General features: G+C 42.7%; 1 long non-coding RNA gene and 1 pseudogene across 1 annotated transcript; both read right to left on the bottom strand.

Annotated features, from left to right (window-relative positions):
• Window positions 1-21,759: 21,759 nt before the first annotated feature.
• LOC119919211 lies at window positions 21,760-25,250 on the bottom strand (annotated as a pseudogene).
• Window positions 25,251-58,541: 33,291 nt separating this feature from the next.
• Window positions 58,542-68,447, bottom strand: LOC119905876. Its single transcript, XR_005444898.1, has 4 exons — window positions 68,367-68,447; window positions 68,181-68,255; window positions 59,121-59,184; window positions 58,542-59,028 (listed from the first exon to the last, which is right to left on the bottom strand). It is a non-coding gene; the product is annotated as an uncharacterized LOC119905876 (long non-coding RNA).
• Between the last annotated feature and the right edge of the window lie 3,642 nt (window positions 68,448-72,089).

Below are 72,089 nucleotides of genomic sequence, written 5' to 3'. Positions count from 1 at the left end.
TTCTGCGATGTTTGCTTTATTTGCGAGTCCCTAACTTATTTTTTAGTAGGGGTCGAGTGTCATTCGCAGTGAGCCTGTGCCATACACATTCCCAGAGAGATCACTGTGGAATTAGAGCTGGACTTGCAGCTTTTGGAGGTGACACTGATATTTTCTTGTGCTGTAACTGCCAATAACTAATATTTTGTTGGTATTCACTTTCTTGAGAATTGTCTGCTTTTATTACACAATTACATTTCCTTCACAATTAGTAATGAGAAAACATGTGGGATCCAATCACCATACCAGATACCAATTTAGGTTGAAGTCACTACATGAACACCTTCAATTATACAATAAATGTAATGAAGAAACGGTGTCAATTCCAGGCCAGACACTACAGCTTGTCTAATCATGAAAGGTCAATTCCACTGTATCGCTTATGTAATCTTAATAGGCTAGTAATGATGTGATGAGTAGAGGTTTAAGGACAGACTGCACAGGCCCCTTTTTCATGCTTAAATAACTGGCTAATCACAGGAAGTGGAGTACACAGGTTTTGCCATCCTCCAAGATCACCTCAATACCCTCTACAGAGATGCAACCTTGTTTAAACTGGCCTTATACTTGCTGCACAGAAGCTGGAGAAGCTGCAAGTCTTCTGACAGTACACTCAGACTTTACCGTCCAATATTGAAACATGTACTTACATTCATAAGTGGAAAATATATGGAAAAAGAGAGACTCACAGGACAATTATGGTTTATCACAACTTTATCTTATTTTTTAGAACCAAAGAAATTGCTGTGGTGGCAGCCCGGCTGACGGTGAGTGTCCTGGTTTTTTCTCCTTTTTTTCAGTTTTTCTGTTTTTTCCTTGGTTTTCTGTTCCCTGCCTGCCTCCCTGTGTTTTCTCCCCTGTGTGCTCTCTCTCCCTCTGCTCCTGAGCCCAGCCAACTACCTGCACCTGCATCTCATCAGCCACCTCGTCAGCCTGCCACACCTGCCAGTAGTCACCTCATGACTGCCTGTATTTTAACCCCGGTTCTCCACACCATCCTTGCTTGATCGTTGTTGCTCCATACCCGGTGCCACTTCCGTGTTCAGGCTTCCATGTTTCTTGTTTTTTCACATTTACCCTGTGCCTTGTCGCTGTCTTCCCTAACCTTGTCTCTCTGTCTGTTTCCCTCCCAGGTACACTCACCCTCGTCCTCCGTTCGGCTGGGCTCATCCACTGGCCCACTCCTCCTCGGACTTCCCTCACGGCGTCCTCCCTGTTCCCCCGCCTCTCCTCGCTTCCTCGGCCCCTGTGTTCCCCGGCTCCCTGGCCCCCTGTCTCCTTGGTTCCCCGTGCCTGTGCTTCCCCGACGTCTTCCTCTCCCTCCACTCCAGTCCCTCTCCCCCTTTTTCCCTCAATAAAACTCCTTCCCTCTGAGTGCTGCATTTGGGTCCTCTCTGTCCACACACCACACCCCGTAACAGAAATTGCTAAGATCTGGAAACAGCATGGCAGTCAGATGGGGCAGAAAACACAAGTACAGCGGATGGCTTAGGTAGTACGGTGACAGTAGCTCAGTGTGGCTCATTCAAATCCAGCACGGACCACAGTATTGAATGTGGACTGGTAGCTGGAGCGGTGCCCGTGAGTCCCTAACTGCTCAACTGCTATTTTATTTTTTATAAAGTAAGCAATTCTACATGCATTTATTTAGTTTAGTTGTTGTGGAGCTTTGATCATATCACATGGTATGTTCAAATTAAAAAAAAAAAATTCTGAGTACTTCACAAGGACTTCTCCATGTTAATGTTTGTCAGCTGCTGAAGAACAAACTTTGAACACTAACTTTTAAGACAACAGACAAAAAGTCCTTGGAATGCTTGTAAGATCTCTATTTCCATGACAGCTTGAACAAATTCCAACTCTGCTGATGAAGATCTTGTAATATGATCAAAAGCTTCACAGCTATAAATGGATTTTGCGGTGAGACAATAAACATTTAACCTCACCATCCATCACCCATGAGGACTGTAATGTAAATAAAGCACCTTCGCAACATTCCATATGTTGCCAGTGCAAAGGTGCCCGTTTAGCAGCAAGGTCACTCATGGAGTGCCAATCATTGCCTTCTCCCCTTCAAGGTCTCTATTGCTTCCAGGAGTACAGCAACCATCTAAACAGAATGTGAAGCACTTGGAAGGAAGGGAGTTGTGTCTAACTCAATGTACCCTTACTAGCAGTTTACTCTCAGACCTGTCCCATTGGCCATATTGTGTGGACATGCAGCTCTCACAGTCAAATATGGGATGCTAGCGGGGGATTATCTGTTGGCCACAAACATTTTAGTGGATCATTTAGAGGATCATGGGCATGGTGGACCACACTTCTTACTACACTATCCAGGACAACTATTATGTGGATACCATAACGGAGTGCAGGAACGGGAAAAACTCATTTGAACGGACGTACTGCTGACGTATTGCGGTAAGCGTGTCGACTCATTTCCGTTTCCGGTGCTTGTGTGTTGGTACCGTGTTGTGCTGCTCTCGCTAAATAACAGTTACATTTGTTTGATTACAGCGGCCAACTGTTCGCTAAACACTTATTCTTTACAGTAATTTTGCCTAAGCACTCACAGTTCTTTCCATCTTTTAGTGACTGCTGTTCAATCTCATAGTTGTTCTAAAGTTTTGGTAACTGACGCTACAGTACTTTAGCTTAGCCGTTAGCGACTTTAGCTTAGCAGCTAGCGATGGCTTCTCCTTCTCCCTCTCTCTCTCCTACTTTCTCCTGCTCGCTGTGTCAGATGTTCAGTTACTCCTCTGCCTCCTTTAGCGGTAATGGTACGTGTAATAAGTGTAGTTTATTTATAGACATGGAGGCGAGGCTCAGTGATTTAGAAGTCCGGCTCCGCACCTTGGTAGATCAGTCTTTAGCTACCGTAGCTAGCCAGTCCCCGGTAGTCGGTGCGGAACGGCCTGAGTTAGCCTCTGGAAGCCGTCCCCCGGCATCCCCTGTGCAGCCAGGAAAGGGGGGGGCTGGGTGACTGTCCGAAGGAGGAATAGTCGTAAGCATTCAAAGTCCACGGGGCACCATCAACCTGTTCACGTTTCTAACAGATTTTCCCCACTCAGCGACACACCCGCTGAGAAACCAACTCTGATCATTGGCAGCTCCATTTTGAGAAACGTGAAGTTAGCGAAGCCAGCGGCCATAGTTAAGTGCATCCCTGGGGCCAGAGCGGGCGACATTGAGATTGTAAATACGGGCGGCTGTGGCTCAGGAGGTAGAGCGGGTTGGCCGTTAATCGGAAGGTCGGCGGTTCAATCCTGGCTCCCCCTGGTTGCATGTCGAAGTGTCCTTGGGCAAGATACTGAACCCCGAATTGCCCCTGGCGGCTATTCCGCCAGTGTATGAGTGAGTGTGAATGTTAGTTTCCGTTTGAGCACTTAGGCTCAGTGTATGAATGTGTGTGACTGGTGAATGCAGATGTAGTGTAAAAGCGCTTTGAGTGGTCGAAAAGACTAGAAAGGCGCTATACAAGTACGGAGCATTTACATTTACATTTAAGATTGTTATTCACGTCGGCGGGAGGTTACGCCAATCAGAGGTCACTAAGATTAATGTCGAGTCGGTGTGTACATATGCAAAAACAATGTCGGACACCGTAGTTTTCTCTGGACCCCTGCCAAATCTGACCAGTGATGACATGTATAGCCGCATGTCGTCATTCCGCCGCTGGTTGTCGAGGTGGTGTCCAGCAAACGATGTGGGCTTTGTTGATCATTGGCAGACTTTCTGGCGAAGACCTGGTCTGATTCGGAGAGACGGCATCCATCCCACTTGGGAAGGAGCAGTTCTCATTTCTAGAAATCTGGCCAAGTTTATTAGTGGACCAAATCCATGACAACCCAGAGTTGAGACCAGGAGGCAGAGTCGCAGTTTAACACACTTCTCTGCCCTTCTTTTTCAGCAGTTACCCACCCAAAACCCTACGCAGAGTCGCAATCTAACACACTTCTCTGCTCCTCCATTTCAGGAGTTACTTAGTGAAAATCCTATAGTGACGGTGTCTGTCCCCCGACCATCGAAATTATTTAAAAAGGTAAACAGAAGAGGAGCTGTGCATAAAAACCTCATAAAAATTAAAACCACAAGAGCAATAGTGTAAATGAATAGGAGAGTTAAATGTGGACTCTTAAACATCAGATCTCTCTCTTCTAAAGGTGTACTAGTAAATGAACTAATATCAGATTATGATATTGATTTATTTTGTCTTACTGAAACCTGGCTGGATGATGGAGAATTTGTTAGCCTAAATGAATCCACCCCTCCCAGTCATATTAATACTCACATTCCTCGAGGCACAGGCCGAGGAGGTGGAGTTGCAGCTATCTTCGACTCTAGCCTATTAATCAGCTCTAAACCTAAACCAAACTATAACTCATTTGAGAGCCTTGTTCTTAGTCTTTCGCACCCAAATTGGAAATCACTGCAACCAATTCTCATCGTTATAGTGTACCGAGCACCTGGCCCGTATTCTGAATTCTTATCTGAATTTGCAGTTTTTGTCAACTTTAGTCCTTAAAACGGACAAAGTTATTATTGTAGGGGATTTTAATATTCATGTGGATGTTGAGAATGACAGCTTTAGTACTGCGTTTATCTCTCTGTTAGATTCCATTGGCTTCTCTCAGAGTGTTCATGAACCGACTCACTGTTTTAACCACACCCTCGACCTTGTTTTGCTGTATGGTATTGAAATTGAACATTTAGTGGTGTTCCCACAGAATCCCTCTTTGTCCGACCACTGTTTGATAACTTTTGAGTTTGTATTGCCGAACTACTCGCCATTGGGCAAAAATTTCTATACAAGATGTCTGTCTGATAGTGCTATAGCTAAATTTAAGGATGCGATTCCATCAGCTCTAAATACATTATCAAGTCACAAAGTAAAAGAGGACTCCTGTGCTAGTTTCAGTCCCTCCCAAATCGATCATCTTGTTGATAGTGCTGCAGGCTCGCTGCGAATGACACTCGACTCTGTAGCCCCTCTAAAAAAAAGAAAATACTAAAACAAAGACGGTTAGCTCCATGGTATAATACTGAAACTCGCAAATTAGAGCAAATATCGCGGAAACTTGAGAGAGGGATTGGCGTTCCACCAAAGTGGAAAATTCTCGTTTAATTTGGCAAGATAGTCTTAAAACTTATAGGAAGGCCCTCCGTAATGCCAGAGCAGCGTACTACTCGTCATTAATAGAGGAAAATAGGAACAACCCCAGGTTTCTTTTCAGCACTGTAGCCAGGCTGACAGAGAGTCACAGCTCTATTGAGCCAAGTATTCCCATAGCTCTCAGTAGTTACGATTTCATGAGCTTCTTTAATGATAAAATTCTAGCTATTAGAGACAAAATTCACCAAGACCTGCCCTCAACTGGCACCGACTTATCTCTTAACTCAGGAACCTTAGAAACAGCTGTAGAACCAGATACATGTTTAGACTGTTTTGCTTCCCTCAATCTTTACCAACTAACTTCAATAATTTCTTCATCTAAACCATCAACCTGCCTCTTAGACCCCATCCCAACTAGGCTGCTTAAAGATGTTTTACCCTTAGTCAGCACTTCTATACTAGATATGATCAATCTATCTTTATCAACAGGCTATGTACCACAGTACTTTAAAGTAGCTGTAATTAAACCTCTTCTGAAAAAGCCCAAACTTGATCCGGATGTTTTAGCCAACTATAGACCTATATCTAACCTTCCATTTCTCTCTAAGGTTCTGGAGAAAGCAGTTGCTAAACAGCTGTGTGACTTTCTACAGAGCAATAGTTTATTTGAGGATTTTCAGTCAGGATTTAGAGCTCATCATAGCACAGAGACAGAACTGGTGAAAATTACTAACGACCTCCTTATTGCATCAGACAAAGGACTTGTGTCTGTAGTGGTTTTATTAGATCTAAGTGCTGCATTTGATACCATTGACCATCAGATCCTATTGCAGAGACTGGAATATTTCATTGGCATTAAAGGAACGGCTCTAAGCTGGTTTAAGTCCTATTTATCAGATCGATTTCAGTTTGTACATGTTAACGATGAGTCCTCCATGCACGCCAAAGTTACTCATGGAGTTCCTCAAGGATCTGTCCTTGGACCAATCCTCTTCACTTTATATATGCTTCCTTTAGGCAATATTATCAGGAAACATTCCATAAGCTTTCATTGTTATGCAGATGATACTCAGTTATATCTATCGATCAAGCCAGATGAAACTCATCAGTTAGCTAAACTTCAAATGTGCCTTCAGGATGTTAAAACCTGGATGACCTGTAATTTTCTCATGTTAAACTCAGATAAAACTGAAGTTATTGCTCTTGGGCCTAAGCACCTCCGTGACGCATTATCTAAAGATATAGTTTCCCTGGATGGCATCGCCCTGGCCTCCAGCACCACTGTGAGGAATCTTGGAGTTATCTTTGATCAGGATATGTCGTTTAAGTCTCACATTAAGCAAATTTCAAGGACTGCCTTTTTTCACCTACGTAATATTGCGAAAATCAGGAACATCCTGTCTAAAAATGATGCAGAAAAACTAGTGCATGCATTTGTTACTTCTAGGCTGGATTACTGCAATTCCTTATTATCAGGCTGCTCGAAAAAGTCCATTAAGACTCTTCAGCTGATCCAGAATGCTGCAGCACGTGTTCTGACAGGAACCAGGAAAAGAGATCACATTTCTCCTGTTTTAGCTTCTTTACATTGGCTTCCAGTAAAATAGAATAGAATTTAAAATCATTCTTCTTACCTACAAAGCTCTTAATGGTCAGGCACCATCTTATCTTAAAGAGCTCATAGTACCTTACTACCCCACCAGAGCACTGCGCTCCCAGAATGCAGGTTTACTTGTGGTTCCTAGAGTCTCCAAAAGTAGACTAGGAGCCAGAGCGTTCAGCTATCAAGCTCCTCTCCTGTGGAACCAGGTTCCAGTTTGGGTTCAGGAGGCAGACACCATCTCCACATTTAAGAGTAGGCTTAAGACTTTCCTCTTTGATAAAGCTTATAGTTAGGGCTGGCTCAGGTGAGTCCTGATCCATCCCTTAGTTATGCTGCTATAGGCCTAGACTGCCGAGGGATTTCCCATGATGCACTGAGCTCCTCTCTCCTCTACTTTCTCTCCCTCTGTATGCAACCTCATCCCATTATTGCATGTTACTAACACAACTTCTCCCCTTTCTGGTAGTCTTGTGCTTTCTCGTCTCTCTCCTCTCTCCTCCTATCACTTCCTGCAGGTTTTCTGGCTCTGGAGCTGTGGAGTCTGGATCTGTGGCTGCGGGTCACCTGCTGCCCCCGTGTTCCTGCTCGACACCCTCTGCTGCAACGACTATTGTTGCTAGTCTTATTGTTATTATTGTTATTACAATCATTAACATTACGATGGTTACCATTAACACTATTATAAATATCTGTACCATTTTTCATTTAGTCTATAGCAACATCACCTTCACTGTGTGTACCTCTGTGTGTATATTGTGTAGGCTGCCTCCCCTCTCTCTCTCCTTACACCCCCCCCCCCCCCCCCTCTCTCTCTCTCTCTCCCTCCCTCCCCCCCGTTGGTTGTTCTCTAAAACTTCAGTAATATGTTATGTAAATTCAGTTTCATTTCTTTGTTGTTACTACTGCACACTCACCGCCATGTACATGAGCCCGGGGAAATACTCTCCACCATCACCACAGACAAAAGGGAAATGCAGAAAAATTCAGTCATCATGGACAATGGAGAGTGTAAGGTACAGTGGATAGACAAGCTGTTTCTAGTAAACGATTCCGTTGATACATTTAACAACAAATGTATTTATTTCAGCCTGTTTCCAATCTTTATTTTAAGCTAACTGGCTGCTGGAGGTAGCTTCATATGTATCATGAAGATATGAGAATGGTATAAATCCTTTCATCTAATCTCTGCAAAATGTGGAACTATAAAGCAAGCAAGCCTTTGTAACACAGTACCGAGTGAGTTTGTAACTCTTGTAACTAATGTTGTAATGCTTCCATTTTGATTGCTGGAAGTAACTTTAGTGATAATGACAACATACCAAGCTCAAAAAAGTATTGAAAGATTTGTTAGTACCCTACTGGAAAGTTCAGCAATTTCTAAAATTTCTAAAAAATCAACAAACAAAGCAACATCAAGATAAAGACACACAACAAAGACCAAAGAGCTGAGATGGGGCATGTTTAAATCAAATGAATAAGATAAGATGACTCAGTGGTTACACTTATGTCTGTGTCTGTTTGAAGTGTGAAAGAGAGGCGCTGGCTCTGAAATGAAAGTAGATCACATTCCAGATTTTTGTGTATGTGTGGAGAAAGCCTCTTTGATCACAGCTAGTTTTAAAAGCTGGTACAGGGGTTTAGTGCTTATGAGATGGCTCTGGTTACAAGTTCCTGTCTTGTTTAAGAGTAATTACACTCCACTGTTTCGGCCCATCTCCACCCACTACACACTGTTGTAAATTGTTTGCTGGGGTGACTGAGTGACAGAATAAGGGTGGTATTGGTGCATCTATCTATCTATCTATCTGTCTATCTATTTCATGTCAGAGTGATACAATGGGCAGTAGAGTGATACAATGGGCAGTAGAGTGAATTTCAGATATCTGAGTGATGTTTTTCTATGCAACTAAAGAACTGACTCAACGTTTACCTTTAAATGATGTCTTGATAAAGAATAACAAATTGAGAGAAAACAGTATTTGACATTATAACCAGGGTCCTGCTCTCCTGGTGGTTTAGATTTTTTTCTGCTGTTATTTTGGTTCACAAATAGGCCTATATTTTGGTGTTAGCATGTTTCAATCCATCAGATTTGTAGAAAAATTCACACAAAATCCAAGTTCCACACTATAAAGAACAAAGGAGAAGCAGCTCTTCATGCAGAAAAACGTCTTGGGTTACGAATGTAACCCTTGTTCCCCGAGAAGGGGAACGAGACACTGCGTCGGTGACGACACTATGGGAACACCTCTGGGCGTGGCAGGGCTGAAATCATGAATGAAACTACTCCAATCCTATTGGCATTGCTAGAACGGTAGCGTGTGACGGCGTAACTAGAGGCGTATATAAGCACGCCGGCACACCGGACACATTAGCTCTTTGCTATGAAGCAAGGCACTCCAGGCGGGGTGAGGTGCGGCGGACCAACGCAGTGTCTCGTTCCAAAATGGCTCTCACCCTCCCCAGGGCAAACTCCAGGCATTGAGGAGAAACCGAAAGTGCCTGGAGATCCCCCACCCTCCTCAGAGAGATGATAGCGAGGAGAAAGGCCATCTTAAGGGTCAGGTGCTTGGCCTCAGCCGACTCCAGGGGTTTGAAGGGGGCCTCAGCCAGCGCTTCGAGAACCACTGCCAGGTCTCAAGTGGGAACCCTGGAACGAGTCACGGGTCTCATCCTCCGGGCTCCATGGAGGAAGCGCACGACCAGTGGAAGCCTCCCCAGAGGCCCATCCCTCAGAGGGGTGTGGAACGCTGCCATGGCAGCCACATACACCTTGAGTGTGGATGGGGAAAGGCCAGCAGAGAAATGGTCCTGGAGGAACTTCAGTACCATAGTCACATAGGTAACTGGGTCCACCACCCGTTCTCTACACCAGGTGGCAAACACATTCCACTTCAGGCCGTACGTCCTTCTCGTGGACGGGGCTCTGGAGCTGAGCAGCGTCTCGACTGTTCCCGCCGTCAGGCCCGCCTCAAGGAACTGGGCCCCCTCAGGAGCCAGACCCACAGTCTCCACAGGGCAGGGCAAGGAGCGATATTATGTCCGAGAACCACACTCGGGCCAGCCAAAACGGGGTTACTAGCAGTAGGCTGACACCGTCCTGACGGACCCGCTCCAGAACCCCCGGGAGCAGAGCGACTGGGGGAAAAGCATACAGACGCCGCCCCGGCCACGTTTGCACCATGGCATCCATGGCCCTAGTGGGCCTGGGGGCAAGAGGGAGAACCACAGTGGACAGTGCATAGTCTCTTGAGACGCAAACAGGTCCACGTCTATAGGGCCGAACCTTTCGCACAATAACTCCACCACCTCTGGGTGGAGTCTCCATTCCCCGGGCCTCAGCCCCTGTCTCGACAGCAGGTCTGCTCCCTGATTCTGGGTCCCCGGGATATACGTCGCTCTGAGAGACAGCAGTCTCTGCTGGGACCACAGGAGGATCTGATGTGCCAGCTTGCATAATGGGGGCGAGCGCAGACCCCCCTGGTGATTCAAATAGGAAACCACTGCCGTGTTGTCGGTCCTGACAAGGACATGGCGACCGCGGAGAGCAGGCAATTTATGTGCCAAGAGAAATGATGCTCCTGCCAGGAGCCTCTCGCAAAGCGGCCGTCCATGACCGGGCCCCACCCCGTGAGTGAGGCATCTGTCGAAATAATTGTCCGGTGACATGACGCTCCCAACATGGGACCCTGGGACAGGAACCAAGGTTTCCTCCATACTGACAGGGAATGAAGGCACCTGCTCGTAACCCGTATCAGACAGAACGGATTTCCCCTCGGGGAGAATCCCTTGGATTTTAACCACCACTGCAGGGCTCTCATGTGCAGCAGGCCAGACGGGATTACGCTGGACGCTTCCGCCATGAGACCCAACACCCTCTGAAAGTGTTTCACAGTGATGGTGCGGCCTAGCTTCACTCTGGTCACTAAGGACAAAATGGACCCGACACGTGCAGGCGACAGGTGGGCCCGCATTGTCGTCGAGTCCCACACCACCCCTAGGAACGTAGTCCGTTGGGCAGGCGTCAGCACACTCTTCTTCGCGTTGAGCCGCAGCCCCAAATGCTGAAGGTGGGCGAGGATGACATCTCGATGCCGAACCGCTAACTCCAGAGACTGAGCCAAAATGAGCCACTCGTCGATGTAGTTCACTATGCGGACGCCTTGGAGCCTCATTGGGGCCAGAGCTGCATCCATGCATTTGGTGAACGTGCGAGGGGAGAGTGCTAGGCCAAATGGAAGAACCCGATACTGGTACGCTGCGCCCCCGAAGGCGAACCTCAGGAACTTCCTGTGAGAGGGACAGATGGAGATGTGGAAATATGTGTCTCGCAGATCTATCGTGACAAACCAATCCTCGGATTGGATGTGGCTGATGATGGCGGGGATGGTGAGCATCTTGAACCTGAATCTCCTCAGAGATTGGTTCAGGGACCGCAGATCTAAAATCGGACGCAATCCTCCGTCCTTTTTGGGAACTATGAAGTACCGGCTGTAAAACCCAGACTCCCTGACTGGCGGGGAAATAAGTTCTATGGGCCCTTTCTCCAGCAGAGATCGAACTTCTTGCCCCAACACCTGGCTCTGCTCAGGACCTCTGAAGGACGGTCCTCAGATCCGTTGCCTCGGGGGGCTATGGGCGAGAGCGCTGCCTCGAGTTCTGGGTGTGCTGAGGGGGACCACGAGAAGCAACACTCTGTCTCTGGCGGTAGGAGCTGGACGACTGCTGGGACCGTCTCTCTGCAGCCGTCGCCATCCTGGACCCAGACTGGCGCGGGAGATACTGCTGGAACGCCTCCCCTTGCGTCCTGGCATGCTGAAACCTGCTGACAACGTCGTCCACCACCTCGCCAAACAGGCCAGAGGTTGATAGGTTGAGCCACAGGTGCCGCTCCGTGGCCACCAGTGCCGACATGGAGCGGCCAATGGCGCGGGCCGTCTCCTTTGTGACTCGGAGTGACAAATCCGTAGCTCTGCGGAGCTCAGCGATGTCCTCCTCAGAGGGGCCCCCTCCCGAGTCCATGTCCTTCAGCAGGTCGGCCTGGTATGCCTGCAAAACCGCCATCGTGTGCAGGCTCGCACCAGCCCGGCCCACCGCCATGTACGCCTTGCCCACCAGAGCAGATGTCACGCGACATGGCTTGGTAGGCAGCGCCGACTCTTTAAGGGATGACGCAAGACTGGGTGAGAGATAGCTGGCCAAAGCATCCTCCAGCCGGGGCATTGTCCCATAGCCGAAGCACTTAACCCCCGCGACGTTGCTGTAAACCCGGAGCGGGGGAGTAGTCAGACGTGCCGAAAGGGCTTGCCCCAGGATTTGCACAACTCGTCATGCAAATCCGGGAAAAAAGGCAGAGACTGGTGTGGAGGTGGCGCGCGGCCCCGCAGGAAGCACTCATCCAGCTTACTGGCAGCCTGTGTATCCTGCACAGCCTGCGGCCAATCGAGCCGGAGCTTGCCCACTGCCCGTGTCACCACCTCCCAGAGCTTGTCAAAGCTGGGCGCTGACTGATGACGTTGATCCGGCTCCCGGAAGTCTTCCTACTCCATAATGCTGAGCACATCCAGCTCCTCAGAACCGGACAGCCGCAGCCTCTCCGGGCTCACACCTCGAGCGGGAGAAGCCGAAAAACGGGCTCCTGAACAGGGAAGAGGGGAGTCGGAGCCAGCAGATGAGGAACGGGAAAAAGCCTCGGGAGTCCCGATGCCCTCGGAGATGTCGCGCTGGAAGCCCCATGACCGAAGCCGCTGCGCCGCCTCAGCGACCGCCGGGCCCGAGCCACGGGGAGAGCGCATCCGGCTGTCCTCGGAAAAAAGAGAGCCGCACGGGACCTCAGCACCCTCAGGGGCCGGGCCTCGCAATGGCCGCAAGCAGCCCCCTCAAGAGCTGCCTGGGCATGTGGCAGCATGGCTGCGGGGGGGACTGAATGGCTCATTATGTGACTCATCCTGCTTCACCTCTAACACAATAGCGATAGCCTTAGAGGGCGAAGCCTATATGAAGTAGAACGATAGTTACGTACTGAAACACCAGATTCTATGAGTATATAGGCGCAGGCCCTCACTGGACCTTGGTTCTCAGTGCTGAAGAAAAGGCACTATGGGAGCCGAAGGGTAGGTCTCACCGTTTTATACATACCACGTAGGAGAGGCCCACGCTATTAGGAGGCATTCTCCACTAAGCGGTTGTAGATGTGTGTTATTACTATCCAATTAAAGTGAAAAACAGTTGACAACAGTAGAACATCTCTAACCTCTCAACAGAACACATACATTTTTCGATTATTATATGCAACATATTATAGTATATTAACCACTTGGAAATAAAGAGAAAGGTGTTTTGCACAACTGATCACTAACCTTGGATAACTGAAGTCAATACCAGGCTGTACAGTACAGTAAAACAAACACTATGTAAGCAGCACATAAGAGATAGATAGCTGTTTTATTTAAAACTAGTACAAATAGTACAAACCATTTTTCACTACGGAAAAAAGCTGGGCTAGTTTTCAAAACTTGACTGTATGTATTATGGACAGTTTTGTCATGTTTTCATATTCATTAAAAAAATGTTATGATGCTCTGATTATGATGATGTGGTTGTGTCAAGTGAAATCATCATGGCTATACTACATACAGTATGTGTGAGAAACCTACACCCCACCCAACCCGGGATGATGAAGAGTACATTGGTGATAAGAGTGATGTCAATTGGTCAGTGGGATAGTGTGCACTAATGCCCCAACGAGGTTTCCGCCATGGAAAGTGAGGAGGGAAAGCAGCCACTGCCTAAAAACCTTGGTTTGTTTCGTTCAGTGCGTCCTGAGTATGTGGAAATCGTATGTACCTGCCTATCCTGCCTAAGATTGCACTAAGTACTTGGGACAGCACACATGAAAAACTGCTTTGGGAAACGCCATCAGAGACAGATACAGTATGCTGGAATGACCCTGACGTGAGGAAATGCCAGCAGATCGAGCTTCATCCAGCCAGAGGGAACAATCATCAGTCCGCACCGTGCCTGGTCGCTCCACGATCTCCTGTCCCTGGCCCTGTATGCCCCAACAGCTCATTCCCTCTCCAATACCTACAGTGGGTGATGTAGCTATTACGACCGGCACACTCTGGCTGGATGAATTTTATGCGTGATCTATGCACTACTGCAGATGGGGGCTCTTTGCAGCTCCACACAAATTTCTAAATTCTTCCATCTCACAGAGAAAATAAGTCAGGACGAAATGAAATTTGCTTTATTGGCATGAATGTTAATACAACAGTATTGCCAAAGCTAAAGGAAAATACAAAAAAACCCCAGTTCAATTCATATAGTTCATTGAATAAATAAAATAAAATAATTGTATTTCAATGCATTGGTTATAGAATAATATTATCTAATTTTGTTAATTTCTCTACGTCTTCTTTCATTACGGCTGTGTCTCCTTCTGGCAACAATAACAGCAGCCATCTCTGCGCAACACTTGACAGTTTGCACCTTCCTTTCAAACGTATTAAATACAGATGCTGTTGCACTCACATGAAATTGTGTGTAGGCTTGGTAGATAACATTGCGTGTAGTAAATAAATGCATTTGCAAGTTACCTTCCCACTGCTTTGCACAATAGACATTGGATAATTGGAGATAAATGGGAAAAAGCATGACTCAAGTCATGATCTGAGTGAGTAAGTTAAAACCCAGTCAGTATGGCCATCAAAAGAATGCACTTACAGGTGTTGCCCATTTTGACATCTTCACTAAGACACTGAAGGCGGAAGATTCTTCGCTGTCTGATGTCTTGATTTGTGAGATATGCTGGGCATAAGGGGAGGAGAACGTCAGCCACCCTGGTGTTTTATAGTGCATGCCACCTGATTGGATGGTGAGTGCACCAATGTGTCTCAAGGGTAGCTAACAAAAATAGAACAAAACATGGCATAGTTAAAGCTTAGTTTTACCAGGTATGACTTTTTTCTGCCCTTACTCATAATATTTGGACAGTGTTTGCTAAAAAATAATTAAAAATTAACTTTACAAAATCAGATCTAAGATTAATGAAAAATAGTGAATATTTACTAACATGACAAAAAGCTAAATGAAAATAAAAAAAAGGAAGTGAATGAATATATTTGTCCTTCAATTACATCTACTGAATTATAACTGATTACAGTTCAGCCACATCTATCTGATCAAATGTTTCCATTTAATTTCCACAAGCTAAGAAAAGGCTCTCTCTTTTCAGTGCCCTTCCATCAACATAGTTGCTGCCACTGGGAGCAGTTCAGTTCCTGATTGGAACTCACGCCGATGTAGACAAAAAGTAGTAAAATAGCTCATTTGATGAGCCATTATTAGCTTCAACTCCCTTTTTAAATGAAACACCTGGCTCAGAATGACTTCATTCATCTGAAATCATCTTTAACTCTACAGCTGGCAGCATTTCACCTATTACAGTAGATATAAAGAGCAGAATCTCAGAGGCATCTAGAGAGGGGAAAATGGTCACATCATGACTCCAAATGCATTTAACATTGCTAACAACATACAACATATGTTATATTTTGTTTTGAGAAAACCCAGAGGCAGAAACAGACAAAGAAGGAGCTGTTTAGTGAATAAGGTTTAATGAATAATAACTTGATGTATGAAGTGAGTAAGCAAGACTGATGAAGGCCAGAGGCCAGGATTGTGGAGAATTATTGGGGATTGACCTGACCATCTCTATTGCTCCAGTGTCATAGATAGGCTGACACAGGAGTCCTGAGGCACAGCAGAAAGGCCAAGTTAACCAATGGAACGAGAACACACAATTTTTTAAAAGTTAGGGCAAGTTGTTCAGCTCAGTGTCATTGGCAATATTTGTGTGATAAAATCACTGCAAGGCAGTACTCACAATTAACTTTCTACATAACTCTGGGATGTAAAAATACTCATGATTTTGTTATCCAGAAGGAACTGCTGTAATTTTGAGTTGAGAAACTTTGTTCATTTCCCACCAGAACTTCACTTCCACTTTCAGAGAGGCAGGGTGAACCCTGGACAGGTCACCAATCAGTAGGAACAATTCATTATTTGACTTGATGTTTTTATGGATTTGTTGGCATTAAGAAAATATAGAATAGCACCAGACTGATGACCGGTAAAAAAGACAATACTTTTTATAGGACTTAACAGTCTTTGTTATCTTACAATAATACCATATTTAAAAATACACATTTAATAACTACAGAGACACCTTGTCTCATGCCAGTGGCTAATGTCAGTGCGTTCACACTTCACAGATCTATTCCCATCCAAGGAATACAGGGTTTGATTGGTAGATTTGGTTTTATTTTTTGAACAAGTGAAATGGCAGTTGACATTCCAGTGTCAACATCAAGCAAGATCCAGGGTCGCTTTTAGCCCTTTGAACATCCTGTTGTGTAAGGACACTGGAAACTGTAGCAATCTGAGACCAAGATTGGCGCCGCAGACGGTCACCTCGGGATTACGCTCTGTAGTGCTTTTTGTGTTTTTGTTAATTAACGCTGTTTTCTGCAGTCCCTCTCTGGTAAAAGTTACCAGAGAAGAGCACTTAAACATTGGACTTTCAACTGCTCATGCTATTCCACCGCTCTTTATTGACCCTGGAACTTTCCCGGAGTTATTAGTTGGAGGAGCGGCAGCTCTGTTTGGGATCCTTCAGAAACGGCGCAGGGGAAAACGAGCAGGCACACTGGTTAAGCTGAGACAGTGGGGATTTCGCACTGCGCTGCCTTCAATCCACCTGGCAAATGTCCGCTCTCTGGCCAACAAAATGGACGAACTGCTGCTCCTCAACAGAACTAACTCGGACTTCTGCAGATGTGCTGCCCTCTGTTTCACCGAATCCTGGTTCACCGAGTGCATCCCGGACAGCGCACTTCACCTACCGGGATTTAATCTCATCCGTGCGGATCGCGAAAGGCAGCTCACGGGAAAACACGGGGAGGCGGACTCTGTTTCTATATAAACGAAGGTTGGTGCACAGATGTCACAGTGTTGAAGAAATCATGCAGGCCTCACCGAGAGACATTATTTATAAACTGTAAACTGTTTTATTCACTGCGGGAGTTTTCCTCATTTGTTCTGGTCGCTGTTTACATTCCACCTCAGGCCTGTGTTAGTGAGGCGTTACTACACCTGGCCGATCAGATAACTAATGTGGAGAAAAAACACCCAGACTCCCTGCTCATTGTTCTTGGGGACTTTAACAAAGCAAACCTCAGTCATGAACTTCCAAAATACAGACAGCACTAACACACTGGACCACTGCTACACACCATTAAAGGACGCCTATCGCTCTGTTCCCCGTGCAGCCTTGGGACTCTCTGATCACTGTCTGGTTCATCTTATCCTGACACACAGGCAAAAACTGAAATCTGCTAAACCTGTTGTAAAGACTGAAAAGATGGACCAACGAGTCAAAGCTGGAGTTACAGGCCTGCTTTGACTGCACTGACACTGAGTGTTTTTGAGGCTGCAGCCACTGACCTGGACGAACTGACACTGTGACAGACTACAACGTACAGTCAGGACTGCAGAAAAAATAATCGGTGCCAATCTGCCCTCCATTCAGGACTTAAACATTTCCAGAGTCAGGAAACAGGCAGGAAACATCACTGCAGATCCATCTCACCCCGGACACAATTTGTTCCAGCTCCTCCCCTCTGGTAGGCGCTACAGAGCACTCTACGCCAAAACCAACAGACTCAGGAACAGTTTCTTCCCACAAGCCATCACTCTGATGAACAGCTGATTTCTGACTAACAGTGTCAGGAACAATTCCTGTGCAATAACCCAGTAACTCTGTCTCTAATCAGCACCTGTTTACTGGTTTCCACTTATTATTTATATATTCACCATTCTCTATTTCAGTGCTGCTCATACTATGTTCATACTATGTCATATTGTATATACTGTATACCAGTACACCTACCATAAGGTCATAGGTCTTATTTATTTTTTCCAGCATCCTTTGCACTATGCTCCATCACACTGTGTACATGTATGCATGTATGTGTATGTGTACCTGTATATCATATCCACCTTCAACATGTACATAATGAGAATAGTTTACTCTTGCATCCTTTGCACTCTGATTACTGCACTATTTGTCAATATGTCTACATTGTTTTGTTCATAGTGTGTATATTAGTGTTGTCTATTCTGTAGTTTGTGTCTGATTTTATTATTATTATTATTATTTTATTATAGTATAAGTAAGCACATCGCGAGCAATATACAATCCTGAGTCAAATTCCTCGTATGTGTACACATACCTGGCAATAAAACTGATTCTGATTCTGATTCAAAAGGTCGCCCACTGTTTTCACATTGAATGTGCCCTAGCAGCAGTGGCCTTTTATTGTGGCCAGCCTAAGGCACACCTGTGCAATACCCATGCTGTCTGATCAGCATCTTGATATGCCACACCTGTGAGGTGGGTGGATTATCTCGGCAAAGGAGAAATGCTCACTAACACAGGTTTTGACAGATTTGTGAACAATATTTGAGAGAAATAGGCCTTTTGTGTACATAGAGAAAGTCAGTTCAGCTCATGATGAATGGGGGCAAAAACAAAAAGTGTTTATAATTTTGTTCATTGTATATACACACACACACACACACACACACACACACACACACACATATATATATATAGAGAGAGAGAGAGAGAGAGAGAGAGAAGAAGTATATATAAAAACAACTGTATTTCTGGAACATCACTAACTGGCATGGGATGTGCACAGCCCAGGACCAGAGGGCTCTGCAGCGGGTGATTAAAACTGCTCAGAAGATCATTGGTACCCATCTCCTGAGCATCAGTGATACCGTTGAGGTGAAGTGCCTACGCCGAGCCCAAAGGATACTGAAGGACAGTACCCACCCCAGCCACAGCCTGTTCACCCTGCTGCCTTCTGGGAAGAGATGTACGAGTTTTACCAGACTGCAGAGCAGCTTTCCCCCCAAGCTATCAGGCTCTTAAACTCAAATTCATCCTCAGAACTGCTCCATTGATCATTGAATATTGATTCTTTCTGTTTACCATTTTTACAATTGCTTCTGTATTAATGTATATTGTCTGCTATGTAGCAGAAGGAAGTTACAAAGCTCAATTTCATTATATAACCTGTTATATTGTGACAATAAAATGTACCTGCCTACCTACCTGCCTACCTACCTACCCATATCTATGTGTCTATATATGTATGTATGTTAGAGAATAGCCTATTAAGTCTAACATGTGCAAGGTCTATTATTGCTTGTGTTTTATTGCTTGATTATTTTGTACTGTTTAGATGGTCTTATTTCTAGGAAAGGCACTTTGTGACCTTGATTTGTGAAAAGTGCTATATTAAATAAACTTTACTTATAGTCTTCTACAATATATTGTGTTGTGTTGATGTGAGTGACGCTGCCTCGTTGTGAAAGGCACATTTAGACTATTACTGCATTCATTCTGGCTTCTAAAGATACTATGTAGTCAAAGCACATCCCTTTGTTTTGGGCAAAAGATGAGAAAATGAATGTGTGATTCCCTGTGTTACAGCAGAGTCTGTTCATTAACAAGCATTACTCATAACAACATTCTTTCAACTGCATTGTCAATCAATATTTCCAAACTCAAGAGGATTTTTAAAATTTCAGCCTCAGTCTAGTTTTCATCAGTGTTGTCCATTACAGGTCAAAGAAATATCAGCTCCTCCAAAACATTCTTTCTCAAAAACACAGTGAACAAAGAAAAAAGGAGGGAGTCGTGTCATTCTTTCAGGGATGCATCACTGCAAGAATTTGGGGATTTGTTTGGTTGAAATTATTTGGTGTTTTTGTGAATTCAGTGTAGTGTTTGTCAAAGTTTGTCGTGTGTGCAGGCAGGAACAGGTTTTAGGACCCAAACGCAGGACAAGCATGCAGGACAGATTCAGTCTCTTTCAGAATTTATTAACAAAAGGAAAGAAGCTAAACTCACGGCAGTCAAACAACTAAAACAAGGTAATCCATCAAGAGAGGTTGTCTGCAGAGCAGCAAAAACAAAGTCCAAAAACAATGAATAATCCAAGGTGTAACAGAACAAAGGGTAATCCAACAAAGGTGGCAGTCAAACAGATAGGCAAGCAAGACACACGGCAGGGGGTGAACAAACAGAAACACAGACAGATACCAAACAGGCTCAGACTAACAGAACTACTAACCAACCCACAGACAAATCCCAACAGAAACATGAATACATATAAACAGATATACAGGGCACAACAGACCAAAGCAAGATAAGACAAATGAACAGAACAGAACAGAACAAAGAACAAACCCAAACAATCATGAAACTAAGCAGACAGATAAAAACCAGATAAAACAGACTGAAACCAAAATCACAGAACAAACTGACATAAAACAACCAAACATGGAGAGGTAAATAACTAACACCAGGCAGACAGGTTACAAAACACAAGAATCAAACTGGACTACAGTGGATCCCAAAACACAGAACAGACAACGCAAACTAACAAAACAGAGCAGACACCCAAACTATCCCTTAGCAGACAAGGCAAAGCTATTACCAGCAGAGACCAGAACTAAACAAGACGTTAAACCAACAGACAAGACACTAAAGCACAGAACACACCAAGCAGACAAAATAATAGACACAGAACAGATCAAAACTAAATAACACAGAACAGGCAGAGAATTAACCTAAACATAGCCGACAGGCACACAGTGTGACCGTGATTCAGCTCAGTTCCACTTTTTCCACAAGTTTTCTTGTGCTACTTCTAATAACCGTCAAAAACCAGGCTCTGCTTTGAACTCCCTCTCACCTGGACGAGTGACCACCTGCTCCCCAGCTGAGCAGCGTAGACGCAGCTTTGTCTTTGGCGTGCCTCGCCGTGTCACCCAAGGGCCCGGCTGATGGAAGTGGATGGGTGTGAAAGTGGAGACAGTTAGCAATTCCACATCTGTCAGCTAGGGTTGGCATCTCACACCTAACATTTATGTAGGTGGAGAAAGGCCAGGGCAGAGAGGACAGGGGAAGAGAAAAAATGACAGGATGGCTATGTGTCATGCAGTTGTGTTGAATAAATTTAGAACCACTGTTTGGCTGCCAAGACTAATGGAGAAGAGTTGGAAAATAGATCAAATTAACAACTTCGATGTGAGTTTAATGACTCTTCTGCTCTGTGTATAGCACGGGCAGCATTAAGTATGGGGGCCCATTTCAAGAACTAATGTGGGGCCCTACCCCCAAAAAAGAAAAACTTTGAGGAAAAAATTGAGGATAGAAGTTTGTTTGCATGAATAATGGTGTATATTCAGATTTTAGCTTAAATTTATTATCTGTACAAACATTTTCATTGTCATATTTTTGTTTCTGGAAACTTTAAATAACTAGAAAACTGTGTGCACAAAATGCACTACATGACTTTAATCATGAATCACCTAATTTTAGAAAACATTTGTGTACATAAACATATAGCTGAGACCATAACATTTCATTTGCTGTTTGTTAGAATATTATAAGAACATAAATGATGCCAGAGAAAAACGGCAGAGTGAAAAGCGTGCCAACCTTATGGATATGAAACATAGTATTACTATAGTATACTAACAATTATACAGTGTACTGTTTGTGTTTTCTGTAGTGCTATTTTATTAGCAATAGTCGTCCTATATTATTTCATTAGTAATACCATGTATCTAGCTCTTTGTTGTATTCTGATCAGTGCATCAAAAAATAAATAAATAAAATAAAATAAAAACAGAAAACACTATAGCGATAGTGAACATAACCAAGGAAGATTAAAATCAAGGGCAAGTGGACTTGGTTGAAGATACTACAAGATGTTTTGTCCCTCATCCAAGAGACTTCTTCAGTTCTGACCGACTGGTAGGAAAACTCAGATATTTAACCTCTGTGGGGTCGTCGGTTTGTTAGTGCTCTTGGCTGTTGTAACGAGGCCAAGTCTGAACAACCATTGTTGGCATCTTCACATCAGGCCAAAAATGAACGTTTCTTTAGTTTCCTGGGAAATGATGAATGGACAGCACTGTAAGTGGGGGACAAGTGATGTCGCAGACCCCCTCCCCTGTTAAGCAATGGCTTCCTTGACACCTCTTTCAAACCATCCATCCTCTCTGTCTAAAATGTGCACCCGGTGATCCTCAAACGAGTGTCCTTCAGATGTAAGTAAACTGCAGTCTTGACCTGAGGAGTTAGCCCGTCTGTGTTGAGCCGTGCGTTTGTGTAGTGGTTGTTTAGTTTCCCCAATATGCAGGTCTGCGCATTGGGCGTGTTCTTGGGTTTAAAAAACACAGGGATGTGGTGTTTGTTGAAAATCCTGAGTTTCTCTGATACTCCAGACACATATGGAATCACAGTGTTGTTGCATTTGACCTTCTTCTCCTCATCCCCCATAGTGTTGGTCTTCTTCCTGGATTTTGTAGCTGTTTTCTCAAAAGTCCATTTAGGGTATCTACAGCCTGTAAGTGCCCCTTTCAGGTGGTTCTGTTCCTGCTTTCGGGCTCGGGCACTGGTTGGTATGTTGTCAGCTCTGTGGTGCAGGGTTCTGAGGACTCCTAGCTTGTGTTCCAGTGGGTGGTGGGAATCGAAGAGTAGGTATTGTTCTGTGTGTGGGTTTCCTGTATACTCCAATTTGCAGACTCCTGTCCTCATCAGTGTGTACAGCACAGTCCAGTATGGCCAAACTGTTGTTGTCGACATCTTTTTTTGTGAACTTGATGTTACTGTTCATGAAGTTGTTGTGTTCAGTGAAGGCTTGCACTTAATGGGTTTTAATTTTGACCCATGTGTCGTCCACATACCTGTACCAATGGCTCGGTGCCGTTCCTCTGAAGGACTTCAGAGCTTTCCTCTCCTCTTCTTCCATGTAGATTTTGGCCACAATAGAGGATACTGGAGAGCCCATGGCACAGCCATGCTTCTGTCTGTAGATTCCTTCGTTGTAATGAAAAGAGGTGGTGTTTAGGCAGAAGTCTAGTACAGTTTACAGTTCTAGTCATGGCTGATGCTAGTTCTGTTGTTCAGGGTGCTGTCTTTTAGAAGTTGTGTCCTTACGGTTTCTACTGTCTCTATGGTAGGGATGTACTTGTTATGGGAGGCTAGGTGAACAGATTCAAGAGCGGACTCAGGGCAGGTTTACAAGGGACTGGAGGAGACTGGCTTAAGTTGTGAAACATGGAAGACAGGATGGATCCTCATAGTTCTCAGTAACCTCAGCCTGACAGCGGTTGGATTAATTATTTTCTCAATTTCGTATGGGCCAATGAAACGTGGGGACAGTTTTCTAAGTAAGGGCTTTGAGGCTGTTTCAGGGCTGTGTTCTATGCGCAATCCAGATTGAAAGGGTTCAAACTGGTTGTTATAGGTGAGGTAGGTTTTAATTTGAGCAGCAACAACAGAATTTTTGATAGGAAGGGGAGATTGGATATAGGTAGGAAGTTGGACATGATTTCGGGGTTGAGACCAAGTTTCTTGTGGATGGGGGTGACAGCTTCAAGTTTGAGTGGTGTAAAGACTGATCCGGAAATGAGGGAGAAATTAAGATTTTGATTAGTGGGGTGATGGATGGAAGACAGGTCTTGGTGAGACCTGAGTGTTTTCAGTTGATGCTTACATTTGATTGCTCATTTGGTGAAGTTTAGGAGTTGTGACAGTTTGAGTTGCACAGTTTAAATGATTATTATTCGGGGTGCCAGCCATGTTTCTCTCCTGGCAGTAAGATACTGGTTGTGAACGGTTTTTAAATCAAATGTCACAAAGGATGTATATTTTAAAAGAACGTACACCCTCCCACTGAATGAACATAAAAGAAAAAAAACACCTCAAACTCAAAAGCTTAGCACAAAACCAAATATTGGTAGATTTAAAGATTTCACACAAAAACACAATCACAAAGTAAAGTACAATCCAATTGAAAATTCCACTTCGGGTTTTCTGCACACTTAAACCAAACAATCTCAAAAACACAAATTAGTTGCAGTTCATTTCAAAAAACACAAAAATAAATTCAATCCAGTGCCAAATCCAAGAAAGATAAATAAAGCTGGTTCACAAAATAAAACATCATAGCACAGAAAAACGAGTTTGATAACTCAAGGAGTCCAGTCAGTCACAGAATCCAGTCTGGAAACAACTTTGCACGGCAAATGTAGAATGATGATCTGAAGGTGAAGTGTACAGGATGGGCGAATGGTTGAAAAGTCATGGATGAAAAAACGATACGCAAGGGATTTACTACCTTACTTTGATTTTTTTCTGACTATCTAAGAGCGTGTTGCTCTTCTGTCACTGCTCTTCTCCAACGGTCTCCTTCCGACACACTGATATTTACCGGGAGGAGGTTTAACTGTCGCGCCATACAGCAACGAATCAGTGTGCCTCGTTTATAATATGGGCGTTTCCGGGGTTTTCCACAGTGGTGAAACCTGGTGATAATTGCAGGTTGTCACACTCCTTCCCCCGTGAGACAAACCTGAACTTAGGAAGTTTTTTTTTGTTTATTTCCTTCTCTTATCTAGGGCCTGTGTTCAATTTTTTCTCATAATATCTTCCTCCACACTTGAGGCAGAGAAACCAGGGAAATCCTCCTTGTCGCTTTCCTCTTCAAATAGTTCAAGGATCCGTTGACGTTGTTCTCTGTCCATTTCTTCAGCTGTGGGACAGCATGGTTTGAGTTGGGCCGCGTTAACAACGCGTAGGTCTTCTCCAGTGTTCTCTAGGACCACTTCATAGTTTAAGGGGCCAGTTTTCCTGGTAACACGATAAGGACCTCTCCACCGTGGAGCCAGTTTAGCTGAAGATGACTTGGAGTAAGGGTGAGTACAGAGCCAGACACGATCTTTGTCTGAAAAATCACTCTCCTCCCTTTGTCATAGTTTTTCTTTTGCCTTTTCCAGGTTGCCACTTACAAGTTTCTTGAACTCTGCTATCTGATTAGCAGTAGCATATGCAAGTGTATCAGGATCAAAAAGCTGTGGCTTGAGCTCAGCATCCAAGGGGCCTTTCAGAAGATGACTGATGTTGAGCTCTGCAGGTGTGACTCCTGTGGACTCATGCACTGCTGAGTTCAATGCAAAATGGAATTCAGGTAAGTATTTGTCCAAGCTCTTGTGGTTTTCCTCCACATGTGAAGCAATCATGGCCTTCACACTTTGGTTAATCCTCTCAGTCAGGTTTGTTTGAGGATGGTAGGGCGAGGTCCTTTTTTGCTTGAGGTTCCACCGCCTGCAGGTCTCCTCAAAGACAGATGACACAAACTGGGAACCTTGGTCTGAGAAGATGAAGGTCGGCACACCCCAGCGAGTCAGAATCTCCTTTCTTAGGATCTGTGAGACGGTCTCTGCTGTTGCTTTGCGAAGGGGAAACATTTCAACCAATCTTGTGTAATAGTCCACAAAGACAATGAGGTAGAGGTTGCCGTTGGAGCTTCGAGGAAAAGGTCCCATGAGGTCAACTCCTAACATCTCCCAAGGTTCTTGAACCACAGTTTGTTGCAGTTTTGGCAACATTGCACATGTTCTCTGATGTCTATGCTCATCTTGGGCCAATACACAAGGGCTTGCAACCGATTATATGTTTTGTATCTCCCAAGATGACCAGATAGAGGATTGTGATAATAGTGGAGAAGCTGTGGGCGGAGTGATGATGGCATGTACACTTGGTAAAGTGTTTTGTGAGGTAATTGTATCACTCTGTATACTTTGTCCTCCAAAACAGTAAATTTGGTGTAGGATTTTTCATCACTTTTGGATGACAGAATCCTGTTGCTGGGCTTTCCAAATGTCCTTATCAGTGACTTGGAGATTTTTAGAGGTGTCCCTTGTAAGTGGCAACCTGGAAAAAGCAAAACAAAGGCAAAAGAAAAACTATGACAAAGGGAGGAGAGTGATTTTTCAGACAAAGATCGTGTCTGGCTCTGTACTCACCCTTACTCCAAGTCATCTTCAGCTAAACTGGCTCCACGGTGGAGAGGTCCTTATCGTGTTACCAGGAAAACTGGCCCCTTAAACTATGAAGTGGTCCTAGAGAACACTGGAGAAGACCTACGCGTTGTTAACGCGGCCCAACTCAAACCATGCTGTCCCACAGCTGAAGAAATGGACAGAGAACAACGTCAACGGATCCTTGAACTATTTGAAGAGGAAAGCGACAAGGAGGATTTCCCTGGTTTCTCTGCCTCAAGTGTGGAGGAAGATATTATGAGAAAAAATTGAACACAGGCCCTAGATAAGAGAAGGAAATAAACAAAAAAAAACTTCCTAAGTTCAGGTTTGTCTCACGGGGGAAGGAGTGTGACAACCTGCAATTATCACCAGGTTTCACCACTGTGGAAAACCCCGGAAACGCCCATATTATAAACGAGGCACACTGATTCGTTGCTGTATGGCGCGACAGTTAAACCTCCTCCCGGTAAATATCAGTGTGTCGGAAGGAGACCGTTGGAGAAGAGCAGTGACAGAAGAGCAACACGCTCTTAGATAGTCAGAAAAAAATCAAAGTAAGGTAGTAAATCCCTTGCGTATCGTTTTTTCATCCATGACTTTTCAACCATTCGCCCATCCTGTACACTTCACCTTCAGATCATCATTCTACATTTGCCGTGCAAAGTTGTTTCCAGACTGGATTCTGTGACTGACTGGACTCCTTGAGTTATCAAACTCGTTTTTCTGTGCTATGATGTTTTATTTTGTGAACCAGCTTTATTTATCTTTTTTGGATTTGGCACTGGATTGAATTTATTTTTGTGTTTTTGAAATGAACTGCAACTAATTTGTGTTTTTGAGATTGTTTGGTTTAAGTGTGCAGAAAACCCGAAGTGGAATTTTCAATTGGATTGTACTTTACTTTGTGATTGTGTTTTTTGTGTGAAATCTTTAAATCTACCAATATTTTGTTTTGTGCTAAGCTTTTGAGTTTGAGGTGTTTTTTTTCTTTTATGGTCATTCAGTGGGAGGGTGTACGTTCTTTTAAAATATACATCCTTTGTGACATTTGATTTAAAAACCGTTCACAACCAGTATCTTACTGCCAGGAGAGAAACATGGCTGGCACCCCGAATAATAATCATTTAAACTGTGCAACTCAAACTGTCACAACTCCTAAACTTCACCAAATGAGCAATCAAATGTAAGCATCAACTGAAAACACTCAGGTCTCACCAAGACCTGTCTTCCATCCATCACCCCACTAATCAAAATCTTAATTTCTCCCTCATTTCCGGATCAGTCTTTACACCACTCAAACTTGAAGCTGTCACCCCCATCCACAAGAAACTTGGTCTCAACCCCGAAATCATGTCCAACTTCCTACCTATATCCAATCTCCCCTTCCTATCAAAAATTCTGTTGTTGCTGCTCAAATTAAAACCTACCTCACCTATAACAACCAGTTCGAACCCTTTCAATCTGGATTGCACATAGAACACAGCCCTGAAACAGCCTCAAAGTCACCAATGACCTCCACCAATGATGAGGAGGGTGACTCTTGCCACCTCACCCGCCTCATCATGCTCAACCTCACTGCAGCCTTTGACATAATCAACCACTCCACTCTCCTGTCCCGACTGGAAACATAATCCAACATCACTGGAAACATAATCCAACATCACTCAACTCACTGCACTCTCCTGGCTCCAATCCTATGTCACCAACAGACAACAGCTCAACAACATCAACAACTGCACCTCCTCCACTTCTCCTTTGTCACAAGGCGTCCTCCAAGGTTCATTCCTTGGTCCTCTTCTGTTCATCCTCTACATCTTGCCACTGAAATATCATACGTAGATATGGTCACCGCATACTGCTACGTCGATGACGTCCAGATGTAGAATTTCCACCAAATCCATCACCACAGTTACCTTTTATACAAACCGAGATGCAAACCATCTTCCTCCAACTCAGTAACAACTGACATGATCATCATTGGACCAAAATCCCTCACAAAAAGCACCAACAACTTTAGTCTCTCCATCAACAACTCCACCTGTCTCCATCCCCACATATACTGCAACCTCATCTTTAACATCACATCAACCAAATCACCAGGACTGGCTTCTTTTACCTCTAAAACATTGCCCGTCCCTGCCCATCACTCACCTTCTCTGCTGCCAAAACTTTGATCCACATATTCATTGCATCCAGAATTGACTACTGCAAAACAATCCTCTATGGTTCATCTTTCAAAGCCCTAAATAAACTTCAATACATTCAAAACTCTGCTGCCTGCCTCTCCACCCACACCTGTCACCACATCAATCAGAATCTTCACTAGCTCTGTTCCCCAACGCATTCAGTACCATCAACAGCAACCCTCTGCTCTGGTGTTACTGGTCAGCTTGGAAGCGTTTCTGCCACTGTACATGTAACTACCACAATTAGTAACACTTAAAGCTGAAAAAGCATCCTGGGCCTTGCCAGTGAACACACACTGAAGCAGAAGGGTGCGCTCAGCATCAGATTTCAACTTCGTGCTTCTGCCAAACGTTCAAATAGTACAAGGAAAATGTCGGGATCTCTTTCATTAAACCTTGGAACTAACCGTAAATTGACAGCAACATCGAATGACTGGGCAGGACGAACCAACTCTTCAGCTTTCTGAGGCTCAGCTTGAAGCTTTCCCTCACTTAGAAGCTCCAACTTGTAGCACTCCAAATCTAGCTGTTGTCTTGCCTGTGCATGAGCTAGTTCTGCTTCCCGGAGACGGGCATCTTGTTTTAATTTCTCTAATGCCAGCACTTGTTCCTGTTCCATTTGTAGCAGAAGAAGCTTTTTTTGCTGCTCAAATGTTAACCCAGCCCCAAGACCAGCCAGCACAGGAGCTATGTCAGATACTTTACCAGACCCAGTTATCTTAGGGGAACCTACATTAGAAAAACTAGCACTCTCTAAAGATGCCTTTGCATTCTCGATTGAGCCAGACAAAACTCTTTCCTCCACCAATTGGGCCTTTAATGTTGCCAACAACTCTTCTTTATTTAACTTCTTTGGAAGTTCAACACTGTAGTATTCAACAAATTGCTGACTGGCAAACCTGATCTTTTTTGTAAGAATTTAACAAATCCTCATTTGGGCACTGAACAAAGTCATCAATGGTATCCATTTTTACATACTTCTTTTCCCACTACCTAAAGGGTTAACAGGATGCTTTAAAGACAGAACCCATGCCTCTGGCTAACTGCCTAACCAGTGCTTACTGCCTCACTCAACCCTAGGCTTCATGCAGGTTTGTGGCAGGATGAAAGCCCAGTAACCCGGTACACTTTCAGCATGCTGAAAATCAACTGGCAGTGATGGAAGTGCACCCGAGCAATTGCTCTAACCATTTGCTGCACAAAAACAACGAATTAATCCAAAAAACGTCAATGGAGACAACTAGTGCCCCTCATTGCTTATACCTATCAGGGATATGGGTTCCACCTGTTTTCTCAGTCCTTACCTTTTACCAGTCAGCTTATGAAAACATTTCCCTTCAGTCAAATGAAGCAATCCACTTACTGGAATAAAACTAAACCAGCAATATAACAGCCCGTTAATCCCTAACAATACCAGAGCAAAATGAAATCTGTGTAAAACACTCCCTTAAAGAAAAGGTTACATTGAGGCTGACGTTGTAGACAATGATGAATGTGGAACTCAAGACATAGGCTTTCAGAAACCCAGAAACTCAATAAGATCTCTTCTTCAAAATCCATTTGAGAGGAGAACTTTGGTGGAGAAACTACATGTCAAAGAGCTCGGCCCAGATCAACCTCACATCAAAATCAGTCAACAGGCTAGCGAGAAAGGTAAAACGTACATGCGAGGCTTCTTCTGCAATTGGTACAATAGAAAAGCTTGGCTAGCTGGATGCAATCATGTAAATGCTGTATTTTGCTTCCCATGCTTGCTTTATAAAACAGCAGGGATGGATACAACATGGATTGTTATAGGAGTAATCTGAGAAGATTAAGAAACATGAGTGTACGAGGACACATTTGGATAATGCGGTAGGCAGAGTTAACATTGCTACACAACTGAAAGAAGGCCACAAGATTGGGGTGAGGAAACACAACGAAGAGGTGGATAAGAACAGGCACATTTTATCAAAGATAACTGACTGTGTTAAATTCTGCAGGGGCCTTTGAGCTGGCCAAAATGAAACCGAAACCTCTCACAACCCTGGCGTTTTCAGTCGATCTTGTTGCCTCGCTGGACAGTGTGTTGGAGGAGCACCTTAAGACAACTACCATTTTCAAAGGCATCTCAAAGACTGTTCCAAGGAACTTTTGGAACTGCATGCTGTCAGTTCTTAAAGATTACATTCTGTAGGAAGTAGAAAATGCTGAATATCTTGCTATTCAGGCAGATGATACAACTGACATTTCCACCCTCTGCCAGTTGGTGCTTGTGCTATGGTACATCGACAAGGAGAACAGCGGTTGGCTACAGATGTAAGCTGTGTAGTTTATAGGCAGCACTGGAGTGTTAAAGAGGTGGTATTTGTTACGTGGTTTATAGGTACACCATAACCTTTATAGGAGGCTCTAGACAAGGACCACAGCAGCGTGTCAGTTGAACCCCGGCTTTATTATTTCCCCCTGCAACCAACAACCTGCACAAGGTTCCTACCACAGTAGTTAACCTGATACTACATCCCCCTTTCTAAACAAAGGATAGTCTTTGTGCAGATGCAGGAATAAACATTAAGAGTATTTCTATGGTGACAGCATTATTATCTCTGATGAGGACTGCACCCCAGAGTCAAGCACAAACCAGGACAGAACCAGGACCGGGATCGAGGCAAAGCAGAGGAGGGAGGACTGCCACGGTCCGAGGAAGAAGAGGCAGGACAGGGAGGACGAGATGCACGCCAAGGAGTACATCTTCTAGGACCTGCGTCGAGCTTCACACTCCAACAACAGCATTTAATATTAGTCTCCCAGTGTACTTGTCTCAAAGTTTCTCTGGTGTTTCCCCACCAGTGCTTTATAAATGTAATCCATCACTATTGTTATTACTTTTTTATTATTGTTTACTGATAACAACAACCATCGGCTCATCTGTGTTATGTACATTGACCTGGTGTGTAATGTGGACACAGAAGTCCTGTTAGAGAACAACAAACCCCTATTCAATAAAAATATCTGATCATGTTGATGAATGTTCTGTCCTATTACACTGATCTTTCCAATTTGGGGTTCTAACAACTATATATTCCTTTACAGGCCAGAATCTGAGCACTGTGGACAACATCCAGAATACAGTGTTTCCATGCATCACACATGGCTGACCTTCCCGACCCAGGACAGCATAACGGACAGTTCAGTCAGGCAGCATACAGACAGTTTGTAGTGTGCCAATGTGGAGCACTTGGTCACAGAGTCGTGATACTAAGTTGCTGTTTCTGGAAGATATGCAACTGTTCTCCTGATCCACAGGACAATACAGTGGTTTAATCGTAGCAGGGTGTAAGATGTAATTTCACCAACTGCTACACAAATAATTCCCTCCACTGTGTGAATGAATACCTGCACATTGTTTTTGTTTTATGCCCAGGAGGGTAGAGAAAATACAAAGATATTTTTCCCTATTCTGGACAATATTTTCATTCTTTTTTAAATAAAACATTGAAAATTATTAATGCCTTTTCTTTACACTTCTAGCATAAACAATCAAGAAACTACATTTGTGTCTTATGTCTGAAATAATGACATCCAAACACTTGTTTATTGTTATTATATACTACTAAAACTACAACCTATATCACAAATAGATCATTTTTAAAACATCAATAAAAATAAGTATATACAGGAAGAGGCGAGCTGTATACAGATGTATCGACTGATTATGAAGACAGTTCAGACTTTACTCGTAGCATCGTATCGCTGCTGTGGATATGATTAAATATATCACAGTCACCTCTCTGACATGATTACCGCATTTCAAAACCAACCATATTACTTTTTGTTTTATATTTTGTTGTATCTAGCAATACAGTTGGGGCAGGGACACCTGACTGAACCCCATGTTGACGGGGATCATCAGGTCTCCTGGTTCTGCTTCTAGGCATCTCCTCAGTAGTCTGGAGGAGGATGGCAATCTGGAGGTCCTTCTCCACCTTCAATGAGTACAAGCTCCACTTCCTGGACTTTTTGTTATACACCTTGCTGTACCTGATAATACAGAAAGGAGGATCAAGATACAAGACACAAGATAATTACACAAACAGATTAGATACAAGGTGTAAAGATAGATGTAAACATAGTATAATAAACCTAGACAGTGAATAACTAAACCGGCGCAGTCTACACCTACATTGTCTTACCTAATAGCATTGGAAAACACAGCTTGTGCTGCTGTTTTCCAGATCACCTACAGCTAGATATAATTCATCCTCTCTGCTCTGGCTCCTACACCAGCCTGCACTCGTAGCAACCGTTAGCTGTATGCTAAGTAGGTAGCTACGTTTGATAGCAATGAAAGTAACAAATTACCATCAAAATGATAAAAGCCAGATTACCTGTCCAGCAGAAATAAAGCCACCAAGGTGTAACTTTTCAGCCCCTTGGTGCTCCTCAGTTGTCAGTCACTATCGTTGAAAAGCCACGCAGATATTACCTCCGGTCTGACCACTTCGCTTGTCCGGTCTGAGAGAGCTGACCGGGTGCACGCACGGGGACAGCTCCTGTAGCAGCACGGCTGGTAGCCATGGCAGCGAGGGAGAATCAGCCAGCCAATCATTGCATTCGGTCTGAGTGAAACAAGTGGCTGTGTTTATTGCAGCCCTGAGAGGACTACAGACAGCCAATTTTTATACTTCTAACTAATATCTTTTTCAGAGCACCTAACTTTTTAATATGCATTGGTGTATGTAAGACAATTTCAACAAATATGTCAAAAAGTGTTTCAGAAGCAACTTGCCTATCCTGCCTTTAACTTTCGCCATATTGTTTGGCTATGAAGCACTTTGAACATGTGCTTCTGTAAACACAATAACTGTAACAACAAAAATTGGCGACAATCAACAACTCACTGCCCTCCCCCCATAACTCAGGTGACATTCCTAAGAACAAACAAAGTCTTTCAAGTAAGATGGAGGATTGCTTATTCGGGCTGGGAAACGTCTCTCGCACACTGGAGTCTGCCGACTGGCTTCACACTGCACTCCTGGTGTGTCAGGAGTGTGTGCGGTGTCAGGAACCGTGCTCTCTGGTGCTGGCTCAGTGAGTTGGCAGGTTTTTCAGGAGCCACGGGGGTTGGCCAAAGATGGTATCTGTTTCTTCGCAGAGTGCCACCAGGCGTCTCAGTGATGTATGACCTTGGCGTGCTGGCAGTAGACACCACAGTGCCTCTCCACTGTATCTTTGACCCACTCATGATCACCGGGGTGAAGGTATGGCATATTGCGTGCTCTGTGTCTTCGGTCATAGTTCTGTTGCAGTTTTTGTCTGTACCTTTGTTCTTTCTGAAGGTCTCGGATATAAACTGTGGGCCGTTGTCTGAGCGGACCACTTCAGGTATACCATGACGTGCAAAAATAGACTTGAAGTGATCAATCACAGCTCCAGATGTTGTGGATGTCAGTTTGGCTACTTCAAAATATCTTGAGAAATAGTCCACAATGACCAGGTATTGTTGGTTGTCTATCTGGAACAAATCTGCTCCTACAGTAGACCATGGTCTTGGCGGGAACACAACACATTTCTCTATCATTTGTGTCAGCTCTCTGCTGAGGCCTGGCCACCACACTGAATGTTTAGCTCACTCTCTGCATTTTGTTATTCCCAGGTGGCCCTCGTGCAGCTTGGACAGGATGTCTGCCCTGAGCAATACTGGGATGACTATCCTGCTGTCGTACAGTAGTAGACTATCTTGGACTGTGAGCTCACCTGAAAATGGCAGATAGGGCTGGAACACTCTTTCAATGGAGAATTTGTCTGGCCATCCTTCAACATAGAATTTCTTCAACTGCTGGAGTGTGGGGTCGTCGTCCTGGTGTCTCTGAATTTCTCTTTTCTGTAGCTGGGAGACTCGCTATGACAAAGTCAACATAGAGGTTGATTTCCTCCTCCTGCAATCCTTCTGCAGTGTGTCTGACAGGAGCTCGGGACAGCACATCCGCAGTTGCAATGTCTTTGCCAGCCACATGTGATATGGTGTAGACAAACCTCATTAGATGCATGCTCAGACGCTGTATGCGTGGAGGAAGTTCATCGAAGCTCTATGAGCCTAGTAGAGGAATCAGAGGCTCTACACAAGGACCACAGCAGCGTGTCGGTTGAACCCTGGCTTTATTATTCTCTGCCCTAATCCCCCCGGCTTTATTATTCTGATTGGCTAGTAATCCTTAACTAGGAACTGTGCATGTGCAACTCCCAACAAAGATCATTTAGAGAAAAGATGTATCACTCCATAGCTAAAACAAAGCCTTCACCACAGGGTGAAAAGAGAGGATGTAGCAATGTGCAGTATGAAAAAAAATATGGTGTTTTTTGAAAATTAAACCATGTAAACCTGTTCTGGTACAACCCCTAAATAGGATTTTGAACCTGAAAATTAGCATAATACCACGTCTTTAAGATGTGGTTATTTCCAGTGGTGGATAGTAACTTTAGTAGGCCTACTGTACTGAAGTACAAATTAGAGGAATTTGTACTTGAGTATTTTCTTTTCATGCCACTTTCTATGTTTATATTCACTGTTTATGTTTTTGTGTAAGAAACTTTTTAATATTGGCATTGAATAATTTATGACTATTTCACAGAGCACTAGTATCCAGTAGTTTGTCTTAAATTGTATTGGGACGGTTACTGAAACTGACGGATATGGCACAGCCCCACCTTAAATAGTTTTAACCAGCCGCAGCATTTATATATCTTATTTATATAACCTAATACAGTTTATTTTGATTGAATTTATTTCTATTATATATATCAAACGATGATAAACAAGATCCTTTATATTACAGTAATGATTTGTATTTCAACCATGATTAATATAAATTAATTCCAACAGATCCTATCAAGGAAAGAGTGGATGTTGGATATACTTTTTAATGTCTGAATGAGAATCTCTGATAGTAGTCAAAAACTGTTTTTCCCCTTTTGATTGAATATTCAATTTCCCCGTGTGTCTTGTATTGCTGTGATAAGTGATTTTTCTTTGTTTCTTTTCAGTTTGTTAGCGTGGAATCTTTTTCATTGTGTTAAAAATCAATCTCATTGTTTGCATGAGGAACTGGGTCTGTTGATATTTTCAAACTTGTATTATAACATTCTGTATTTCATCATGGCTCTGCCACATGGTCTCCTGCACTCCTGGGGGGCTTTGGCCAATAGGAATACAGGATTTGAGTTCTCTTAAAAGTCAAATTTAGGTACAAACCAGAGGGGTTCTGGTGCTGTTTCTTTGTTCCACAAAAAATCCAGCCTTATACACGGGGTGCACACTCTACCAACTGAGCTAACTGCGCCCCATCCATAACCTAATTTTGACTAGTCATAATTCCAGTATAATGTCATTCCGACTAGTTAAGATATCTCAAAATGACAATGTTGATAGATTGAAGTGAGGGGAATTAAAGATACCTTGAACTGGAATTTTGACTTGCCAGAATTAAATTGTAGATTTAAAATTGGAATTACAAGTAGTCATAATTCAGTTTTAGATATCTGCAATTCACATACTATAAATCTGCAAATAAATTGTATATATCTTTAATGAGAAACCCCATACACATATCTGGCCTAGGTATTACTTACTAGTCAAAATGTAATTACACACATCTAAAATTACATTTTTGACCAGTCTAAATGTAATTACAGATATCTTTACTTAGAGCTTCTAGTCCCCTCTATTTTATGGCCACATTGTTGAAAAAAGCAAAGTTGGGGGTTCATTGTGCGGAGAAATGGATACAGATGGAGAACTGTAGGTCGACTGCAGCCGGAGTAGGCTACTACATGACACACACAGTTTACAGCTAAACATTCATAAACTGACATTGTTAAAGTTTACTTGCTGAATACTTACTTAAAAATTCATAAGCAGAAGCCTTTCCGTGGACAGTAAATTGTGTCTCGTGCTCCATCCGCAGACGCATAAATTGAAGGGTTTGTTGTTCAGTCCCTGTTGTAAACAAAATAGTAATGTTGTTGGATCAATTCTGATGGAAAGCATATTTGGAATTTATCATCATGCCATCTTAGGACAAACTACGCACATTGCTGGCTATTTGGACCATTAGTGAGCTCAGCCTTTGATACATGCAAGCCTTGACATTTACTTTTTTGCTTATGAGCCAATATGGGTAGTGGTTTTCCAAAGTTAGTAGCCATGCAGCATTTTCACTAGCCACATTTTTGTTGGGAAATTACATTTTACATGATTAAAGCTGACAATAGCACACTTAAATTGGCATGCTAAAATGTACTAATATTATCATTAGCTCTGATCAAATTGTGTGTTATGGTGTTTTTCTTAAAAACATCACAAATATCATTTTTGTGCACTTTTGGAGTGTTTGTTTTGCATCTGCATTTCCTCAGAGCTGTTTATCATATATATTATCTCTGCTGTAGCTCTGAGTAACTGGAGATATGAATTGAGTATACAGGTATTTATTTTCCAGATTATTCCCCTACAAACGCATCTTCTGCTTTCACACATGGCATGACTTTTTATTAAAACATAGAATCAACTCCAGAAAGGTAGTTGTGATATGACGATATAAAGGGCAGCCTTGCTAGTAGTAGTATGTTGTTTTCTTTTTTAAACACCAGCATGTTTCTTAATCGTGAAGATATCTATATCTATATTTTACAGCATTTGACGGCACATTCCTCCTGCTTTTCCCCGCCTCTGCTCTGCCTTTTCTCTTTCCTTCGTTCACCTGTACATTGGACGGCCACGCACACTCACATCGCATGTGATGACAGAGATCATACCATCAAGTTGAAAGCGACCGGGAGGCTGACGGTCTACAAGTCTGAGGGACTGTGGCTGCCATGTGACAGACTTTTATATTCTCTTTTACAAAAGTCAGCATACCCTCGCGAGAGAGGTGAAAGAGTGAGACATGCCTGTTGTGTGGATTCATCTGCTATTAAAAAAGACTGCTTTGTCATGGCTGCCACTGGTTAAGTAGACAATTAATAGCAGGCCAAAAATCCCACAGTCCTCGGTTTACAGTGTCGTTCGTCAGTAGCGCGCAAGACAAAAGCCCTCACTAATGGACCAATGAGCAAACACTATGTGCAGGTAGTACTCATGGGAGTTGTAGTATCATAATGCTACATTGCAATTTGTTTGTTATTTATGCCTTTTGACAAGACTACAATTTTTCAACACGCCAAAGTGGCTTGTGGGAGTGACTGTGTTACCCGCCATGGCCAAAATCCACACACATTTGGCGGATTGGCGGGTGTTAATGTCAAGCCCTGCGTACATGTAAACTTTTTTTTTCCTGATCATGTTAGCGTCATGGTTGGTCGCTCCTTCCATGCTTGTTTGTTTACCGATCTTATAAAGCGGTTTGATGTGATTTTTCTCCCACTTCCGGGCTTACCCTGGTGTTTCACGTCATAACGTAATGAACTGTGGGCAATTCCCTCAGGCAAAGTCTGCAGAAATGCAGACTTACAAAAAAGGGCTCAAAATGTCCCTCACGCACTTGACGACTTGACAGTGGGACAGCCCTCAGCTCTCGTGGACCGGGAACGCTCCTCAAAGTCTGAGTCTGTGAGTGTGGACATTGGGATTGGGCCTATATTCTCATGCCTTCATCATCCCTGTGACGACAACAGCACAAGGAGAATATAATGCCAGCAACAGCACAGTGGATAGGAGCACAGTTTTTAGTTCAGATCTCAGTGACTGCACAAAGCCATACCAACAATATCCCCACTGTATCAACAATTGCCATTTCAAGAGATGTAGTACCAAGACTTTCCATGGCTACATTACAGTCCATCAGTGAAAGGGGTCTTGTGTTTTTATCGCAACAAAGGTGTTTCAAACCAGTCCTCTTAAGGTTGTAGAGTTGATGCTTCTTTCATAATAATAACTTATATTTATACAGCTCCTTTCATGAGACCCAAGGACGCTTTACACATAATTGCAGACACAGAGCAATAAAATGTAATGCAATAAACTGAGAGTGATGGTCGAAGTCTAGAGATGTTTTTGAGGTGTAGAAAGCAGATTTGGTAATGAGTTTGACATGTGACTGGAAGGAAAGGGTGGAGTCCAAAATGACACCAAGGTTGCAGACTTCTTGAGATGGAGAGATGGAGCAACCATCCACTTTGAGGAGTAGATCACCTACCCTCAGGAGCAGCAGCGTGGGAGTTTAGATCAGTCTTTAGCTACTGTAGCTAGCCAGTCCCCGGTAGTCGGTGCGGAACGGCCTGAGTTAGCCTGTAGTTGGCGTCCCCCGGCATCTCCTGTGCAGCCAGGAAGGGGTGGCTGGGTAACTGTCCGAAGGAGGAATAGTCGTAAGCATTCAAAGTCCACGGGGCACCATCAACCTGTTCGCGTCTCTAACAGATTTTCCCCACTCAGCGACACACCCGCTGAGAAACCAACTCTGATCATTGGCAGCTCCATTTTGAGAAACGTGAAGTTAGCGAAGCCAGCGGCCATAGTTAAGTGCATCCCTGGGGCCAGAGCGGGTGATATTGAGTCTTATTTGAAACTGCTGGCTAAGGATAAACGTAAATACAGTAAGATTGTTATTCACGTCGGCGGTAATGACTCCCGGTTACGCCAATCGGAGGTCACTAAGATTAATGTTGAGTCGGTGTGTACATATGCAAAAACAATGTCGGACACTGTAGTTTTCTCTGGACCCCTGCCAAATCTGACCAGTGATGACATGTATGGCCGCATGTCATCATTCCGCCGCTGGTTGTCGAGGTGGTGTCCAGCAAACGATGTGGGCTTTGTAGATCATTGGCAGACTTTCTGGGGAAGACCTGGTCTGATTCTGAGACGGCGTCCATCCCACTTGGGAAGGAGCAGCTCTCATTTCTAGAAATCTGGCCAAGTTTATTAGTGGACCAAATCCATGACAATCCAGAGTTGAGACCAGGAGGCAGAGTCGCAGTCTAACACACTTCTCTGCTCCTCCATTTCAATACCATTTGGTGTATGGTATTGAAATTGAACATTTAGTGGTGTTCCCACAGAATCCCTCTTTGTCCGACCACTGTTTGATAACTTTTGAGTTGGTATTGCTGAACTACACGCCATTGGGCAAAAATTTCTATACAAGACATCTGTCTGATAGTGCTGTAGCTAAATGTAAGGATGCGATTCCATCAGCTTATCAAGTCACAAAGTAACGGAGAAAATAATAACACAAAGACGGTTAGCTCCATGGTATAATACTGAAACTCGCAAATTAAAGCAAATATCGCGGAAAATTGAGAGGAATTGGTGTTCCACAAAACTGGAAAATTCTAGGATAGATTCTAGGAAATTCTAAGATAGTCTTAACACTTATAGGAAGGCCCTCCGTAATGCCAGAGCAGCGTACTACTTGTCATTAATAGAGGAAAATAGGAACAACCCAAGGTTTCTTTTCAGCACTGTAGCCAGGCTGACAGAGAACTGGCACCAACTTATCTCTAAACTCAGGAACCTTAGAAACAGCTGTAGAACCAGATATATGTTTAGACTGTTTTGCTTCCCTCAATCTTTACCAACTAACTTCAATAATTTCTTCATCTAAACCATCAACCTGCCTCTTAGACCCCATCCCGACTAGGTTGCTTAAAGATGCTTTACCCTTAGTCAGCACTTCTATACTAGATATGATCAATCTATCTTTATCAACAGGCTATGTACCACAGTACTTTAAAGTAGCGGTAATTAAACCTCTTCTGAAAAAGCCCAAACTTGATCCGGATGTTTTAGCCAACTATAGACCTATATCTAACCTTCCAGTTCTCTCTAAGGTTCTGGAGAAAGCAGTTGCTAAACAGCTGTGTGACTTTCTACAGAGCAATAGTTTATTTGAGGATTTTCAGTCACGATTTAGAGCTCATCATAGCACAGAGACAGCACTGGTGAAAATTACTAACGACCTCCTTATTGCATCAGACAAAGGACTTGTCTCTGTACTGGTTTTATTAGATCTTAGTGCTGCATTTGATACCATTGACCATCAGATCCTATTGCAGAGACTGGAACATTTCATTGGCATTACAGGAACTGCTCTAAGCTGGTTTAGGTCCTATTTATCAGATCAATTTCAGTTTGTACATGTTAACGATGAGTCCTCCATGCATGCCAAAGTTAGTCATGGAGTTCCACAAGGATCTGTGATTGGACCAATCCTCTTCACTTTATATATGCTTCCTTTAGGCAATATTATCAGGAAACATTCCATAAGCTTTCATTGTTATGCAGATGATACTCAGTTATAGCTATTGATCAAACCAGATGAAACTCATCAGTTAGCTAAACTTCAAATGTGCCTTTAGGATGTTAAAACCTGGATGACCTGTAATTTTCTATTGTTAAACTCAGATAAAACTGAACTTATTGTTCTGGGGCCTAAGCACCTCCGTGACGCATTATCTAAAGATATAGTTTCCCTGGATGGCATCGCCCTGGCCTCCAGCACTACTGTGAGGAATCTTGGAGTTATCTTTGATCAGGACATGTCGTTTAAGTCTCACATTAAGCAAATTTCAAGGACCGTCTTTTTTCACCTACGTAATATTGCGAAAATCAGGAACATCCTGTCTAAAAATGATGCAGAAAAACTAGTCCATGCATTTGTTACTTCTAGGCTGGATTACTGCAATTCCCTATTATCAGGCTGCTCGAAAAAGTCCATTAAGACTCTTCAGCTGATTCAGAATGCTGCAGCACGTGTTCTGACAGGAACCAGGAAAAGAGATCATATTTCTCCTGTTTTAGCTTCTTTGCATTGGCTTCCAGTAAAATCCAGAATAGAATTTAAAATCATTCTTCTTACCTACAAAGCTCTTAATGGTCAGGCACCATCTTATCTTAAAGAGCTCATAGTACCTTACTACCCCACCAGAGCACTGCGCTCCCAGAATGCAGGGTTACTTGTGGTTCCTAGAGTCTCCAAAAGTAGACTAGGAGCCAGAGCGTTCAGCTATCAAGCTCCTCTCCTGTGGAACCAGGTTCCAGTTTGGGTTCAGGAGGCAGACACCATCTCCACATTTAAGAGTAGGCTTAAGACTTTCCTCTTTGATAAAGCTTATAGTTAGGGCTGGCTCAGGTGAGTCCTGAACCATTCCTTAGTTATGCTGCTATAGGCCTAGACTGCCGGGGGATTTCCTATGATGCACTGAGCTCCTCTCTCCTCTACTTTCTCTCCCTCTGTATGCAACCTCATCCCATTATTGCATGTTACTAACACAACTTCTCCCCTTTCTGGTAGTCTTGTGCTTTCTCGTCTCTCTCCTCTCTCCTAATATCACTTCCTGCAGGTTTTCTGGCTCTGGAGCTGTGGAGTCTGGATCTGTGGCTGCGGGTCACCTGCTGCCCCCGTGTTCCTGCTCGACACCCTCTGCTGCAACGACTATTGTTGCTAGTCCTATTATTATTATTGTTATTATAATCATTAACATTACGATTGTTATCATTACCACTACTATAAATATCTATACCATTTTTCATTTAGTCTATAGCAACATCACCTTTACTGTCTGTACCTCTGTGTGTATACTGTGTAGGCTGCCTCCCCCTCTCTCTCCTTCCATCCCTCTCTTTTTCTCTCTGTTCCTCTCTTGCCCTCTCCCTCTCTCTCTCTCTCTCTCTCCCCCTCTCTCTCTCTCTTCCTCTCTCTCCTTCACCCCCAACTGGTCGAGGCAGATGGCCGCCCACCCTGAGCCATGGTTCTGCTCGAGGTTTCTGCCTCTTAAAAGGAAGTTTTTCCTTGCCTCTGTTGCCTAGTGCTTGCTCTTGGTGGGAACTGTTGGGCTTCTGTAAATAGCATCATAGAGTATGGTCTAGACCTGCTCTTTCATGAAAAGCGCTGTGAGATAACTGTTGTTGTGATTTGGCGCTATATAAATAAAATTGAATTGAATTGAACCAGACCTTCCAAGCACACCAACATTATGTGACTATGACTGCAATCAGTCAAACCCAATCAGCGCCCAGTTATCCAGTGCATGGGTTAAACAGCAGGAAGTGGCAAGCTTGAGGAAAATTGTCAGCTCTGCAAGGCATGTGGCAAGGCAGAGACAATCTTAAGGAGGCCATACTGATGAAAGTGGGAATCTGTATCAGCTCCTGAAACCTAGAGCAGAAGAGGATGATACCATTTTATTGAAATGGTTAACAGATCCCACCATTATGTACACAATCCCTAAAAGGCCGACTTCTTGTCCTTAACATTATGGCCATTACAAAAATCTGAGCAATTGCAAGTGAGATTAGGTCTCTAACCCTTGTTCAGTTTTCTTTAATAGTTAATGGTACCCAGGATATTTCTGGTGTTGAGCAGGAAAGTGTATGTCTGCGCTATGTGGACCATTATTGGATTATACAGTTTCAGAAATAACAGGCCAGGGCATTGCCAAGATGGTAACTCATGTGCTGTTGAGGCTCAGTCTGCCTATGTCTGCTTTATGTGGTCAGAGTTGGTGTCCTCATAAATGGCAGGAAAGCACAACAGTGCACAGGCAATAGTGAGGGAGCAGCAGCCATTAGCCCTCTACATGAACTGTGGCGCATTACTGTGTCAGTCGAATCACACACGCTGGCTTACTCAGCTTCCCCAATGATCTGGGACTGCCTTTCTTGGATCCACCAGTTAGGCATCCCTTTTATCCAGTTACAAAAATGTAAAAGAATGTTTGAAAACATAGTTAACTCTGAAAATGTACCGAAAACACTATATTCACCCAGGTGGACCGCGCAATTCTGTGATAATAGTGTAGCTAGGGCAGTATGAGTGGGTACTTGGCAGCCTTGAGGAGATGGCTAAATGTATATCTAGGACTGCTTTATTGGCCACTTGCTTATTTGAGCACTTCAGCAAAGGTAAGACTGTGTTGGGCATCACACTTGCTTCTGCTGTTGTTGGAGAGCTTGAGTGCCTAAACATTTCATGGCAGAAGAAGACCCACACTGTCTCTTGTACGCTGGCCGCAATAGATCCTCTCTTCGGTGAGATGCTAAGATGCTAAACGGCTGTACTCAGAGAAACTCCAACACCAGTTCCCAAAAAAGGACTCTGCTTCTGTCTGGAGAAGTTTCAGACAGATCACCAGCTATAAACCACTCCATGAACAACTCTCGCCTTGCCAACTAGTTGAACCAGTTCTACTGTCGCTTCGAAAGACAATGGGACTGACCCAACACCATCCCCCGTCACACCACTTATCAGCCACAGTCCACCATCTCATCCTCCTCCTCCTCAGAGGGGGGTAGCTCCACCTCATCCCCCTCTCTTACCATCCTGGAGAGGGATGTCAACAGACTGTTCAGGAGGCAGAAACCCGCAAAGCAGCTGGGCTGGAGTCTGTCTCCCCATCCACCCTGAAGCACTGTGCTGATCAGCTGTCTCCAGTGTTCTCAGATGTCTTTAATGCCTCACTGGAGACTGCCATGTGTCAGCCTGCTTCAAAGCCTCCACTATCATTCCTGTCCCCCCCAAAATAAGGACCATAGGACTTAACGACTACAGACCCATTGCCTTGACCTCTGTTGTTTTGAAGTCTTTTGAGCGCCTTGTGTTGTCCCACTTCAAGTCCACTACAGAACCACTAATGGACCCCTTGCAGATCACCTACAGAGTCAACCGATCTGTAGACGATGCCTCTTCACTTCGTCCTCCAGCACATGGATTCCCCAGGAATTTACGTTAGGATCCTGTTTGTGGATTTCATCTCTGCTTTCAACACCATCATTCTGGCTCTGCTGCAGGACAAGCTCACCCAGCTAAGCGTGCCTGACTCCACCTGCAGGTGGATCACAGACTTCTTGTTGGACAGGAAGCTGCATGTGAAGATGGAAAACATGTCTCTGACTCCAGGACCATTAGCACTGGTTCCCCTTAAGGCTGAATTCTTTCCCCTCTGCTCTTCTCCCTGTACACCAACAGCTGCACCTCCAGTCACCAGTCCATCAAGCTCCTGAAGTTTGCGGTTGACACCACCCTCATCTCTGGTGGGGATGAGTCTGCCTACAGGTGGGACATTGACCATCTGGTGACCTGGTGCAGCCAGAACAGTCTGGAGCTCAATGCTCAATGTAGTGGAGATGATCGTGGATTTTAGAAAGAGCACCGTCCCACCCAAACCCAACATCCTGTGTGAGTCCACACTTGACACTGTGGAGTCATTCTGCTTCCTGGGCACCATTATCTTCCAGGACCTCAAATGGGAGCTGAACATCACCTCCCTCACCAAAAAGGAGCAGCAGAGGATGTTCAACCTGCCAAAGACAATGATGGTGCACTTCTACACAGCCATCATTGAGACCATCGTCACCCCCTGGTACGCTGCTGCCACCATTCAGTCTGCAGTGAAGGTGATTGGTTGCCACCTTCCATCCCGCCAGGACCTGTATGCCCCCTCCCAAACACACACACACACACACACACACACACACACACACACACACACACACACACACACACACCTGACACAACACCTGACATTACAACACATTACAACAATGCTCAACTTTGAACTGTCCATTGCACTAATTATTTTATGCTTACTGTGAATTTTTGCACATTCCTTGTTAATATCCCGTATATTTTTTGCATTCTTTTTTTTTCATTAGTATTATTGTATTATTGTATTATTTTGTATACTTGTACATTTTTGATCTCTTTACTTTATCTATATTTTAGGGCTTGGCAAGTTAACACGTTATTATTGCGTTAATGCATTAATTAATTAACGCCGACAATTATTTTATCGCACTTTCAATCACCCACCTAAACAAGCAGTGGAGTGAGGCTTTGGCAGACTACACTGGATGCAGCATGTGGGAGAAGTAAACAAAGGCAAGACAAGCAAACAATTAAATGCCATACTGGAGTGGATAGCTACACACTGCACGCTGATTAGTATTGGGGAAGATTATCTTAGGAACGTTTTTTAAATGTCCAATCAACGTAGTCGCTTGGCCCCGCAGGGTTGCTCAGTGCTCCAGACAGGGAGACAAGCGCTCCACGAGTAAACAGTGGGCGCTCTATGGACAGAAACCATGGCAACAGCTTCTGTGTGCAACACAGCTGTGGACAATTTAACTTAAGTTAAAATTATAGGCTACATAACTTTACCTGATAGGCCTACATCTACTTTTGCAGGGATGTGCTGTCATGCTAATTCCCACCTGTTGATGTCCTTATAAGTATTTAGTAAAAAGTAATAAATAGAAAATCACGCGATTAATCGCGATTAAAATTTAATTGTTGCCCAGCTTTACTATATTTATATTTCTATATTTATGTTCTGTAAAGCCCCAATGTATACCAAGGCAAATTCTTGTTATGTGAAAATGTACCTGGCAATAAACCCCATTCAGATTCTGTTTCTTTGGGGAAAGAGAAATGACAGGAGCTATCTTGAACTGTATGAGAAATGTACATCATTTGTTAACTCTATTGAATCAGTTGACTGTATTGACAGTGACCTTCCAGGTCTAGTTATTTCTCACATGTAACTGTCCTTGTTAGGTAGACAACAGTTCTACTCATAAGGTAGAGACAGTAGCTCAGGCTAGCAGATATCGGTCATCGGATAGATCTGTTGTCGCTAAAGTTGACCTAATCGGGAAACCAACAGGAACTAAGGGGAAGAGAGAAAAATAAAACAGAGCAAAAGATGTTATCGCCCATATGTTTGTCGCCCATATATAATAATTTAGTACAATTATGTCTGTAGCTTCTACCCATCTATATCATACCTGATGTGATTCTGAAAAATAGGTTAGATGGCAGATAAACTAATAATAGTAGCAGGGCTTTCCTCTGTGTACACATATCCTATACAAGTACAGCTTTGGCTGTATTTTTGTGTCCCCTTCAAAAGTAGCTCTTAAGAACTTGAAATGTTTATTGTCCCCCCCGAACTGTTGGATGAAATTTATGCCTATGAGGCAGGGTAGCCCACAAACAGGTCAGCAGTCCATCACAGGGCTGACACATAGAGACAGACAACCAGTCACTCCTACGGGCAATTTGAGAGGAAGCCGGCCCACCCATACAAAATTCAAGCAGGCTCAGGGCGAACAAGCAAACTTCACACAGAAAGGAACCCTGCTGTCATGCAACAGTGCTAACCACTGCATCACAGTGCTGCCCAAATCGTTAATGTAAAGGTTATTGTGACAATTGATCATGAAATTGAATTTGCTCAGCACTAGTTCATCATCATTTAAATCACACCAGATCATTTAAAAAACACAAAAAAGAACAGACGACAGGCACTGGGAGAGGTGGGGCATTACAGGAGGGTGTTATGGCAGAAAATTGTGTCCTCTTTCTCATTTAATCAGGAATATCATTTCCACGACAAAGGGCATTTAGAGTATGTTTCTGACAAATTTATTTTACAGATTTGAACTTACTGTTCATTGGTTAAAAACTACAAATGGAAAAGCTGATTTATAGATGGAGTCATTTTAATTGACAATAACAACCAATTTAGCTCTTTACACTCCAACTGTGCTGCTGTGGCAGCATGGATTCATATATATGGAGTTTGCTGCTCCCATATGAGAACTGTTCAATCCAGCAAACCTTTTTTAAATCTCTAGCTCCATGGTTAATTGCAATGTAATTAGTGGTTCTCAATATAGCAAACAGAACTGAGCACGTGTCAATGAATATTTGAACTAGCTTGTTAGTGCTCAACATAGGGGGCTGATACAGAATATACATATACAGCTAATTTGCTGTGCAAGACTTTTATGTTGATGACTAGGTCAATCCTCAATCCTCATTACAGCCTGAATTTGATTTTATCAAATTTGTATTTTTCAGCTCTGACGACTATACAATATAAAAAAAATGCCAGTATGAATTGCAGATCTGCTGTCTGAAAAAGTTGGTAAATGGAAGAAAGCCAAGCTTCCTATTAAAAAAGCCTCAGTGTGGGAGCAACATCCAAGAAAGCGTTTTACATTGCCGGCTGTATAGGTGAGCTTTCCATAATCTCAGCCGCATGTCATCAAGAGAGGTGGATCTTTTCTAACACTTAAAAATGGATAGTTTTCTTTGCATTTGCAAGTGAGTTTTAAACCTAGAAAGAGCAAGAGAGATGAGGATGAGAGGATGTATGACTGAATAGGGAGAGGGAGGGTTAGAGAGACAAAGGCAGGGAGAATGAAGCTTTTTTCAGGTTATATTTGGGGTCTCTGTGACAGCTGAATTCCCTTTGCTCCCTATTCTTCCAGGCATCATGTATCAGTCTCGGCTGCCAGTGTTAAGATAGAAAAGGCAGCTGATGAAGAGAGCAACCTCAGACAGCCTCTGCTTGAGCTGCACTGCCTCTAAAACCGTTCTACTGTGTTTTCTACAGCGGATCATCAAAAGAAAAGTCTCCTCCAGGCTGACATCAATACTATTTCTCAACTTTTCATTGTGTTGCAAAAGATCCAATGTCACCGGGTCCTGCATCTGTTCAACACAACTTAAATCTGTAATTCTTATCTAAAAAGAATCAGCGCTATCGATCTCTTTTTATGATACAAGCTCTCTTTTACCCAGAATTTAATCAATTCCTATATAAACAGCTTGGTTGTAGGGGGAGCTTTACGAGTTTTTCAGCTTATGTCACAGATCGAAAGGTGCAGTCAGATTAGATGAGGTCTCCGAGGCACAAGCATTACTTCACTCTAGAGAATTTCTAATTCAAATATGGAGCAGCGCTCCACGCCTGTCAACACTTATTCTTAATTGGGTGCATGTATCTGAATTACACACACACACACTCTCTCTCTCTCTCTCTCTCTCTCACTCTCTCTCCCATACACACACTCACACATACACACAAACACACACACAATTTAACAAGGGATGCCACAGGCAGGAGAAGCTCTCACCCCAGGACAGGCTGTGGTGGAAGGCTGCAGCTTCTGTTTGATGTCTGCATGTTGCTGCAGTCAATACTACTTTCTGTAAGGGTTGGCTGGTTTCAAACATAAAAGCAGGCTTCAGTCAAAGGCAGCAGTAAATGTTTAAAAAAATTTATTGCAGAAGGAAGCGGGGAATGGAATGGCGTGAGCTGAGGGTTTTCCAGTGGGGAAGCACAGGGGAAGGCAGGCAGTGGCTGGAGTGAACGGAGCAGACAGGGAGGTAGAAGTGGATGAGGAATCTCTGGAGAGGCTGGGTAACAACGATTTGGCAGGTAGCAGAGCGTGAGCACAGGAGAGCAGACATTAGTATTGCAGGAAGCAAACAATCAAAGAAACACAAAGTGAACGAGAACTCTACTACTGACACCTGACAGTTACTACCGAGGTAGTAGACTGAAAAATCTGGCGATGAGTGGGTTGGGTAGATATACTGCGGCTGATGAGTTTGATGAAGAGGTGTGTGTAATCAGAGGTCTCTAGGAGCCAGGGGAGAGACTGTGTCACTGCCACAACCACAAACACAACACCGAGAGAAACAGACAAGACAAACCCACAGGCAACAGGAGAGGGGAACACAAAACACAAAGGAGACCAGGGGTCATGACTGACCCTTTCCTTCTCTGCTGTGTATGCGAGAAAAGCTAAGTTCTTCAGGTATAAAAGGGCGATTTGAGTGACGTGGTGTTCGAAGGAGAGGTTGCTAACAAATCAAACTATAGTGGAAATGACTCTTCAATACTTTATCTTTCAATATGTGTTATCATTTTGTCTGTGTCTCTATACTATGGTGTGATGGTGTGCTATTAGCATTTGAAATTGGCCAAAATGTCTGGCTCAGCCAGGTGATTGAAAGTGAAGATGTTTTAATAAAGATCCTCCCCAAAGGATCCTGACTGACATGCAAGAATGGAATAATTCACCCACTTTTAAAATAAACTAGGACTTATTTCACTCAGACATGGGCATGGTAAGAAGGGCTGCTGCGACTCCCTCACACCCCTTAAAACAGATTACAATGATAATAAAAAGAGTGAGAGACACCTAACGCAGGCGAGCAAGAGAGAAAAGGTGTGAGCATGGACAGAGGTGTGGACCTGATATAAAACCTTTCTTTGATCATAAAGTCTAATGTTACCCCACAGTTCTGTGGTTCATCAGTGAAGTGTCTGAGCTCCAGTGCAGACTGGAGTCTCTGTTAACAGTGACAGACAGATGCTGTCTCTCTATAAAACATCTGGATCCTCATTGCGTTGCATTATTAGAAACTTTGAGGAACTGGTTGTGGGTCATGCCTCTCTCTCGTCCAGGTGCTGTCTCTCCCTCTTCCTCTCCTTTAGTTCTGGCTGCTTTCACATCAGTATGTTGGTGTTCACAGTTTACAACATTCTTGTTAATAACTATTATAAGTTATCTTTGCCAAATAGAAAAAACATGCACATTGTGCACCAATTATTTTGATGCTATACAGATGGATCTTATCTCAGCACCCCCAACTGTGACTGACTCCCTGTGTAGGGGACACTGCCCTTACAGAATATACTATTATATTATTATATAGAATTACTTTAGCTATTACCACAAAAATAATAATAAAATAGTAATATCAGTATTACTATAGTAATTCTGTTTTTTGGAATCACTATTGAAAATTACTATATAATATTATGCATTTACTATACATTTACAATAACATCTTCATAGTATTACTATTGGAACGTTCTATAATGTGTGCGGTCTGATTGCAGTAGTGTAGAAGCTGTACCTGGTAGTGCTGCAACGCAGGCTGTGGTATATCCTACCAGAAGGCAAGCTGTGACAACAGTGAGTGGAGACTGAGGATGCTAGTGGCTTTAGTCATTAGACATTTTTGGGCCAGATCTTGAATAGATGTCAGTGTGGCCCCTATTGTCCTTTCTACTGACCTCACCACCCTCCTCAGGGCCTTTCTGTCTGAGGTGTTTGAGGTCTCATGCAAGAGAGAGATGCTGCTGGTCTCTCTATAGTGCCCCTATAAAAAGCGGTGAGGATAATTGGAGTGAGGTGAGCTCTCTTAAGTCGGCGCAGGAAATGTAGATGCTGGTGAGCATTTTTCACCAGAGAGGAGGTGTGGTGGGACCAGGACAGGTTATCAGCAACATGAACCCCCAGGAACTTGGTATTCTTAAAAGACTTTACAGCAGTTCCACTGATGAAGATTGGGGTATGCATGGGCTGTTTCCTTCTGAAATCAATCACCATCTCCTTGGTTTTTCGACATGTGATGTGATCCTTGACTAGTCTTTCAAAGCACTTAATTATTATAGGAGTGAGTGCTACCGGTCGATAGTCATTTAAACAAGTAACTGAAGGGTTTTCTGGGACTGGGAAGATGGCTGAGGTTTTGAAACATGACACAATGACTTGACTCAGGAATATGTTAAATATGTCTGTTAGGACATAAGTCAGCGCACCCACTGAACACGCTCCCTGGTATAAGTCTAGAGCTGCAGCTTTCTGTGGGTTGATTTTCCTCAGGGTCTGTTTGACACCAACTGGGTCAAGACTTAGCACCTTGTCATTATGATGTGGAGTAGCTTTCATTGCTGGTATGATGTTCAATGTTTCAAACCTGCCAAAGTAATTATTGAGATGGTTTAGGAAGCTGGTGCTGTTATCACAAGCCTGGGGAGTAGACCTGCAGTCTGTAACAGTTTGAATTCCCAGACAGTTTCTTAGTATCTCTGTGATCTTGAAAGTGACTGTGGATTTTTTGTCCATGGACTCTTGCCATTCTGACTGTCTTATTTAGATTGGCTCTAGGGTCTAAGGGCTGTTGAGTTTCTTGCTTTCAGCAGAGCGTGGACCTCCGAGGTCATCCATGGTTTAGAGTTTGCCCACACTCTGATGTTCTTCATGATGCTGACATCCTCCATACATTTTTGAATACAGCCCGAAACAAGTCCTGTAATGCTTCCATGACTCCATCCGGCCACACCCTCACCTGCTTCAAAGAGGGCTTTGTTCTGGTCAGCAGTGTTCTTTATGCTGCTATTAACATAACAGTGATGTGGTCTGATGAGCCATGATGATGATGATGCTTTGAATGAATGTCTCTTTAATGTTGGTATAAGCATGATCCAGTAAGTTGTTACCCCTGGTCTCAAAGTCCACATGTTGGTAAAAGTGGGGGTGAATTTTCCTGGTTGAAATCTCCAGCAACAATGAATACTCCCTCATGATGAATGGTTCGCTGATCATTTCTGGCGCAGTAGGGGTTGTTTAAAGCCACCTTTGTGTCTGCATCCGGGGGTATGTAAACAGCAGTAGATAAAAGGGATGAAATGTAACTGTCAAAAGCTCAATGTCTGGGGAACAATGTGAGTTACTCCTGTTTGCATTCCTGTATTGTTGTTAATATGCACACACCCCCGCCACGGGTCTTGCCACTAAGAGCCACGCTCCTGTCTGCCCAGAAAGTAGTTAGCCCCTCCACACTGATAACGTCCTGCATCATTCAGTCATGTCTCAGTAAAAATTAAGACACGGCAGTCTCTCACCTCCCATTTTGTTGTTGAGTCTAACCTTAGGTAGTCCAGTTTATTTTCCAATGAGCGGACGTTTGCCAGCAGTATTGATGCTAGTGGTGTTCTGCAAGATTCCCTGCTGACTGGCTTTATGGATGTGGCTTCAGTACAAGCCAAACAGATTGTTTCTCTTAGCGCAACCGCTAACATCCAGGACACCGTGCTATGGGACCCCTCTAGCCTTCCAAGACTTTCCTCCTGCTTGACTCCGAAGTATCAGTCAACCTGGCCTGAAGTGGTGGTCCGTGGCTGCAAGAGAGTGGACGGGGCGGCCTCTCCTCCGCACATCAGCCTCTCCAACCACTATGCAGCCCTGTCTGACGACACTCCGGTCCATCCAGTGGATGCACCTGCGGCTTCGAGTCTCCCTGATACGGATCCCTTTCAGCGGACAGTACCTGCCGACACTGTTGCATCTCCTCTACCAGTTGCATCTCCTGCACTGGCGGCTAACGGTGATCGGCTGGGTAGCTGGTCTGCCGCTGGGCCTGATTGGCGGCCGTCATCCCAGTCAAAAACCTCCGCTTCCCAACGCAGGATCCTGAAGGAGGCTGTGCTCAGACGCTTCGGAGGCCGTCTCTACCCTCCACCGTCGGGTAGCCCTTCTCTCAGGTCTGTTACTGCTACTCCAACACAACACTCGGCAGCTCACACACTCCACCCTCAGTCCGCACGCAGTTTTGAAGCAGATTCTGCTCCGTCCTGCTCTGGAACCCCACAACCGGCATCTCCTCATCCCCTTTTCTCCCCAACCACACTAATAATTTATGACTCCATAACCAGAAACATCCGTTTCTTTAACGCTACCACTCACTGCTTCCCCGATGCCACCACAGCTGATTTTAAAAAAACTCCAGGACCTAAAGCCTTCGCTCCTGTCCTCCATCACAAGAGTGATAGTCCATGTGCGAACAAATGACACATCCCTTCAGCAGTCTGAGCTGACAAAATCGTCCATCCATCGTTTTAACTTTTTAAAGCAGTGTGGAAAGTCCGTTTTTATCTCTGGTCCCATTCCCACAGTTGGTCGCGGTGCTGGCCGCTTCAGTAGACTCCTTGGCCTCCACGACTGGCTCCAGTCCGCCTGCAGGGCTCACGGTGTGTGTTATATCGATAACTTCAATATTTCCTGGCAAAGAATGTCTCTTTTTAAGACAAACATACGGGGCCCAGAAAAGTTAGCTTCTCACATACAGCATGTGGTGCGTTCCTCCATACATGACTTACGTGAATGACTAATCGTTCATGCAGCACACCTGGACACACCACCTGTCACTGAACAGATCTCTGCCTCACTGCCACTAAGAACTGTCTCCACCTGCTGGCATGTAAAGCCGTCTGCTCCCAGCGTTGTTCCAAGGACTTCTATTCCTGTCATCATCACGCATAGACCAGTAAACCGAAATGTGCACATCCCACACAGAAATAATAGTAATCTTATAAGGATTAGGACAACTGCACCAACTCCAGCACCCAGAACAAACTCATTTAAAATGGCTCTCTTCAATGTGAGATCACTGTCAAGTATGATTTTATCTTGTCTGCAAATCTAGATTTTATTTTTTTAACTGAATCGTGGTTGCAAATGAAAGACTATAGCCAGCTAGCTGAACTGTGTCCACCTCAATATGATTGTTTTAGTCAACCGAGGGTCAGTGGTCGTGGTGGTGGACTAGTGAGCGTGTATAGGAAAAATTTAAAATGTCATCAAGTACACTGTGATGAATTTAACTCCTTTGAAGTTCTCACTCTTAAACTTGGAGGGCTGCAACCTATCATATTTGTTATAATTTATCACCCCCCAAAACCACCAGGAGGAATTTTTTTCAGAACTTCCTGAATTTTTATCTACTCTGGTTTTAAATTATGACAGAATTGTTCTTTGTGGCGATTTTTATACTCATGTTGATGACCCCACCAATGTTAATGCAACTGACTTTTTAAATATGGCCACTTCTTTCAAACAACATGTCAAAGGGCAAACACATAACCGTGGTCATACACTGGACTTGGTTTTTACCCTGGATGTCAGCATTTCCTCTGTGGAATTAGTGGACCATATCTGACCACAGATGTATTGTTTTTAGCTGCGATTCACCAAGCTCCGCCTCACCAAGCTCCGTGTGTTCTCGCATCTTTAATGAACAAAGTGTTTCAAAGTTTTGCACATTCTTTCAGAGCCAAAGCCAACACCTGTCTGATTCCAACACCAACAATCCGGTTGATCACTTCAATCATATCTGCTTGTTGTCACTAAATATTACTGCTTCTCTAAAGGTTAGGCCTACGTCTAAAGCTAGTAAGCAACCCTGGATAAATAACAGCATTCACAGCCTAAAAAGGGAATGCAGGAAAGCAGAGCGCAGAGGGAAAAAATCCAGTCTCCAAGTCCATTACCTCAGTCTGAAGGATTTATTAATTAACTACAATAACATGGTTAAGGATGCGAGAACACACTATTTTTCTGAACTCATTACTACACATAAACACAGTCCCAGGTTTCTGTTTAAGACTGTGGATCAGCTGGTAAACCCAACCCCTCCTTGTGCCTCAGCTGGAAGTAATGATGACTGTGAATAGTTTTTATCTTATTTTACCAATAAGGTGGTGTCAATCAGAGCCTCTGTTAACCCCACTGCCTCTTACTCAGAGGTCCCTCACCAGCAACAACAGAGTTTTAACCAGTTTTATCCCATCAACTTGTCTGAGCTTTTAAAAACAGTATCACAAATGAGTGTCCTCCAGCCCACTTGTAATACCTACAAAGTTTTTCCTGAAAGTAATGGATTCTGTTGGGCCCCATTTGATGTCTGTTTTTAACAGCTCCCTATCTACTGGTTGTGTCCCAGATTATTTTAAAACAGCTTGCGTGAACCCACTTTTGAAGAAACCTGGTTTATATCCCTCCATCCCACAAAATTTTAGACCAATTTCAAAACTGCCTTTTATTGCAAAGATTTTTAGAAAGAATTGTGTCCAAACAGCTGCTCACTGTACTGGAAAATAACAAATTATTTGAAAAGTTCTGGTTTCAGGAAGTACCACAGCACTGAGACAGCCCTGCTTAAAGTCACCAATGACCTTTTAATGTCTGCTGATGAAAGTATGTGCTCAGTCCTTGTACTCCTGGACCTTAGCGCTGCTTTTGACACCATTGATCACAACATCATGTTAGACAGACTGAGGCACTGGGTGGGGATCTCTGGTACTGCCCTAGAATGGTTTTCATCCTACCTGTCAAATAGGAAGTTTTGCGTGTCTGTAAACAACTATGTCTCTTTGTTCTGTCCAGTTAAATATGGTGTGCCTCAGGGGTCGGTCTTAGGACCCATTTTGTTTTCCTTGTATCTGCTTCCCCTTGGACATATTATCCATAAACATGGTATTTCTTTTCATATATATGCTGAAGACAAACATATGTACTTGCCCGTCAGATCCACAGACCCTGGAATGCTGAGTTCACTTAACAACTGCCTTTGTGAAGTTAAAAAATGGATGTCAAATAATTTCCTCCAGCTGAACTCAGACAAAACAGAAATCCTGGTCATTGGGTCCCAGCAGATGGCAAAACAAATACTGCCATCTGCTGGTTCCCTAGTAAATCACATTAAGCCTGTTGCAAAAACCTTGGTGTTTGGTTTGATAGTAATTTAAATTTCGAGCAGCACACCACAAAGCTTGTTCAATCATGTTTTTATCAACTTAGAAATATAGCAAAAATTCGATCAATGTTAACTTTTAAGGACACCAAGACCATTTTACACGCCTTCATCTCATCACGCCTGGATTATTGCAACAGCCTTTTCACTTGTTTAACCCAAAAATCTACTGATCGACTCCAGACTGTCCAGAACTCAGCTGCCAGGCTTTTAACCAGAACAAAGAAATATGACCACATTACTCCTATTTTAGCTTCATTACACTGGCTCCCTGTATGTTTTAGAATTGACTTTAAAATTCTATTGATCACTTTTAAAGCTCTTCATGGCCTCTCGCCGTGTTACATTTGTGACCTTTTTGTCCCAAACGCACCAGCACATACCTTAAGATCCTCGGGCAGAGGTCTGTTGTCTGTTCCAGAGTCTCCACTGAAAACTAAAGGGAACAAAGCGTTTGCTGTCAGGGCTCCAAGGCTCTGGAACAGCCTGTCCGAGGAAATCAGGTCAGCTGAGTCAGTGAACTCTTTTAAGCCCTTTCTTAAACATACTTTTATAGGAGAGCCTTTCCCGATTTTATTTGACTTTATCCCTTTTATTTTATTCTATTTTACTTATTTTATATTTATCTTAAATGTGTATTTTAGTCTTTTCAATGTTTTCTTGCTTTTCTTGTTTTTCTTGTATTGTTTTTGTATTATTATCTTTTGGGTATTATTGTCTTTACACATGTTAAAGCACTTTGTAACTTGTTTTCGAAAAGTGCTCTACAAATAAAGATTATTATTATTATTATGTGTAGGCCAAACCCGGTGAGCATAGCAAGCCGAGGTCTTTTAATACATCCGCTGTGTTAATGTCCAGGTTACATGTCATGGGGACCATGTTCATTAACAGTATGCTTTGACGATTGTATAACTGTTGCTCCTCTCTATATTGTACTGATTCTCTGTTTTTATTGTGAGCTGATGCAGCCGCAGCCAACATGGGCACCGCCATTTTCCTGATTTCCGTGATGTGGTAAGCGCGGATGGAATCACGGAATTTGATAATAAAAAATGAACCAGCTGTTAAATACATAATATTACGGAATCTGCCAAAATTTGGGTGCAATTTATAAACATTTTCATTTTCCGTAGCATTATAAGCGTCTTTTTCAAAGTACTGAAGTTAAACAAACACAAAAAATTTGTTTTGTTTACATTTACGTGTCATTTACGAGCACCCTGCTTCTCTCCTCTGCTCTCTGTTGGTGTTTCACAGCGGGAGGACACATTCATATATTCATTGTAAATTGTGCCAATAAATAATTGCACATAGGCCTACAATTGAACATTTCTATTTGCACATTTTGTTTGATACATCAAATTAAATGATAGTGATTACATTTTTTATATTTTCTTATTGAGCTGTTGAAATTGTATTCATTCACCAGATGATTACACTCTCTCTGATGACAAAATGCAGAAATAAAACACAGAATTCACAACAATGAAAACGGATTTTATAGGGCCCTACGTAAGCTATGGAGGGTAACGTTCAGTAGCATACTTTAGTAATAGCCTACTGAAGTATACTTCAGTAATACTTTAAAATAAGAAAGGACTATTACAAAGATCTAAGCAACTAGACAACTGTATACAACACTACTTTGAGCTCTATGCCAGTGACAAAACAGTCTCCGACGAAGCATTCAGCACTGTAGAGCGCCAGCCCGTAATGGAAAAGCTTGACATGGAACCAACAACTGAGGAGCTAAGCAAAGCAATCAGCAGCCTGTGGAAAACCACCACGCAGCAATGGGATCACAGCTAAAGTCCTAAAGTGTGGAATGCCTATTTTTCTTGACACTCTCCTTAAAATCATCTGCTTGTGCTGGAGGGAAGGTGCTGTCCAACAGGACATGAAAGACACTAATATCATCACTCTGTACTCAAGGGAGACAGAAGTGTATGGAACAACTACCAAGGCATCTCGCTACTCACCATCACATGTAAACTCTTTGTTAGAGTTTGTAGCAGGTCTAAAGCTACGTATGATTTTTAATACATTTATGAGAATACCCAATTATGCATTTTAATATTCAGAAAATATATTAATCCATAAATCTCTCGTTTCGGGGCACCACCCGATATACCGTTCGCTCAGGGTCTCGGGACTCCCTGAGTATGGCTAATAATTAGACAATTATCTTAAATCAGTCAGTCTCATATCTCATCTGAAAGGGGTAAATTCTCTTGGCAGGGACTTAGAGATAGGCAATACACACAATTCCTTGATTACAGTGAATTCATTAACTAACTAAAGGTGATATGAAAATGTGGTTAAATACATCAGAGAAATAAACAATGGCTAAACAATGAGCATGGAGGTCTATTGTGGGAGAATTTGACTCATACGGCAGCTAATGAATGCAATTAGATGATAACTTGGTTAAATTTGTCTAGGAGTTTCAAGGATTACATATGCTGGACTAACCAACTATTGGACATCACTGACTACAGAATGCAGGGTTTTGGTCTTACTGCTTGTGTTTCTCCCCGCCGGGTTGCTGCCTCACACTGGCAGAGTCCGTGCGTTCTCGTTTGGGACAGCTTCAAGCCGTCGGCCAGTCGCTTTCTCTGCCAGGTAATTGCTCCGGGGTTCCGTCTCTTGTCAGCTTTAATCGAGAAACTCGCAGTGGGGCCTTCCCAACCCTGTCTCGGGTCAGAGGTATTAGTCGTCCTTTGTTACTGCTGGCGCGACCACGTGGGTTGGTCTGACCTCGGTGAAGTTAGCGCGACGAAATAAAGCTTATACTTCATCGTTCTTGAATTAAAACTAGGGTAATTCAACGGACTGATAACTTTAACAAAACAAAACCAAAGCAAATAAAACAAGTAAGCTGCTGAAATGAGGGAAAGCTGAGGTCACAGCACTTCGCGAGTGTAGCTTGAAGCGCTGGGCCGAACTCTTAGGGCGTTGCCCGGAGAACCGCCGTCGAAGAGTCAGGAACAAGCAGAGCACAAAGAACAAGAGGGAAGCGTCAAGAAAGTGAACAACAGCGTGTGTCGCTGTTTCGTCTGTTGGGGCGTGGTTCCCAGAGGGCAGTCCTTCATTTCCCGGAGGGGATAAATACCGAGTGACATTTATACATTAAAGGCATTATGGACGATGGCATGTAATACTTATTTTGTCCACTTGGGGTAGCTCGGGGTAACATGAGGATAGCTCTGATTAATCCTAAAACAATCTTTGCTCAGGAACTGGGAAATTTGGTTACTTAACCTTAAATTCAAGGTTTGGATTTAGGGTTTCCTGGCCTTTCTTTAAGAAGAGTTCTGATAGGATGTTCAGGAAAACGCTAATCGCTGGTCAATTTTCCATTGTCAGTTTAACAGTGAAGTACTGCGTTATCTGGCTGCGGCATCATAGGTGGCCGGTTTTACAATCAGGCTGCTCTGCGACAGCACTTAGGGAGAGAAAATTTCTTCTTTCTCCCAGGGAAAGAAGAGGAATTGGGAGTAGTCCAAATTTATTTAATATAAAATGCACAAATCCAATTCAATTCTCTACTATTTACACACATACGTAACGCATTTACATTTACACATTTTATATAAAATATTTACTCTTCAAGCTCTTTTCAAATTAACATTTATAAACACCATAAAATAAGTAAAATAACCTGTTTACAATATCTATATAAGACTCAACAGACAGATAAGTACGACGAACAACAAAAGTATGCATAATGTTACGACCTGCCTCAAAAGCCCACAACAAACAGGGATACAAAAAATAGGTCTATTTAATCCAAAACAAGGCAAATTAACAATTGTACTAAAATAAAAGGGTTAAAGTATGGGCTATGATCAGTGATTTCAGTAGTGTCAGGATGGTGGATGGCTGTGTGTGAAGGTGTGATGTGCAAAAAACAATGTAACTACAGTGACATATCCAAGAAACAAACCAAAGGTGGACCTTGTGGAAACAAACAGAGGAGAAACAGTTAGCAGAGAGGTCTGTCAGCTCAGCCCAGCAGCAAGTCCCTAAGATTGAAAACAAGAACTTACAAATACTCTACAAGGCAATGGGTCTAGGTGCCCAGAGTTACTGCAATCGCCCTCAGCTCTTCCCCTGCAAGACAGAAAGGCGACACACACACACATAAGCCCACAGGATGTCACAAAAAAACAAACAAAAAAAAACACAAATAGTGAAATAAACTACTCATACATGCAATATTAAACCATTAAATATTAATACTTTTGATAGTTGAACACATCCGTTATCAGGCTGCCTGCTCTTTCTGCCCCGACCCAAATGCACAATTATATTCCACCTGCAACCAGGAACACCTAAAGGCTAGAAGACTGTATCAGTAACCAAGCACACTAATTTACGGACTGTAAATCGCAAGTAACACTGATCTTTCACCCTGTTGCTGCCTCCGTGTCCTGTAAAGTCACTCTGATAATGGCAGATGCTCTTCCATGGTGCTGGCCTACCACTCTGATAAAATAATTTAAAAAGTTAAATGAGCAGCAGGATCAAATAATATAAATAAATAAATAATATATATAACAAGAAAATTAATTTCATATATGAATGAATATTTTTTTTAATGATTTCAATAAATAATTTAAATAGGCAGTGGGATGAAATGATGGAACAAACATACTTTTATAAATAGCTTTTAAATAACTACATTTTAAAACTAATTTAAACATTAAATTAGCAGCGGGATCAAATGACTCAATATAACAAAACATGATTAATTTCATAGCTGATTAAATCAAATAATTTTTTATGAATGTATTCAATAAATACTTTTAATACGCAGTGGGATGTACTGATGCAACTGATGAAACACAAATAAATAATAAATACCTTTTAAATATTTAAATAAATACATTTTAAAAGTCATTTCAACATTAAATGAGCAGCGGGATCAAATGACTAATTAATTTAACAATGCATAAATAATTTAATACCTCATTAAATAATAAAAAATTGTAATAATTTCAATAAATACTTTCATTAAATAGGCAGTGGGATGAACTGATGTAACACATAATTTCATAAATAACTTTAAAATATTTAAATAAATACATTTTAAAATGATTGATGTAAGGCATAAATACGCAGCAGGATCAACTTATTATTTCATGACTGAATTAACATTACATAAATACATATTAATAAATAAGTTTTCAAATCCCTACACAGGCACAAGTGCGGCAGACTTAAGAGCAGGATAAACTTTTACAGGCATATTTGATCAGATCAGCTACATTCCTAAAGCTAAAGGCTTCTCTCTTCCGGTGCTAAACACTGTATGACGGAAATGGGCTCCTCAACTGCATAACTAGGCTAGCCATACAACTGAAAAAGCTCATGTGTACACTACAAGTACACCCCCCACCAGTGATCCAGACTTTCCACCCTCAGCGGTGAAAGTAGCTGACCCTACGGAGAATATATGAAGTCTATGGAAATACATTCATGATAGCTGTAGTATGTGGACAGTATTTCCACATTAACAATGTTAGGATTAATGTCCTTAATGTAAATGTGATCAATTACAGTCCCATTCTCTGTTGTTGGTTGGGTTACTATTTGACTGTAACCTTGCTGTTCCATAAAGTTCTCCATAGATTTGGAAACAAGTGCATTATCATTAAAGTCACCCATTATTATTTTACCTCCTGAAAGCTGCTTAAAATGGCTGACTGCCAGACTCAGATTACTTTTGAAAAGGCCAATTTTATATGAAGGTGGTCTATACAGTAATTGTGGTTTGGCTGAACATTAAACATTATGGCTTCCAAATTCTTACATGGCACATCAAGGAGGTTACACATGATGTGATTTTTGTGGTAAAAACCAACACCACCATGTTCTTCTTTCTGCAAAGCAGACCGAACTCCTGTGCTGCTGTATGAGTCTGACATTACTTTATGGTGAAAGGTCCAGCCTTCCATCTCAGTCTCATTATGTGGTACATTGTGTTGCAGACATGTTTCTGACAGGCAAATTACATCAGCTTTCAGAATCCTGCTTTCATGTTTTAGCTCAGTTATGTGAGCATTTAGACCTTGAATGTTGTGTAAACACATGTTCACAAATGACGCTGGTCTTGTTAAGGGAGCCTCAATAAATTGTGCCATATTTTGTAGATAAGTATCGATGTCACTTTTGCAATATATTGCAGTTGGTTTAAAATCTTCAATAATCAGGTTTTGTAAGGATGTAACTCTGCTTAGAGCTACATATGCTTGACCGGCAGCAAAATCTCTTTTTTCAAAGACACCACTGCTTTGTCCAGAGTCAAGCCTTGCACTTTATGAATTGTGCAAGCCCAGGCCAGACGTAATGGAAACTGACGTCTAACTCCATTACCTTTTTTAACTCTGTCTTCGTCAGCACCAATTGGGATGGCATTTTCAAGGCCTGGTTCTAAACATGGAAATTTAAGCCTCAGTTTTTTTTTTACCAATCTTTGGATCATCAAAATGTACATATGTTGTTCTGGGGAATTTGTTGTTTCCATCAAATGTAACTTTGCACACAGTGCCAAACACTCCATTAACAAGACCATCTGAGACATCTATATTTTTGATCAGCATAACACGAGCTTTTGGACCAACACTCAGTATTTTGTCTAAATATGTTTGATTATCAGACTTATGTGAGGTTGTTATTTTTGTAAGTCGCCCTGTTTCAGGGTTTTTCTCTAAATCTTGTGCTTCAATTTGAAATATATCTGAACACACCTTGTGCAACATGTTGAAATGATGTGTTTTTACTTGGTTATTCGTTGCAAAGATGTGAAGGTCTTCTGTATCTTCTCCCATGCCTGTCTCACATTGTTTTTCCCCTTTCTGATGTTTTCGGATCCTATTTAGCATCAGGGCAAATTATTTGTCTTTTTGGCGCATGATTTCTGTCAACTCCACATGGCTGAAAGTATTATCCCATAGGTTGTTCCCAACATATTCTGTGTATAGAGACTTTCCTTTAACTGGTGGGAGCTGGTAAAAATCCCCGACAGCCATGATGGATACATTGCCAAATGGAGAAAAGTCTGCACATTGTTTAATTTAGCGCAGTCTGCCATGAATGTACGCCAGAAGTTTATGATCTACCATAGAAATTTCATCTATTAATAATATTTGGAGATCTTTCAGACTGGCTCTCAAGGTTTTTACTTTTTCCTCTTTTAAAGGTTGATATGGCAATGACATGTTATTACCAATTGAAAAGCTGCTGTGTATTGTTGTTGCATTGATGTTAAATGCTGCCACACCAGTAGGAGCAAAGCTCCTCAAAGCTACTGAATTTGGAGGGTTTCAGCTGATCATCAAAATAATACGGCAAGAACAGCTGCAGCAAGCTTTGGTAGTGCTTTTCAGGATACTGTGTGGGTGAAAAGTGAGCGTACCTTACAACAGCAGCATTTGTCCTGGTTCTCTTTTTAACAAAGCCAAAGTTATTGCCCAGTTTAACCATGCCACTTTTGCTCTCATTTTTGGCAGCAACTCTGTATTCTGAAGCAAAGGATGCAAGACACATGTCTTTCAATTCATTGCTTTGTGGTCTATTTTTGTAGCGATCTGTAATGTTTCTCATCCAAAGTTGGTCTGAGCCAGTTTCTTCATTTTCTGCTCTCTTTTGAATGAGACTGAGAGGAAGGCTCATTCTCACAACATTGTCCCCAGTAGGAACAAAGGTGACTTTTCTGGAACATTTGTAGTGAACAACGGTGTGGATTTGTGCATTTTATATTGAATAGATTTGGAGCTACTCCAAATTCCTTTTTCTCTCCCACAGAGCAGCAGGGGGTCAAAGTTACTCTCTCTAAGTGCTAGCCGACCATAAAACTGGCACCTTTTTGATTCCGAAGCTGATAACGCGGGGCCTGACTGTTAAACTGACAAAGGGACACGAACCAGCCATTGGCATTTCCCTGAACAGCCCCCCCACACAAACACACACACATGTTTCCGTGGCAACTGACTGTGCTCTATGTTTATTATCCCATCAAAGGGATACTCCTTGTCTCACCTAAGTGTGACATAATCCAGGACAGCCGAACTTTCAATATAAAAGGGACTGCAGTCAAAGCGTTTAATTAAGTTTAATTAAATCTTTAGTTACTTGATTACGTTTGCCTCTACTTGAGTAGTTATGTTAACCTTTGCAGTGTTTATTTTCAGCAAGACACTCCTTCATCTAATGTAATCAATGCTTGTTCATAATACTTTCCAACAAAATTCCTTTAGAAATGATGACAAAGGAATGTTTTACTATACTCTTAACTGCCAGCTTGAATTTAAGGATGAATCAACAATATTCCCAGTTCCTAAGGAGGTGATCTTTGATTAATCTAAGCTTTCCTCATGTAACCTGAGCTCCCCCAAGTGGACGAAATATATAAATGTATAAATATCCTGACCAATAATGTGACAATTGTTTCCTGTTACCAAATGCTTAGAACAGAACAACCGTTCGACCATTGAGGTTCGATTGTGAAAAATATTTGATTATAATGCGCGCAAATAGATTTCTTTTCTTTTTAAACATTAAGTTTAGAGAGGCAGTCCCTTGGGAAACTTGAGACGACCCCTGGGGAACCACGCCCCAGGCAACAAAAGAGCGACACGCGACCTTGCTTCGCTCTCTTCTTTTCACTCCTTGCTCTGCCCGCTGCTCTGCTCGGCTCCCTGGATGCTTTGGCACGCGACGGCGTGCCTTGCCAAGCAACGCCCAAGACGCGGCCAGTGAAACAGGCCTTTTGTTCGCCTGAAGCTACACACGTGAAGTGCCGAGACATCGATCTGCCCTTCAGTTTGTTTTATTTTCTTTATTTCTTTTGTTTGTTAAAGTTATCAGTCACTGGACTAATTCAGGAACGACCAAGTTCCATTTTAAGCCTTTTTCGTCGAGCCAACTTCACCGAGGTCAGACCAAGCCACGTGGTCTCGCCAGCTACAACGAAGGAAACCTGAAAACAGCTGAATTGCCAGGAGGAGGCGTTTTCAATCAGACACGGAGAACCCCGGAGAATCCCTAGCAAAAAGCCAGGATCGGCAGCTAGTGGGACCTGCAACAGGCCAAAAGAAGGCTGTCGACAAGCAGTAAGACCTAACACATCTTCTGTGATCAGATGTCCATTTTTTAACTCCTAAAATCATAGCATTAGTTTACTTTCATTAGCTCTTCTAGGCCGTATGAGTCAAATGCTTCCCACAACCGAACCTCCAGGCTCATTGTTCAGCAAATGTTTATGTTCCCTGTATCCAACAATCTTTTTATCACATTAGTTAGAGAATAAATTCACTCTAATATAATCAAGAGCTGTGTGTGTTGCCTATTTCTACGTCCCTGCCGAGAGAACTGAACCTTTAGATATGAGACTGACTGACTGATTTAAGATAATTGAGCGATTATTAACTAACTGATCACTAGTAAAAATTGTATAATTATTAAAACTACCTAGAGGTCCGGAGACTCTAGGATTATAACAACTCCAGTGGTGCCCTGAAACGAGGAATCTGGTTTGATTTTATGAATAATAAAATTCATAACTGGGTATCAATTCTCATAAATTTATTAAATTGCATAACTAAATTTTAGGTTTGCTACACATTCCTTCAGTCCCATATTCGTTACACGATAAACACTCTTGAGCAGAGACTTCTCTGTTATGAAGAAACACACTTCCTAACTTGTTAAGTGCCTCTTTTGCATCTACATTACCATTGTTCTTAATCTTGGCGCGGTGGTACAGTGGTTAGTACTGTTGCCTCACAGCAAGGAGGTCGTGGGTTCAAACCCTGTTCTCTCTGGGTGCTCCGGCTTCCTCCCACTATCCAAAGACATGCAGACAAGGTTAATCATCAGTCAGTCTCTAAATTGCCCTTAGGTGTGAATGTGAGCATGAGTGGTTGTCTGTCTATGTGTGGCCCTGCGATGTCCGACCTGTCCGATGCCAGCTGGGATTGGCTCCAGCCCCTGTACACAGGATAAGCGGTTGATGATGGATGAAATACTCCTTGACTTGTACTTTATGGAAATTATTTAGTTTTTTCTGAGTCTGTTTGGGAACTACATTCTTTTACTTTACTCAGAATTTGTTTAGCCAGAGCATTTCTATTTTTGTCAGTTTCATTCTGCTCCTGCTCTGTTTTGGTGTGAGTAAGGAAAGTGTCGTTAGTTGGTGGCCGTGGGAAATCTACATGTAGTTCCTTTCACAAGTACAAGATTGTGAATGTTTTTTGCTGTGCTGCTGCACACCGGAAACCACCTCATACATGTCACCAGTTACCCTGCAGGTAACGTAGTTGTCAATAAAACCAATGATTTCATCATCTGTATTTTGGCCAAATTTTGCTGGGTTCTCCACCCAGAACAGACAATGTGTGTGAGGTGATCCACCCTGTTGGAACTCTACTCTGTAAAAGTAGTCGACTACCTTTCCTATTGGGTGAGCAGGAGACAAAATTACATCTTTTAATAAACAATGAAATCTATGATCAAACATCCTAGCTGCTGTCACAGGATTTTTTTATTTTTAAGGGTTTTTTTTAATTACATTTTTGTGCCCAGTCCAGATCTTTTACATTGCCTTTAATATTTTCAGCTTTTACAAAGATATCCATGAGTTCAGTCCAGCGTAAATCTGCTGATGAAAAGGAACAGAACCATGTTGGAATTCCCAGCTGCCGTAACATTGCAAATAAGTCTTTTTGTACTCCCTGCCAGAACGCAGGTGTACCTCTAATAGGTTTGAGGAATTTGTAGCCTATATCATTATTTAAAAGTTTCTTAACGAAGTCAGAGTCTGACAGCATGGATGAAGTAATTGCTTTTCTCAAAGCAATTGATGCATTGGACATCACTTGCTCCACCTCAGATGCATACTGTCCATAAAATATGTACTCCAGGTTGCAGGCAAACCTAGTATCTGCATTGAGGATTCTTTGATTCAAATATTTACTCAGTGTCAACTTTACATCTCTGGCATCATGGAACGTTCCAGTACCTCTTGGAAAAAGAACGGGGAAACATTTAGCCTCATTGCCAGCGTCTGTCAGTAGTCGCACAGGACTGTTTCCTTCTGCTGGAACTACTGAGAAAACGTGCCGTCAAAGTGCTGATCAAGAATTTCTTGTCCAATATCAACGGGTTGCATACATGTATCCAAATACTTCCCATGCTGCTGCGCATCATTGATGTGTTCATCCATGTTTTCATCTGATGCTTCTGGTTTATCTTTGTCTGCAGCTACATCATTGACCTGTGTTTCATTTTGGGATTTGCTCTCACTTTGATCATCTCTTATCATAGGGATTTGCCCATTCAAAATCAATCTCCACATCTTTATACCATTTATTGATACGTACGTAACAATGAAAGTGCATTAAGAAGTTTTTGTGTGTCAACAAATTGAAACTTGTAATGTCCTTTGTAGGTCAGTTTTCGCTTTAACTTAACACGAAGGATGAGAGACTGATTTTCTAACCTAGGTAGAATGTTAGTTACTGCATTACAGTTAGATGGGACGCAGGTGACTGGTCCATGGACACCATTTTGTCCTCCCTTAGGTAAAGCCAATAATTTCATAAAAGGAATATTTAAGGCAATCAAATGTTGTTCCAAAGACTCCAGATGGAGGGTCTTTGGAATTGGATCTAGATGTAAGTTATTTGCTACACTGACTGCAGGTACTTTGCCTTTAAGGATTTTACTGTTACACGAATGACAAATCCATGATTTAGCAGCGGTTGACTGTTTTAACATGCAATTTGTATCACACGTATCTCCACATTTGTGAAGATAAGTTGTAGTGATGCATTTATTTGCTACTGCAGCAACTACTGAACCCTTCTGTCCATATTGCTCTATTTTACATAGAACTACTTGTTTCTGAAATAGTAATCTATGACATACACAACAAACATATTCTGGACCATGTTTTACTTTTTTTTTTACATGTTCCTCCTTTCCAATGTTGCATTAATCTTTTTTTTGCCGATTTCGCTCCTTAATTGATAAAGCATAAACTGGGTCACTTTTAATCTATCACATGATGACGATGATCAGCATCTTTAGCATATTTCTCTACACTCATCTTCTTAACATTTTCTCTGAATTGTGAATCTTTTGCATATTTTTGGACACTGCTTTGTTTTAGGTGTGTTTTGTATTCATCATTAGTAGCATATTTATGTTTACCATACTCTATCAGATAGGCTCTATATGATGCATCAGCTTCATATTTATTAACATCTTGCTGTTGTTTTTTTATTCTCTATTTACCATCTTTAACATATTTCTTCTGTCTTTCATCTTTAGTTTGTCTGAATTCAGAGTTGTCATTGTATTGGTCTCTCTCTTTTCTCTTCTTCCTATCATTACGGCTTGTATACGATAAAATAATATCAGCTTCTGGTTTTGTGTGATTTATTTCACTAAAGGTAATTAAACTCATTTCTGAGAAGCTGAATCTTTTACACACTCAATGGGTTGATAATGACACTGATTACAGTGTTAAACACTAAGATAAACCCCTTTGTCCAGTCTTTGCTGAGTGTTTGCTGCAAACTTTGGCCACGTTTCTTGAATATATGTGTAAATATCTACACCAAACAAATCAGCAGCGGCATGAATTTCTACCTCAGTAGCCCAAGTGTTAACATACTTAATTTTTGATTCTGACATACTGAGGAACGGATGAAAGATTGTTTCTAATAATATTTTTGTATATAATAGGGTTATCTTAAATTTTTTTAAACTACAGCTCTTCGAATGGCTTTGTGATATTCCTGTGTGTCACTGAATACATGTGAAAGAGCACGAAAGAAGCAATTGCCATCTGACGCAATATTAGTGGTTTTTACAGGGTTTAGGGTGCTCTATGTCGATGTTTGGGACAACAACATCCTTATTACCTAAACTTGGCACGATATTAAGTTTCATACAGATCACATCAAGATGTTCAAAGGCAGTTTCATGGCCAACTCGGGATGCTAACTACAGAAACTTTAACAGGACTCACTTCAAATAATTTGGCAGTGGTGTTGGGATCATCTGCATACAACGAACATTTCACAGAAAAATGCACTAACCTGGTCCTCTGGGGCAGCAGCTGGGACAGGGGACATCTCCGGCAACTCGTACACCGCCCGGGTGGGTGCCGACTCCTGAACACAAGAAAAGGAAAAAAAAGTGAGCTATTTAGGCACATTGGAAACAACTGTGTTTACATTTACCTTTAACCATTTAATATAATTGGTCACATAATATTTACTAACCTCCTCCTCTGCAGCCACACAAAGGGTCTGGCAGGTGTGAGCCCGGGACACACCTCCACAACACTGGCAGTTGCCTGGACCTTAAAAAAAATAACACAATGAGCTGCATAAACAAACGAGTACCTTGTTTTACTTTATAATGACAGAATTATTGCATCATACATTAATTATTGCTACACGTTTCTCACACTGGACAACATGTTTACATTAAATATTGAAGAAAACTTTGCAGGTCTCCCCTGTGAGGCAACTCGCTGTGCCCGAGGTCCCGCAGGGGGCCTCTAAAGTAAAGTGAGAAAACATACATAAAACAATTGAGCAATTTTATGTTACATACCTCTACATTAGAACCATTCAGTTATGTTAATGTTTCAGGAAGCAGGAAATTAAACATTGAATCTGCATGTAAATTACCTTGGCTGGTGGAACTGGAGGACACTCAGGAGCAGGAAGATGGGACGGCACAACCGCGTCCATGCTGGCCAGCACTGAAATGTAACGGGTTCATTGGGATAAAGCATGGCCTAAGTTTTATCGGAGCCTGTGAAATAAACAAACACTATTAATTAAAATATTCATTGTCTAAATGCATATCTCAATACAAAATGACAAGACAAAAACAAACCTGCTCTTGTGCCGTCCTCTTTGAAACACGAGAGGAAGCTTCCCCTGATGACTTCCTCTGCATATGAAAAAAGACAGTTTGTGTTACCAAATATTAATGACCACGACAAAAAGAAAGTGTCTGTGGAATTTCAGCAGGCAAATCTTACCATCCTGCCCTCCACTGGCAGAAAGACATCAGCATCAGGTTTAGGTTTGGCGTGTTGAGGGACACGGTCCTCTTCACACAAAACCACACGCGGCCGGACCCGCGGAAGAGCTGGGACCGCACGACGAGCAGGCAGAGCAGCCGGCTCCGGCTCCTTAGCCGCTGACATCTGCACATGCTCGAAAAACGGTCCACAGCAAGTCAGCAAGGACAAGCATGCCCTTGTCGTCGCTCAAGTGGATCTGCAAAAAATAATCAAATGGAGAAAAAACATTGTAATTGTCAACATGTATCTATGAATTTAACCACACAGAATCAGACTTCACACTTTTCCCCTTTTTATTGCTTGTACTTATGCCATCTTTGCTCCACAGAGACAAATTGTGCAGGGGGAACTGGTCAGCAGTGGAGTAGTACTTGACACCTTAAAACAAAGAAAAACCCAGATGAATAATTTGAAGACATGGCTGTATTTCCTAAAAGCACAATCATTATTTGCCTTACTAAAATCTATTTTCAAACTTAAGACTCGATTTCTTATCATGCCACACACATGCACCAAAAAAAAAAAAAATATACAAAAAAGAATACAGAATGAATTAAAGCGTTGGGCGGGCCCTCGCACGCGTCCGGGTGTGAGCCGGCCGAGTTGCATATTCTGGAGCTCTGCCGTTGCGGCTGTGAATTTGCTACGTGGTTCCGACGCCGCATGAAGGTGCTATATGTCACTTCCTGTGTCCCCTATGTGGAGCTACATAGCACTTGCCGCTATGAATATAAATCGGTATTGGTGTGTAGATGTCTGCGGGGTATGGAGGACCGATCCTGACACAGTCAGAAATAAATACAGAAATAAGTAAATGCTCAATAAATAAATAAATAAATAAATGTAGGTAGTAATTAAATTATACAAGGAGACATAAATGTATATATTTTAATTGGTGCCTTTACTTATTCACCTTTGTTATAATTACCTTATTTATTTATTCTCCGTTATAATCTTCAACTTTATTTATTAATTACAAATTTTTTTAATGTATTTATTTATGTGTGTCTTTTAATATTTTTGTCTGTTTTGTTCTTCCTTTGTATTTTTTTACCTTATTTATTTTCACCCATGGTATGTATTTCTGCCTGTCCTTTTTACATTTCTGTATGCATTTCTGCCTCATTATACAAATGAGGAGGGGCTGTGTCTCAAGGTCATCTTCTCTGCTATTGGTGGACCAGTCAGACAGGAGAGCTCCTACTCTGCCTGCAGACATCAACGATCTTGCTCCTCACACAGTCAGATGGCTTCCTTCAGTGCGCTGAGGTGTTTAGCAACTCTGTTTGAAGACACTACCAGCCATGTCTTCCTTCTCTTTTCATGTGGACACTGACCTACAGAGTTTTCAATTAGCGACTTATACGTACACAGAACTGCAGGAATTGAGCTGTTGTTTCTGAGAGCCACATCAGTTAGCCACAGCTAAATCTGGAGTGCACTCCTATTCGAGTATTTACGGTAAATGCTCCCACACGGAGCAGCTCCTTGCTCTGCTGTTTTCAGCTGCTGTTTCAACAAAAACGCCATTCAGGGTGAAAATTCAACCGTGGTGTTGTGTCGGGAGATGCAGTGACTTCACCAGCGGTGAGTATTATGAATAATACATGTAATCTGTTCAGCTATGAGGAGAGTAAAAATCCGTTATCCGTTAATTTATGTAGTGCTAACATCATATAGGCTAAAGCTCTTAAGCTAGTGGTGGTGACTAACAAATAAACTAATCTTAACAGTTACCATTAAGAAGAATTTTATGCTTCTGTTAAATGTGAATGCTATTAAGCCGTGTTTTATTTGTGGTGGTGAAATCAATTTAAAGCTAACTTTACTGCACCTAACCAGTCGAAATGATTTAATGAAGGCTAACGTTAGTTACTGTACTTCTATGTCTCACAGAAAACACAGGAGGAGGCATGCGGAGAAAATAACCATATTCTTCAGAGGAAAAGAAGAAGGAGAAGGAGAGCAACAAATAACCCCCAAACAATAAAATAAATTCCTTTTATATTTCCCTGCCTTGTTGTTTATGTGTACATACAGAGGAAGAATGTGAGAACAGCACACATTTCATCGTTACTGTGTGTTAGAGCATGGGAGAACAGTGGATACTTTTAATACAGCCCACACCCCTAATACTGTGTAACTATAACAAGTAGAGAACAGAAGAAAAAGATGTTCTTTCTTTCCAACTGTCTGCATAGCTTATTCTCTTTTTCGTTACATTTTTTATATCCTTTTTATTTAACTTAAGTTTTTAACTTAAGTTTTACGTGGGTTAAGGATTTTAGTCATCCGACATGGATTTTAAGCTAGATGACCGTAAAAACGCGATCAACGCTACTCACCACAACAAAAATCCGGCGGCTATGCTAGCCGAGATAACTCTGCTTGAGGACTGCTCACTCCTTAAGAAAGCGAACAAGAAGATTGCTGACCTTATGGAAGACATCCGACGACTTTCAGAGAAACTCAAAGAGAAAGATTCCCTGCTGACTGGCTTTATGGATGTGGCTTCAGTACAAGCCAGATTGTTTCTCTTAGCGCAACCGCTAACATCCAGGACACCGTGTTTTGGGACCCCTCTAGCCTTCCCAGGCTTTCATCCTGCTCGACTCCGAAGCATCAGTCAACCTGGGCTGAAGTGGTGGTCCGTGGCTTTAAGAGAGGCTCGGATGGGGCTGCCTCTCCAACCGCTATGCAGCCTTATCTAACGACACTCCGGTCCAACCAGCGGATGCACCTGCGGCTTCAAGTCTCCCTGATACGGATCTCTTTCGGCGCACAGTGCCTGCCGACACTGTTGCATCTCCTCCACCGGCTACATCTCCTCCACCGGCTACATCTCCTGCACTGGGCCGCCGGTCTGCTGCTGGGCCTGATCGGCGGCCGTCATCCCGGTCAAAAA

Source organism: Micropterus salmoides, unplaced genomic scaffold (assembly GCF_014851395.1).
Source record: "Micropterus salmoides isolate LMB-PRFRI ecotype aquatic unplaced genomic scaffold, ASM1485139v1 Ms_hic_scaffold_1, whole genome shotgun sequence".
NCBI lineage: Eukaryota > Metazoa > Chordata > Actinopteri > Centrarchiformes > Centrarchidae > Micropterus > Micropterus salmoides.
The sequence above is the reverse complement of the archived record's forward strand: the minus strand, read 5'-3'. Positions and strand labels throughout refer to the sequence as shown.